This window comes from Centroberyx affinis, unplaced genomic scaffold (genome assembly GCF_046629955.1).
Source record: "Centroberyx affinis isolate AG114_WGS23_722 - 3 ecotype Tasmania unplaced genomic scaffold, CSIRO-AGI_Caff_v1 ptg001252l_1, whole genome shotgun sequence".
NCBI classification, from domain to species: domain Eukaryota; kingdom Metazoa; phylum Chordata; class Actinopteri; order Beryciformes; family Berycidae; genus Centroberyx; species Centroberyx affinis.
The window spans coordinates 61,090-133,178 of NW_027279763.1; the positions used below are offsets into that span (position 1 = coordinate 61,090).

The 72,089-nt window shown below is 39.6% G+C and overlaps 3 protein-coding genes across 5 annotated transcripts; all 3 read left to right on the forward strand.

Moving 5' to 3' along the window:
- The first annotated feature begins 10,732 nt into the window (after positions 1 to 10,732).
- LOC139648734 (hydroxylysine kinase-like) lies at positions 10,733 to 21,890 on the forward strand. Its single transcript, XM_071524951.1, has 4 exons — positions 10,733 to 11,045; positions 19,043 to 19,185; positions 20,303 to 20,483; positions 21,448 to 21,890. The coding sequence occupies exons 1-4, from the start codon at positions 10,742 to 10,744 to the stop codon at positions 21,888 to 21,890; spliced, it is 1,071 nt and encodes a 356-aa protein (XP_071381052.1). The 5' UTR covers positions 10,733 to 10,741.
- Positions 21,891 to 36,235: 14,345 nt separating this feature from the next.
- LOC139648735 (hydroxylysine kinase-like) lies at positions 36,236 to 49,677 on the forward strand. Of its 2 annotated transcripts, XM_071524952.1 has the most exons (5): positions 36,236 to 36,303; positions 44,073 to 44,381; positions 47,333 to 47,475; positions 48,021 to 48,201; positions 49,190 to 49,677. In XM_071524952.1, exons 2-5 carry the CDS (start codon positions 44,078 to 44,080, stop codon positions 49,630 to 49,632), a joined length of 1,071 nt encoding a protein of 356 aa, XP_071381053.1. In that variant the 5' UTR covers positions 36,236 to 36,303; positions 44,073 to 44,077; the 3' UTR covers positions 49,633 to 49,677. The 2 variants fall into 2 exon arrangements, with proteins under 2 accessions (XP_071381053.1, XP_071381054.1); XM_071524953.1 differs by lacking the exon at positions 36,236 to 36,303 and having other exon boundaries at positions 44,054 to 44,381.
- Positions 49,678 to 55,377: 5,700 nt separating this feature from the next.
- LOC139648733 (hydroxylysine kinase-like) lies at positions 55,378 to 68,625 on the forward strand. Of its 2 annotated transcripts, none has more exons than XM_071524949.1 (5): positions 55,378 to 55,512; positions 62,256 to 62,564; positions 66,060 to 66,202; positions 67,012 to 67,192; positions 68,167 to 68,625. In XM_071524949.1, the coding sequence occupies exons 2-5, from the start codon at positions 62,261 to 62,263 to the stop codon at positions 68,604 to 68,606; spliced, it is 1,068 nt and encodes a 355-aa protein (XP_071381050.1). In that variant the 5' UTR covers positions 55,378 to 55,512; positions 62,256 to 62,260; the 3' UTR covers positions 68,607 to 68,625. The 2 variants fall into 2 exon arrangements, with proteins under 2 accessions (XP_071381050.1, XP_071381051.1); XM_071524950.1 differs by lacking the exon at positions 55,378 to 55,512 and adding an exon at positions 56,436 to 56,796.
- The last annotated feature ends 3,464 nt before the right edge of the window (positions 68,626 to 72,089 follow it).

Sequence of the window (72,089 nt, forward strand, 5' to 3'; positions counted from 1 at the left end):
AGCGGCTCCAGCACTGCTTGACCGCCTGACATTTTCCCTTTGCCTTTGCTGTCAGTGGAGGGAGAATGTCTTGTGACAGGCGGTCTGAGACTCTGCCGACGCCTTCGCGGCCGCTGAACCTCGGACTCCGGCCGTGCAGGCAGCGGGCACCATGTGGGAGCTGTGATAAGAACATGAAGATACACTGGAGTGTGTTCACGTTAATGCACATATATACGTCCGGACAGCTGTGCACATCTGCAAAGGTTGAAAGACTTCTGCATATCCCGTGCTGAAAAAGCATGAATAATGGATAATCCTAATTGTGATAGGCTGTTGACCATACAGAAACATGTTTGCATACACACACACACACACACGCACACACACACACGTGTTTGTGGGTGATAAACTTGCAGCAGCGTCTGATTGACCTGAAGGGAAAAAGCCTTGATCGTAATGCGGGTCAAAGGAGAGCAGACCCAGGAACAGCTTCACTGACTTACACAATGTGACGGTATGACAAGCGCCTGCCAAAACGACTCAAGTCTTGTTAATTTGCTAATTAGATGAAAAGCCCACAGCCCAGCATGCATAATCTCCTCGCACTCCAGGTCAGCATGAGATGCCAGAAATGAGCGAAATCAGCCTTTTTTTTGTCAGTAATCTGGCTGTTATGTTTTTTTCTCTCCCTCCCTTCCCATCCCCTCTCAGGCAACAATTAAAATCCCTGAAGTGGAAAAAAAAGAACTAGTCTTTAAATTGCATTATCACATAAACGAAAGCAGAAGAGTAATTCACAAAACTCAAAGGAGTAGATAGTGAGAGCTGTTTGGATTGCCTTTTTTGTTCCTGTGAAATTGAATAAATTTGAGAATAGAGGCTACTGACAATTGTTGCTACATTTATTAACATAACTTGCATTTCTGCCAAGCCCAAAATGGAGACAATATTAGTATATTAGTATAAGTATACAATATTACAAAATATAGGCCAACAGCATAACTTACTGCTGTTAGTGACATGGCCTTTTTTGTTTGTTTTAGCTGTGACCAGCAGCTATAAGTCACTCTGTTGGTCCGTGAGTCCCAAAAATAATTCAAAAAACATAACTGCACATAAAGTAAAGAGGTAAAGGTAAAGAGCTTTGCCGCACCAGAGATCTCATATTCAAGGCCAGTGTCCACCAGATGCATTTTTGATCTGGCATTTAGATGTGCGTGTATTGGAGCCAGTTTGGGGGGCAACATGTTACAAAGTAATGCCTTACTGTAATCATAAGGCATTACTTTTCCAATTTCAGTAATCACATTACAGTTACTGATCTAACAGATCAGAGGTTGTTACTTCCATTTTGTTATTTAGCCGCTGTAACCTCTTTATTGGCGTAATATCTATCAAAAGATTCCCCTCGTCTTATGCTGCCTTCAAGTCATGACGGAAAAATCTGAATTACAGAAGAGCACAAATGAATGAGCCAGCAAAGTGGTAAATACGACTCTGAAAATCTGAATTTAATGCTGTATTGTATGTGTCTTTAATAAAAACCTTTAAAGACAGATTTTGTGTCTGTCATTAATTAGCCTTCTTCTGCTGGTAATGTGGCTTAGCTCGACAATATTTATCGGCCCAATGAACGCAAGTAAGCCTACAGCACAATCGTTTTAGGGTGTAATGCAAATGTACTGAAAGTACTTTTGTCAGGGACTAATAAATAAAATAACAGCCGACATGCAGCCAGTTTTTCTGTGTCCACCGGGCGCAGTGTGGGAGCTTTGCATCATTTTCTGCCGTTCTGTTGTTTTTTACGCTTCCGGCCAGAGCCGGTTGCATCTGTGAAGCGTGGGAATACACTACCTTTACTTGTGGGTGTCTCTACACACAATAAAGAAATAGAAAATCAATATATTATGTGTTTCCCAATGAAACCAATGAATGAATGATGATACCCACTCACTGCAAACTCACTATAGAGTTCCATAGACATGCTAAATCCCTATAGTGATAGCATAGGAATATTAAAGTGATTCTTCGCTTGGTGTTTTAAGGCTGTATTTTATCCTTTTTTCCTTTTTTTTTTCTAGGTTTGATTGCTTTGAAGCCCAGTTTATCTGTCTTGTCAGCTCTGAGCCTATAAATGAACATAGCCTAAAGTATCCTTGTCACTGTGCCAGAAGTTCAGTTTCCTGATTGAAGCCACAGACCGAAACGACAAGATGTGACGTGACCGCTACGCCTTCTCAAAGTGCCAAGCTGGTCGCCGCTCATCATGAATTACATGCTTGTTTTTTCACAGCGCTCTACTCTGCATTCTAATAAGCATTGTGTTCTCTCTGTGATTCCCCTTATACATTACAGCCTTTTCCCCTGTTATAATCCTGAGTAACAGTCAGTGTTATATATATATATATATATAACAATATATGACTTTTGAACAATCCCTCATCATTCTTCAAAATATTGAGAGTTATGTATATAATTGATGTCTGTATAGAGTGTCACTGCTGTATAAAGGCACATTTTATTCACTTTTTGAGAGTGCTGGCTATGCTTTAACCACGGACTTATCATGGGGCAGAAAAATCAATCGCAATATTAGCTCCATTTTATTCTGCTCGTAATCACAGATGAGTTGCCCATCGCAGTTTCACAAGCTCTCCATCCAAATTATATTATTTGCACTTTGTAATGACATTTTTAAATTGTTGTTTATATTCTAGCAAGCCAATGCCATCGCTAGAAAGATCTGTGGCTCAGAAATAAGACTTTGTTGTCATTGAACTTTTATTTATCACAATGTATCGTGGTTCTATCGAATTGTGAATCTCATATATCGAATCGTATCATGAGATAAGCGTATCCTTGTAGTAACACCCTTGTAACTTCTGTATCATATATTTTATCCCCATACATTTGGGGACATAACTGTTTTTGTGAATTCACCACACTGCGTCTGAACTAAATGAAGTGGAAAGAGGTAGAAAATGCAGTGTGATGTGCTGGGGCAGAGTCCGCTCCAGGGCCTCGTAAAGTTCTGCACAAAACTGGACAAAAGAGCACCAGATGTCCTTTGATTTTGTTACAGGCTAATGAAAGTGGCATAGCTGAAGCGACAAATAAAGAAATAAATACGTTCTGGGTCATGATGTGGAGCAGAAGCAAATCTGGAAAACAGAAAGAGTCTTCAGATGCATCTCAGTTTTTTAGCCCGTCTGCCACCTTAATACAGTAAACTTCATGTATTTAAATGGCACTTTTCAGAAAGAAGGTCAGAAAAATGCTTTGAATATTTGACTATTCTGGCTGCTTGAAAAATTCCAGCATGGTTTACTTTTGCATTGCCTGAGGAGCTTAGGCTGGCAAAGTCATTTCTTAAAACGCATTTACAGATAAGCTTGTATAATTTGTTTTCACCCCTTTTATTCTCACTGTAGTGTGTATTGTAATGAATGCACACACATAATAATGTTTTATGTTCATAGCCTGCCATTGCCTTGTATACAAACCACCACGATTACGGCTGGAGGATAAATGAAAAATGCAAACTAAACTGCCGTATAAAGCTTGCAGTTTGCTTTCATGTGTTGAACCAGAACAAAAAGCAGGATCACACTGAGACATTCATCTCCAATTCATTTTTTTGCTGCACCAGTGGAATATCTGGACTGGGTTAATAACCTGAGCTCAAAGTTATAATCATGTCAGAGCGCTGACCCGAACTGCATAATGTTTGAACCTCTTCCACCCTGCTGGTCCCACCAGTGTCTCCATCATTGCGAACGCATGTTGCGCGAGGCCGAGCTTTGTTCAAACCCACAGAACTTTTATTTTAAATTCTAGCGAAGGTCCCAAGGTTCCCAAAGATACCGAATGTGTCAGGCTGAATTACATGGAAATGTGTGTAAATTGATGCACAAGACATCTGGATTTTTCTATTTGATGTAATGATGCAGCCATAAAAACTAGCAACTTTGGTTTGAATAATTCACTCAGTATAAGCAGCTATAGCTTCAATGAAGCGTTGGAATGAGCGGATACAGAATATGGACGAGTTGAAGTACATGGAAGTACAGAAGAATGCCTGTGGACTGTGTGCAGGATTCAAACATGACACTCAGGTACGCCATGATGTTGCTGCTGTAGTTTGTTGAGGCACAAAGCTCCTGTCCAAGCATGCGTTTTGCACAGAAAGATCTATATCCAGCCAGATAGGAAGAGGGTGAAATACGGCTTTGTCAGTCAGTCTTGTGTTTTATTGAGTGTTTTATGTGTGGCAGCTTTGGCGTTGAGGTCTGAAAGTTCTGAAAGATGTTATTTATCTGCGGTGTGTGATGTTTGATATCTGAGTTTCTCTCCTGTCTCTCAGCTGTCTCAACGCTGACAGAGGTGACTGGGACTCGAGTCACATGACTTGGACTCAAGACAGACTCGAGTCACAACTGATGCATGAAGAAAAGACTTGAGACTTGACTTGACTTGAGTTCTGGTGACTTGAGACTTGACTTTGACTTGATGACTTTCTAAAGTCTTGTCTGTTTTCTGATTGAAGTTTTTATCCTATTAAAACCATATTAAGTCCTTGATATTTTCTTTAAGATATTAAATTGACTTGACATTAATGACTTGGATTTGACTTGGTAATCTACATTTAGACTTGGGACTTGACTTGAGACTTGAGGCTCAAGACTTGAAAGGATTTGACTGTTTCCAGGCCTTGATAAGCTTGGAAATTGCATAAAAGAGTCTGGAAAAGTATGTAAAATACTGCTGTACTGTCCTGAAATACATATTTTCTTTTCACATATTGTTACATTTGTCAGTGTGAAGAATAATCATCAACCATAGAGTGATGTGGTAGGTATTAGTATTATGTTGTGTATGTATTATGGTATTAGTCAGGGCAAGATGAGGATCAGTATTGTAAATCATATTGAGTACAAAAATTTGAAAATCAAATCAAGAAATTCAGGTCTGGAAAAGTATGGAATTTTGAGACTGAAGTGCAGGAACGCTGAGGTGCAGATGTGGGGGTGCAGGGGATGTGTGGGGAGCCAGTGAGCAGTTCTTGTGTGTTGGAAACATTCAGGTGAAGATAAATGGGAAATGGAGTGCTGATAGGGACAGAGTTAGTGTCTTTCAGGAGTGGCATCAGAATATTTAAAGCATGTGGTGACAGTGGAGCCGAGACAGTCCTCAGACAATCAACTTTTTTGGGTAAGTTTTTGTTTCATTTGCCCATGAGTGAATGCATTTTAAAATGTGTTGCTCTCCCTTGTCTTTGTGGAGGATGCTGTGGCAGACCAAGAGACTGTGTGGAATCCACAACAGGGGCCAGTTGAATGAAGCTAGTTTAAGACTAGTCTAAGCCTTAGACTGGTCTTAGATTCTCAGGTTGGAATGGTCTAACTAAGACTGTCTGTTACTTAAATGTTACAACTGACTCATTTTGAGGTAGGAATGTTAGCCACCTTCCCCCTGGCTAATCTTGAGTTAAGAACTTTGTTGTTATGGCAGCGAGTCGGCCTGACTGTCAGAGTGGGACGTTTAAATACTGTAACGTTAGCTGTTAAGTTACATATAAGATGCCAGATTTTTGGTTTTTGGGAAGAGTCTGAAGAAGAGAGCAAGTCTTTAGTTTCTGCAGAAACAACCCATTAGAGATCTACAACAACCAAGAAGTAGTAGGAACAGGTAAATATAAATGTCTATAGCAAGTTTGACTTAAAGTCACATTAAGACCAGGTCTACCTTTATGCAACTGGCCCCAGATCGAGTTGAGGGCAACAGGGAGAAGAACGGCAAGTATTGCTTAGGTTGCTTTAGTTTTCTTGCTTAATTGTTGTTTTTTGTGCAAAATAAAATCTTTGTAGTCAAAATTTGATAAATTATATAAATTGCGCTTTTATTCTGAAAAATGATACCGGAAGTATTGTCCTCTTTCTGGCTAGCGCTCAGCGGAACAGCCGCTGACTTGACACTGGTCATAATGTCTATCAATGTGCGCTGTGCGCGGTGAAAAAGACGTTTACCAAAAACAATGATATTTTATAACAGATTCATCCTTATATATAACCTTTATTTTCACTTCTGTTCTTTGTAGGCTATTACTCAAATAATTTTGCAACAGGTTTATCAATTAGGATTTTAAGTTGAAATGTATAACTGTAAGTGACATTTGTTCCATTCCTGCTGACTTGACACAGGCTCATATCACCTTGCTCTCATTGCTATACAGCCATACATCGATATGATATTGCCATGCCATGAAAATGACATGAAAAATAGTCTTTCTTTTCACTTTTGCACTTTGTAGCTATTATTCCAAAAAACTTTGCACATAGTATGTACATTAATACGAGTTTTATTTTGAAAAATCCGACCGGACGTATTTTTTTTTTTCACTGTTCATTTGCCCTCTGTCCGCTGCATCGGTGCAGGCAGTGAAGGACCGGACACATATCAGCCGAAATCAGCATATTGCCCATAACTTTGTTTCATCACATTGTATCAAACGGCCTCCGGTAAGCACTCTACTGACACTTTATTGATTTTCACCTGAGTTGAACAGCAGACTATTAAACAAACGGGAGAATTTCTCAGCTGCCAATAGCAGACCCGTCAGTAGGCTATTCTTCCAGTGTTGAGCAAGCTAATGGAAAAAGTTGTTCTTGAACAGATACTACACTATTTTTCACTTAATGAATTAAACTCTGATTTTCAGCATGCCTATAAGGTAGATCACTCTACGTGCACAGCACTGACAGAGATGATTGACAAATGGTTATCTGATATTGACAAGAAAATGATGGTTGGAACTGTATTACTTGACTTCAGCGCAACATTTGATATTATAGACCAGTGATTCTCAACTTTTTCATATCAAGGACCCCTAGTTTAGTCCACATTAGGGCCCCGATTTGATGAGATTTTGTCTCTCGGACCCAAATCTGAGAATATTTGTATCTATATATTTTGTAGTGGCTATTTGTCAAAAGGATTTTCTTCAAAATAAAAACTTAACGCAATTTAAGAAGTCCATTGTCCAGGCAAGATCCACATTTAGGTTGATTTATTTTTCCAAAACCTAGTATATGGCTGGACCGTGTATGAGTGTGCCGTGTGCCACGTGCCACGGCCGACCAATGGTGTAACTAACTCCGCTGTTGACAAGGGTTAAAGTGGGATTTGGCAGGTGGGGGAACCCTGTTTCGGAGGGGGGGGGGGTTCAGAAAAAAATAGTAATTTAAAACAAATTTCCTGCATTTCTACACCACCTAACCTCTTGGATTAAGTCAAGAAACAGCAACCCTGTATAATGTTAACCAAAAATGTAATATTATGTTATATTACTAGATTTCAGCATTGAGGTGCTTACATTCATGATCTTGCATAGGCATACTAACCTAAAAAATCTATTACTGGGAATCATGAGAAAGTTTCAGAGCGACAGACACAGAGCGTCCCCGTAACCATAGCAACTCACTCTCACTCCTGCCTGCGTGCGCATGGCGCGAGAGGAGAGGGAAACACGCAGAAGAGCTACTGACTGAGATTACTCTGAGCAGCATGCATGGGAATAAATTACAATATAATAATTATATAATAATAATATAATATATATAATAATATAATATAATAATTTGTGTATATTTCTCGCTATTCAGATGGTCTGAACAACTCACTGCTGCGCTGTGCTGCTCTGTCTCGTCTGTCCTGCTGTCAGTTTCCTTTTTTCAGGTCGCGACGTTATCAGTTATGAATTTGTTTTTCACTGCGTGAGAAAATAGACTTGTGGTGTGAGAGCGTGTGAAAAATGTCAATTGTGTGAGTCTCTCGGTCAGTGCGTGAGAGTTGGCAGCCCTGTGAACTCTCTTGTCATTATTATGTATGAAACTGCCAATCAGATTTATTTACTTATTAATCGAAGGTGCCGGAACGCTGTTCCGGATCGTTCCGGCCCACTTTAACCCCTGGCTGTAGACTGCTAATACAGAATAATAGTCCATACATCCATAGCGATCGTTCCAGCGCGTCCCGTCTCTCTCTCCACCGCTGTCGTCTCCACCGAGCCCACGGCCCGCATCGATCCTGTCGATCCAAGCGCCAGGCGCTCTGTTACCCGTCGGTGCCGAAAACGCTGTTCACCGGACACCAGGGGCGCATCGTCGTCGGGACCCCGGCCGAAATCTCGGCCGGATCATCGGGAACAAATCGGCGCCCAGCTAGCGGCACTGGCCGGAACCGTGGCCCCGGGAAACTTCGGGAAGGTCGGCAATAAGCCTCGGCGTGATGAAACCTCCATGCTTGTTTGTGTCTCTCTCTCCGCCGACAGAACAGAGGATTTCAGGTGGACTGAGCTCGCGCATATCGACATAAACGGTGATATGATATGATTGTATAGATTCTACTTTAGCTTCAGCTTACATGCATGATATTGGTCAGCCTGCTTACTGTGTGGGAGAAACGGGCTCCTGATCTCAGCGGAGAAACTAGACGGCGGAGAAAACTAAACTTAAATTTCTGGCTCTGTGACGCTATGATGTGCCACGGCCGACCAATGGTGTAACTTGATCGCTCAGTCAGTCAGTCAGTCAGTGACAGACATTCGCGTTTGTAGGGCTGGCCCCACTGTTGCGATCCAGCCAAAAACATTTCCCTTCCTGGTGCATCACCTGACATTGATAGAGATGCACCGATTGCAATTTTCTTAGTCGATTCCGATTTCCGATTTTTTAAAAGTCTGACCTGCCGATTCCGATTTTGGCCGATTCCGATTTTCTTTCTAAGAGCTATAATTGACAGCATACACAAACATTTTTGTAACTTTTCTTTCATGGAAAATTAAAATTCAATTGTATGTTCATAATAAAACATTGACTATTAATAACTTACATTTTCTCCAAAACTGCACCAGGTTACAGGACCTTCTCTCACTCTCACTCAAACAAATCTCAAAATAAAAAAGTGCTCCAGGTTACTGGACAGAGCTTTTTTGTACAAATAAAATCCAAATGAAAATGAATTGCAGTATATCCCACTTTATACTTTCCCAAAAGAAAACTGGGCTGTATAACAACACACCTAATGTAATTTATTTACATCAAAAGGTTATCCATGGAGCCCGGCCCAATGTAATGGAGATTTAAAGAGTCATAGTGCCATCTTGTGGTGAAAAAAAAATGACTTTTTGTTTTGACTCCGCTGAGATCGGGAGGTAGCTCGTTTCTGCCACACAGTAAGCAGGCTGACCAATATCATGCATGTGATAAACTGAAGCTTGAAAAGTAAAATCGCCGTATATTTCCATGCATATGCGCGAGCTCAGTCCACCTGACAGTCCTCTGTTCTGTCGACGGAGAGAGAGACACACAGAGTTCGGTGGTTTCGGCGCATCGGCCGACGCTCCCGGCTGCATGTTGCCGGCCAAGGCTGTTAGCTTGGCGCTGATTTGTTCCCGGTGATCCGACCGAGATTTCGGCGGGGGTCACGACGCTGATTGGTCACCGGGTGCCCGGCGAACGGGTTTTTCGTCAGGATCGGGTGGATCAATGCGGCCCGTGAGCGCGGTGGAGAGAGCAGATGGGACGCGGTGGAACGGAGATCATTATGGATGTATGAACTATTACAGCAGAGTTTTTACCGTTGTCTTAAACTTGACCGGCTCAGAATCGGATATATGAGATTGATCTGCCGGTCACCGGTCATGGCCGATCAGCTGAAAACCGGCCGTTTCCGGTCACCGGCCTATCGATCGGTGCATCTCTAGACATTGACACACCTAATACCTTTATCCTGCCATGAATGTAGCAAAAACCAAAAGTATTATGTTCAGGTCCAAACATGCCACTAATAATGATTCATGAAACAGCTATGCAAAAAACAATGTTCACATTATGGCTGTATCAGAGGCTCACCTTCATTCTACTTTTGAAGACAATTCTTTTGACAATTGATGGATTTACCTTACATAGGACAGATTTGGAGGTGGTGTCGCTACCTAAAGTCACATTCCAACAGTATTGCGCAGTAATTATATGGGAGGGATGATGACAAAATATAATGGGTATAGCTGCACCTACTGTATCAGAAACCTTTTTAGTTGGCTGTTGCTATAAACCTCCTTGAGCTAACAGAAAGTACTTAAATGGTATGTGAGATGATATGCAAATCAATCTGGATTGGTGAGTGACAGAAAAACATACTGCAAATTAAGAAATCAAGTAACAAAGTGAGCCATAATCAAAACATTTCTGAGCCACAAGCCACCATAATTTGGATGGAGAGCTTGTGAAACTGTGATGGTCAATTAATTTTTCTGCCCCACGATACGCATTGTCACAGTTTTTGTATTGCGATATATTGAATTTCATTAAATCGTCCCATCCCTAATCTCACAACATCCTCTCTTTTTTTTAGTTTAGTTTTTTTTTTTCTGGTCAATTTTACACAATATCAACTAATACAGTTATGAAAGTGATTTAAATAATACTAAAGCATCAAGAATAAAACAAAATAAACATTATATTATTATATTAACATTATATTGTCTGACCTGAAAAAAAAAAGGTGTAGGCTAAAGCCTAAGCTTATTGTGCCTACCCTTAATACTTAACAAAACATTATCCTTGCTCTACCCAAAATAGCTGTGAAACAAAACAAACAAAAAAATAAATTATAAAAATAAATATATAAATAAATAAATTTGCTAGAGAAACACAACATCATAAAACTTCTGTTGCCACGCTCTTTTCATCCAGCGTAAATGTCAGCGAATCACTCCAAACCCAACCTCAGCCTTCCTCAGGTGTCTGAGATGGTGAAGAGGCTGTTCGGGCTGACGCCGTCTCAGATCCGCCCGCTGCCCAGCTACGACGACCAGAACTTCTACGTGGCGCCGGCCGAGGGCGGCGAGTACGTGCTGAAGGTCATGAACGCGGCGGACAGTAAGAACCCCGCCCTCCTGGAGGTGCAGACCCACGCCATGGCCTTCCTCCACCAGCGGGGGCTTCCTGCTCAGACCGCCCTGCCCACCACCGAGGGACAGCTGATGAGTCTGGAAGAGATAGGTAGGAGTCCAGTCACACTGTTCAGACCTGAGGGATCAAGTTCAAGTTCAAGTTTGTTTATTGCTATAGCCCCTTATCACATTCATGTCTCTAAGGATTTTACAGAGAAAGAGCCTAACTAGATCTAAATGATCAACAGAGGTCAGATCAAGTCGGCCTCGCTTGAGTAGCAAGTCAGTCTCATGTCTTGAGGCACAAGACTCAAGTCAAGTCTCAAGTCTAAATGTAGAAACACCAAATCAAGTCAGAACAAATCAGTCCAGTATCTATTTAATATCTTAAAGAAGACTAAATATCTAGGACTTTTCAATGCAATATGGTTTTAATAGGATAAAAACTTGGTAAGAGCATCAGGAGTTTGATTTCTATAATCAGTTTCAACTTCAATAAATTCAATCATTCCATACAAATTCAGAAAACAGAATTTAAATTCACTCGTCTGGTGGAACAAATCTCTTAACTTCAATCCAAGCCATTTACAAAAACACACATCTTTTGTCAAGACTGAATCGTGGCCGGAGGGAATGCTGGCGCATACTGGCAGCCGCTCCTCCTCTCCTCTCTCCTCTCTGAGATATTTTTTAGCAACTTTGTGGTATCTACTCTCTGTGATTACCTGTTGCAGTTATTTTACGTTTTGACGCTTTTGTGATTTTTTTTTTTTTTCTTTTTAAGCCAAGTGTGTGTTAGTCTTATTTTGATCGTCTCCCGGATTGCTCCAGCTTTCTCAGTACGGAGGTTCCACAGCCTGACGCTGACCGGCTCCACACCCTGGATTCAATGGTCCCCCCCCCCCATCGTCTGTGATCGTTCACTCATTGACTTTGGGTTTATTCATTGACTTATTTTTTTCCATTGCTTGTGACTTTTTGTGTGCTTTGGAGCTTCTTTCGGTCTTGTGAAGTGACATTAGCCAACGCTAGCCAGCCTGTGGCTGACACTATCGCTCAGCACACACACACTGTGGAGCTTTTGGTTTTTACTGTGCCAACCATGATCGCATACACAGCTTTACAACTATGGAGACTTCAAAACTCTACCGTTACCATTAGTAAAGAAGCTCTGACCTGCTGTCATCTACCTGGGATTCTAAGGAACAGATTCCGTTACAGCCACAGAGGATTGCGCCGTAGCTTTGAGCTCAATGGCGGAAGCAAAACAAATCTCCACATCATTGTTGGAAACACAGCGAGACCTCTACGCACCAAACAGGACAGAAAACGTGGAGTGGATTTCAGTCTACTGCAGCCTCTACAGAGACTCCTACCCACCGTTCCATCAAACTTCAAAATAGAACTTTTTAACACACAATCCCTCACAAATAAATCCTGTTTCATACATAACCACATCTTGGACAAGAGGACCGACTTCATGTGCCTTACTGAAACCTGGCATCAGCCAGAGGTTTACTCTGTGTTAAATGAAGCCTGTCCCCCTGGCTACAGTTACCTGGAGAAAGCCCGCAGCACTGGTCGTGGTGGTGGCTTAGCTATTATACACCGAAATGAGTTGAAATTGTCCCCCCTACCTCTGCCTGAGCTGTCCTTCCTTGAATGGCTTGCACTCAAATTCAAACCCCCCTACCCCATGACAATACTTCTCATCTACCGGCCACCCAAACCAAACTCAGCCTTCATCTCAGAGATGCACGAACTTCTCACTTCACTCTGTACCACATCTGCCAATATTGTCATACTTAGAGATTTCAATATTCACGTCGACACCCCCTCTTGCCACCCTACAGCTGAGTTTCTACAATTATTGGATTGTCTCAATCTAAAACAGCATGTTGATGTCCCCACACACACCAGGGGGCACACGCTCGACCTGGTCATCACTGACTCTGCCCCCATTAGCAACCTGCTGGTGTATGATCTGGGTGTGTCTGATCACAAGGTCATTTCAATGGAGCTGCAATTTTTGTCTCACCATACCAAGCCCAAGCGCCAAATGTGTTTCAGAAACCTGAAAAACATCAACCCAGACATCTTGACTTTGGACCTCCAGCACATCTCATCTGCAAACTTTTCATCAGCTAGTGAATCGGTGGATTTTTACAATAAAACCCCGAGCAGTGTCCTGGATCTCCATGCCCCTGTGAAAACTCAAGCAGTCACCTTCTCACGCTCAGCCCCCTGGTTCACCTGCGAACTGCAGAAAATGAAGGCAGCTGGGCGTGTACTTGAGCGGCGTCTCAGAATTTCTGGGCTCACTGTTCACAGATTAGCCTATCAAGAACACCAAAAGGCCTACTCAAAGTCCCTCAGAGAAGCACGGTCACAGTTTTACTCCAGCATTATCAACAAAAGTCCTGGCAACTCCAAGCAGCTTTTCTCCACCATAAATCATCTCCTTAAGCCGCAAACTCTTTCACACTCCGAAAACACAGAGGAGCAGTGCAACAGTTTTATTGACTTTTTCAGGGCAAAAGTCGACACCATCCGCTCTTTTCTCTCCAGCTCCTCCTCTCCTGTCTCCTTCAGGATCGAATACAAAATATCTCTGCTAACGCATCAGTGCATCCACGGAAATGCCCCTCCCTACCTCACGGAACTGCTCACCGCACAAACCTCCACACGTAACCTGCGATCCAGAAATAACAACTTTCTCCATCCCCCCAGGACCAAGCTCCACACCATGGGGGATCGGGCCTTCTGCTCGGCTGCACCTCGTCTGTGGAATACTCTCCCTGACCACCTGAGGGCACCACAGACTATTGATGCTTTTAAAAGAGGCCTTTTTCCTTTGTGTGGCTTTAATGATCTTTGCTGTTGTTTAATTTTTATCGGTTTTTATGCTCCTGTTTTTTCTTTTTTCTTTTACTCTGTAGCACTTTGAGATTTGCCTCTAATGAAAAGTGCAATACAAATTGAATGTATTATTATTATTATTATTATTAAGACTTTAGAAACCTTTTCAAGTCATCAAGGTACAAGTCAAAGTCAAGTCCCAACTCACCAGAACCCAAGTCAAGTTCATTCTCAAGTCTTCTTTTCATTCAGTCAAGTCAAGTCGCAATTAAAATTGAGTCGAGTCTGACTCGAGTCCAAGTCATGTGACGCAAGTCCCCATCTCTGCTGATCAACAGTCAACCACAGAACAGAAACTGTGATGATGCCAGCTAACACATTGTGAGACAAGACGAATGTGTTGGATCTGAGAGAGATGTACTGTAGTCGGGCTGCACCATAAATCAAAAGTATTGATATAGAAATCAGAACATTGACTGCTGCCATTTCCAGTAAGCTGAAGAAAATTTCAGCAGAAAGTTGAAGAAAATTGCATCCAAATAGGCTACAACATTTTTCTCCTTGAAGTAGGGTTTAAAGATATTCACAAAAATCGAATTGCGATTATTGGACAGAATATTGTCACTGCGATTTAAACTGTGATTCATATCATCATCATCATTCATATCAAGTTTTTCTTGAAGGATTTACTGAGTTTGAGTATGATAAAAGGTTTTCACCAATATTGTACTTGGTTCATGGACCAAAGATTATCTGCAGCTAAACACCTTGTTTAGAAATCCATTTTGGACGCTCCTTTCTCTCTTGAGCAATTAATTGCAGCCTTTGCGATTTGGAAATTGCAGAAGTTCATGTTGTGATTTCGATTTTTTTTTTATTAACTGTTCAGCTGTAGCTGTGTTTCTCACAGCAGCTTGCAGTCAGTCTTTCTCTGTCAGAAATACATGAAACTCATGTTGCCTTGATTGATGTCCAAACCTGCTATGGCTTAATCCTCAGTTGATACAAGTAAAGTAGGTGTTGGTAGGAACATCCACACGCTATTATGCATGATAAATCTCTTGCGCTTATGTTTTGATAGCGAGTGGTTTTTCCTACCGCTTAAGGTTCCAAACTAATCTGAGTTGAGCCTGTAATAGACCTTGTTGAATACATGGATTTATCGCCATCTCACAGGGCAAAAGCAATAAATTAGCCTTACAAAACACTAACGGCTCTAGTGCCAGAATCACCGTCATTACAAAACCACAACAATTCATGTCGTTAAGTCAGTATGTGAATGTAATCTTTAGATGTGTTTTGAAAACGCTGTGCTGTTGGTGTGACAAGTAGTGTGTGGGTTAGGGTTAATCTTAGTGTCAGGGTTAAACTAAGCTTTCCGTGTGGTGAAGGGCTTCTTTGGTTCAGTATATGTATGTTTTAGTTCCTTCATTTGATTACACTTGTACTGCATGCTCTTACCTTTGTTTTATTCCTTTGTCTATTATCTGTATTCGATGTCTGTTTTTATTTAAATTTTTTCTTCTCATTGTATTGTAAAGCACCTTGTAACCTTGTTAATAAAGGTGCTATAAAAATAATGTTAATTATTATTATTGTTATTACAGTAGAAATGCAGCAAATAGGCAAATGACACTTTGTTGAACATCTACTTTTTGTCACTTGATAGTTCAACATTGGACTATCCAAGTAAAATATTATCACAGGTTTTGTTTTGTTCATCTTTATTAAATGATCAAACAAAAGTGAACTTTAAAATTCAACTGACAGCCTTTTCAAACTGGACTGTGCTACCTGCAGTATCAGTAGAGCTTCAGTAGAGTACTGTGGTGAGACTCATTCCCCCCTGACACCCAGCTAATCAAATCATGCATGGTGTTGTTGCAGTGCAGCTGTCTTCAAAGCACCTTTTGTATCGGGGCCGGGTTTGGGAAGCTTAAAGCTAAAAAATATGCAACTTGTGTGACATTAAAATAACAATAAATCAACATGATATCAGTCTGTGACCCTGTGTGTACATCCCTCCTGTGTATCCCAGGCTGGATCCTGTTTCGGACAACCTGTCAGGATGAGCGTCCTGTCTTTGGGTGGGAACTTGACTAACCAAACATTTCCTGCCTCAAGTTGTATACTTATAGCTGTAGATTTAAGCGATTAAAAACAGGTTGCAGAGTATTCTGGAGTGAGCCAAACAGAACAAAGTTGTCTAATATGTCAGTTACCATTGCCCATTGCCCTCTTTGCCCTTTGCCCAGTTGCCCATCACTGAAGCACTCCATCACCTTTCTAAGGCAGAAAATTACAGACGCTGGGTTCAGTCTTTGGCAGGTGTCAATCTCCATCTCCTTGGCAGTTTCCTTTTCTCAATAATATAAATAAATCAGACTTCCCTTCCTTTCCATTGGCTTTCAGACTTGGTAGAGCAAGTACATACACACTCACTGTAAAATTGCCAGCATTAATTGAACTCTGAATTTAACTCTGACTCTGTAATTTAATACTTTTAGATAGTTTTGGACTGGTCAACTCCAAATAACTCACTGAAAAATCGATACATATTAACAGTGGAAAATCTGCTGTGTTGCTGTGTGGATCCTTGAAAATCCAAGCCATGATGCCAAATCGGCATAAAAGTCATGAAATGCAACCCCATCAGAGATGCTGTCCACTGAAAAATGTGAGCAATTCGCCACATTCTTCAATAACAAAATTACTGCCATCAGACAGAACATTAGTGCCTCAAGTTCTATAAATGAACCTACCCTCCAGTTCTCCAGGAATATTACTTGTGCCATGTCTCATTTTGACCCTCTAGACCTACAACAACTAGACAATTTTGTTGGGCAGCTCAGGTCCTCCACCTGCTGCTTGGATCCTCTCCCTACCACATTTTTTAAAACTGTTTTTGACTGCTTAGCACCTGAGGTATTGGAAATGATTAACTACTCTCTTCAGTCAGGTATATTTCCTGCAGCGCTTAAAACAGCTGTCATTAAACCACTTCTGAAGAAGAGTAACCTTGATGCAACAGTTATTGCTAACTATAGGCCCATCTCCAACTTACCATTCCTCAGCAAAATACTTGAAAAAACAGTTTATTCTCAGCTTAATAACTATCTAACATCAAACAGCCTTCTAGACACTTATCAATCTGGTTTTCGATCTCACCATAGCACAGAAACAGCACTTATCAAAGTTGTGAACGATCTGCATATAAACACAGATTCCAATAAACTATCTGTTCTTGTGCTCCTGGATCTCAGTGCCGCTTTCGACACTGTTGACCATGACATTTTACTACAGAGGTTAGAAAAATGGGTCGGCCTATCCGGCGCGGTTCTAAACTGGTTCAGATCCTACCTACAGGACAGGCAGTTCTTTGTGTCCATTGGCGACTTTGCCTCGGAAAGAATGAGTATTATGTGTGGAGTACCCCAAGGTTCGATTCTTGGACCACTACTGTTTAATCTGTATATGCTCCCACTCGCACATGTCATACAGAAACACAAAGTAAACTACCATAATTATGCAGATGATTCACAACTGTACATATCCCTATCCCACGATGACCTAGATCCCATACATTCCCTAACTCAGTGTATTGATGATATTAATCTATGGATGTCACAGAACTTTTTACAACTGAACAAAGATAAAACAGAAATACTCATCTTTGGTGCAAAGGCTCAGAGACAGAAAATTGCAGCTCATCTCAGTTCTCTGTCTCTGGAGAGCAAAAGTGAAGCTAGAAATCTGGGTGTAGTCATAGACGGCGATCTAAATTTTAAGAGCCATATCAATCAACTCACAAGATCAGCCTTCTACCATCTAAAAAACATTTCAAAACTGAGGGGCTTTCTATCAAAATCAGACTCTGAGAAATTAATTCATGCATTTATAACAAGTAGACTAGACTACTGTAATGGTCTTTTCACCGGCCTCCCAAAATCAGCTGTGCGGCGACTACAGTTAATTCAAAATGCAGCTGCACACGTTCTCACCGGAACTAAAAAGTCTGAACACATTACACCGGTTCTTAGATCCCTGCATTGGCTCCCTGTCAAAACTAGAATCGATTTTAAAATTCTACTACTTGTTTACAAAGCTCTAAATGGCCTTGCACGTCAGTATATAATAGACATGCTAATTAGATACAAACCAGCAAGAACTCTCAGGTCCACAGGCAGTGGTCTTTTAACCGTCCCTCGCACTAACTCCAAAGCAGGGGATGCTGCCTTTTGTATTTATGCCCCAAGTAGATGGAACGCCCTGCCTGAGGACCTGAGAGAGGCCCCCACACTGAACACCTTTAAAACCAGGTTAAAAACCTTACTTTTCACAACAGTCTATGACTAAGTTCTTAATGTGTGTGTGTGTGTGTGTGTGTGTGTGTGTGTGTTTTGTATATTTTGACATTGGCATATTTTGCACTAACTGTCATGGTTGTGACTTTTGCTTTGTCTAGGTTTTGTATTTCTTTGTATGTTTCCCTGTCTAGTTCTTTTAGTTCTTCGTGTACCATGTTACCTGTCTGCCCCAGCTGTGTCTAATTTGTAATCACCCCCCATGTGTATATTAGTCTTGTTCCCCAGTCAGTCTTTGTCGGATCATTGTGTTATGTTTGTGTCAGTTTGTGTAGAGCTCTTGTTTTTGGATTTCCTGTGTCACCTACTATCTGTTCAATTAAACACCCAGTCTTGGGGTTTGATCACAACCTGCCTCGCCGTCCTGCGTTTGGGTCCTCACCACACCTCCCCGTGACACTAACACTTGTTGATGCATATTGCATATGCATACTGTATTGTCTTTTTATGTAAAGCACATTGTGTTGCCCTGTGTATGAAATGTGCTGTATAAATAAATTTGACTTGACTTGATATGGTATGCAGGTTTCTCATTCAGCTCCCTTTCCTACGTCAGATTCTATATCCTGTATTCTACATGCGGCTTTAGTTCAGGCACATAATACATTCTTGCCTGTTTTCCAGCTGCACACTATCCACCAGTTTTGTAAGGCACTTTTGAATTTTGAATCACTCCCATGATTTGCAGTGAGCATCATCACCTCATAGCAGATACCCATTTCAGGTGGGAGGGGTGGGTGGGGGAATTAATGAGTATTGCCCCCCCCCCCCCCCCCAATGCCCCAACAGCTATCAGTAGTGTGCCCTTGAGCAAGGCTCTATTATAATGGACAGGCTTGGAGTCAGGAAACTGTAATACTAATCCTCTCTTCGCTCTTGGCAGATTGTGGGTTCGGCTGCCAGAAGTACCTGGTGCGGCTGCTGACTTATCTGCCTGGAACAACCATTTCCAAGGTTGTTGCCTCACCACAGTTACTTTATGAAGTCGGAAAGACGGCAGCCAGGATGGACAAAGTCCTACAAGAGGTAACGCTCAGGTCATTCACAGTGTTTTATAATACCAACAAATCTGATTTAAAAATGCTTTTGGGATGTTGAAACGCTACAATATGTGAATCTTTAAAGTTTCTTATCATAAACTGTAAGATTATCATAGTTTTACAGTCAGTGGTGTTAGTTTAAAGTGATGATTCACCATGTTTATTTAATTCATTTCATGTGTTCATTATTCAAGTCAAGGCTTTATCAAGTCAAGGCTTTATTGTCCCACAAGGGGAAATTTGGTTGCAGTCAGGACCAGTCAACAAAACCGACACATTAGAAAAATGATAAAATACACTAATCTATCACTATTGGTATTGCTTAGGATTGGAGTTCATAGGTTAAGTTGTGAATTTACGAACCGTACTATTATGTCACATCATATTATGCCTTGGTTTGCATGTTTTTGTTATTTTGGAAACTAATTCAGATCTATAAAATAAAGGACAGGAATGATCTAACTTACTTCAGCTCACTGATTGGGAAACTGGACCTTTGCTTTGCTTGGGCAAAACTGGCATCTTTTACATTTAAAATACATTTCCAGGGAGGCTTTAAATAATCAATTTTCTCTGCCTGTTTTATTCTTTCTTTCTTTCTTTCTTTCTTTCTTTCTTTCTTTCTTCTTTTGCCTCAGCCTGCCCAAGGTTTCTTCCAAGTTTTCCTACAAGGTTTTTCTTGGGAGTTTTTCCTTGTGTGCATTTAGGGCCTGAGGCTGGGGTGCCGGGTAGGTTACGCTATGTAGAATAGGAAGATTGTTTGTCTTGCTAAATCTGCTCTTGCCTACCTGTGTTTTTTTGCTATGTTTGTCCTACATAACTTTGTTCACCACGTGTCTAGTTAGACCTAGCTAGACACATTCTATGTAAAGTCCTCTGAGACATGCTTGTGACAAGGGGCTATATAAATAAACTTGACTTGACTGACTTGACTTTTTTTATCCCTGTTTTTAATTCATGTCTGACATTTTTATTGTTGATTGTACTGGCTTTGAAAAGTGCTACAAAAAGTTTACTCTTCTTCCTTTTCCTTCCTTTGTTCTTCTGCTTTTCTTCTTCATTCTTCTTCTTCTCATTATCATCATCGTCGTTATCTTGCCCAGCTGGAACACCCTCACCTGAGCGTGCTGCAGAGAGAGAAGTTCATGTGGAGTCTGTCCAGTATTCCCCTCCTGGAGCCGTTCGTCTGTCTGATGGACGGAGAGCCTGTCCAGGAGGCTGTGAAGTCCGTCATACAGCAATACAAGACCTCTGTGGCCCCCAAATGCTCCAGTTTCCGCAAGTGTGAGTGTAATATTTACTCATCAGATTCTCTCCTGGATACTTTTAAGTTGTCTTTGAGTTTTGCTGGTTATTTGGTACACTGACATTCATTTTTTATTTATTTTTTGTCCTCCAGGAAAGAAGACATCTCTGGCAAAAGCTACATTATATTCATGCCAGAGATGGTATACTAGAAGCAGAAAGAATTTAATTTTCTTTATTGGAAGAATACATGTGCAGGAATTTGTTTTGGTAGCTTTGGTGCCGAAGATCATTTACTATCATCTGATATATTGACATTCTTAAAAGGGTTGTTCAAACTAAACTCAGTATGGTATTCAGATTTGTCAACAGTGCGGCCCCCAAGGCACCTTTCAAGTTACTTTGTATATATCAGAGATGTCCGTAACTATAATACAAGACCTCTAACTTGGAGGTTTTTAGGTACAAGAGTAATTCTGGTAAAAATACACTTTTATATACAGGTGCTTTGGAGTGGAACAAACTGCCTCAATAAATCAAAGCAGTTCAGTCTCATCATACCTTTAAGACCAAAGTCAAGGAGTGGATGATGAGCATCTCTTCAAATTAAAAGCTTTGACTGGACATGAGAAGAGCTTGTCAGGGAAGAGTGAACTCTTTGAATTCTTCTTATTATTTTTCATTATTGTTTGTTTTTCTGTTTGCCTATTCTGCATGTGCTCAATGTTTACATGTTTGTTTAATGTGCGCTGGCCATACTGCTTCCTGCCTTCTAATTTCTTGTGTGTTTTTTCATGTTCATGTATGCTTTTTTTCAGGATTACCCTGATTCACATTTATACATTTGCACATTTACACCCAATGTCAGTTGTTTAGGGAGTGGGGAGCATTACACATTTCCCTGCCATGATTCTCATTGTGAAACTGCATATATAATTGAATGTATAAGTGTTTATTTTGTTTTCCCACATGCGAAGCATGTAATATTTATCTCCTGTCTTAGGCATTAATCATGGCGACTTCAATGACCTCAATATGCTGGTGCAACCCGACAAGACTAACGGCCACAGCATCTCTGGTATCCTTGACTTTGGGGATATGAACAGCGGCTATTACATCCACGAGCTCGCCATCACCATCATGTACATGATGATTGAGCACCCTGAGCCCACGCAGGTGGGTGGGCCCGTCCTGGCGGGCTGGGAGAGCGTCATCCCCCTCAACGAGGCGGAGAAGGACGCCCTCTACCTGCTGGTGCTGTCCCGCTTCTGCCAGTCGCTGGTTTTGGCTCGGCGCGCCGTGTCCCTACATCCTGAAAATGAGGAGTATCTGATGATCACGGCCAAGACGGGCATTCGCCTTCTTCTCCAGCTGTGGAAACTGGGAAAGGAGGAAGTGGAGAGGATTTGGTTCCAGAGTGCTGCTCAGTATGCTGAGAGGAAATGAGGAATGCTCCTCACAGATGGTTGCGATACATAATAAAGTGCAGGATGAGTCATCAACAGAAAATGTGCTGTTTACTAGAAAGAGACTGTTCATTTTGATTAGATTTTTTGGTAACACTTTGTATGAAGCCTGTGTCTATAATACATTATAATCATACTTATAATGCATTATGATGGCATTATAATGTGTTATAAGTATAGTTATAATCATGCATAGACAGTTATAATGTTTTATAACATTATAAACACATTACTTACAATCTGCTATAAAGCTTTTTCATTACCACTTAAATGAAAAAGCTTTATAACAGATTATGAGTAGTCAAGTCAAGTCAAATTTATTTATACAGCACATTTCATACACAGGGCAACACAATGTGCTTTACATAAAAAGACAATACAGTATGCATATGCAATATGCATCAACAAGTGTTAGTGCAGTTACACAAGAATCAGTGCAGAATATGCCAATGTCAAAATATACAAAACACACACACACAGACTCACACACACACACACACACACACACACATACACATTAAGAACTTAGCCATAGATTGTTGTGAAAAGAAAGGTTTTTAACCTGGTTTTAAAGGTGGTCAGTGTGGGGGCCTCTCTCAGGTCCTCAGGCAGGGCGTTCCATCTACTTGGGGCATAAATACAAAAGGCAGCATCCCCTGCTTTGGAGTTAGTACGAGGGACGGTTAAAAGACCACTGCCTGTGGACCTGAGAGTTCTTGCTGGTTTGTATCTACTTAGCATGTCTGCTATATACTGAGGTGCAAGGCCATTTAGAGCTTTGTAAACAAGTAGTAGAATTTTAAAATCGATTCTAGTTTTGACAGGGAGCCAATGCAGGGATCTAAGAACCGGTGTAATGTGTTCAGACTTTTTAGTTCCGGTGAGAACGCGTGCAGCTGCATTTTGAATTAACTGTAGTCGCCGCACAGCTGATTTTGGGAGGCCGGTGAAAAGACCATTACAGTAGTCTAGTCTACTTGTTATAAATGCATGAATTAATTTCTCAGAGTCTGATTTTGATAGAAAGCCCCTCAGTTTTGAAATGTTTTTTAGATGGTAGAAGGCTGATCTTGTGAGTTGATTGATATGGCTCTTAAAATTTAGATCGCCGTCTATGATTACACCCAGATTTCTAGCTTCACTTTTGCTCTCCAGAGACAGAGAACTGAGATGAGCTGCAATTTTCTGTCTCTGAGCCTTTGCACCAAAGATGAGTATTTTGTCTTTGTTCAGTTGTAAAAAGTTCTGTGACATCCATAGATTAATATCATCAATACACTGAGTTAGGGAATGTATGGGATCTAGGTCCTCGTGGGACAGGGATATGTACAGTTGTGAATCATCTGCATAATTATGGTAGTTTATTTTGTGCTTCTGTATGACATGTGCGAGTGGGAGCATATAGAGATTAAACAGTAGTGGTCCAAGAATCGAACCTTGGGGTACTCCACACATAATACTCACTCTTTCCGAGGCAAAGTCACCAATGGACACAAAGAACTGCCTGTCCTGTAGGTAGGATCTGAACCAGTTTAGAACCGGGCCGGATAGGCCGACCCATTTTTCTAACCTCTGTAGTAAAATGTCATGGTCAACAGTGTCGAAAGCGGCACTGAGATCCAGAAGCACAAGAACAGATAGTTTATTGGAGTCTGTGTTTATATGCAGATCATTCACAACTTTGATAAGTGCTGTTTCTGTGCTATGGTGGGATCGAAAACCAGATTGATAAGTGTCTAGAAGGCTGTTTGATGTTAGATAGTTATTAAGCTGAGAATAAACTGTTTTTTCAAGTATTTTGCTGAGGAAAGGTAAGTTGGAGATGGGCCTGTAGTTAGCAATAACTGTTGCATCAAGGTTACTCTTCTTCAGAAGTGGTTTAATGACAGCTGTTTTAAGCGCTGCAGGAAATATACCTGACTGAAGAGAGCAGTTAATCATTTCCAATACCTCAGGTGCTAAGCAGTCAAAAACAGTTTTAAAAAATGTGGTAGGGAGAGGATCCAAGCAGCAGGTGGAGGACCTGAGCTGCCCAACAAAATTGTCTAGTTGTTGTAGGTCTAGAGGGTCAAAATGAGACATGGCACAAGTAATATTCCTGGAGAACTGGAGGGTAGGTTCATTTATAGAACTTGAGGCACTAATGTTCTGTCTGATGGCAGTAATTTTGTTATTGAAGAATGTGGCGAATTGCTCACATTTTTTAGTGGACAGCATCTCTGATGGGGTTGGACAAGGTGGATTAATAAGTCGATCAACAGTAGAGAAGAGCACTTTACTATTGTTGATATTTTCATTAATGATTTTAGAGAAGAAGGATTCTCTGGCCTGTTTAATTTCTTTGTTGTAGTAACTCAGTCTATCCTTGTAGATTTCATAGTGAACCTGAAGTTTTGTCTTTCTCCACTGTCGTTCTGCCTGGCGACACTTTCTCTTAAACTGCCTAACAACCACTCCATTTCTCCAGGGGGCTTTTTGTTGTTTTATGTTTTTAGTTTTAACAGGTGCAATGCTGTCAATGATATTTCGTACTTTTGAGTTGAAGTTGTTCACAGGATCCTCAGTTGGTGATGCCATGAACAACGGTAACTCATTTACAGTTTTCTTAAAGGTTTCAATTGTGTTATTATCAATGGTACGTTTTTTGATTGTTCGAGTACTCTTCTGTTGTACAGGAAAAGCAGACACATCAAAAAATATGCAACAGTGATCTGAGATAGCAACATCCATGACACAGGGTACGGAAATATTAAGTCCTTTTGATATGACCAAGTCCAGAGTATGCCCCTTATTGTGGGTGGGGCCAGAAACATGCTGAGTGAGGTCAAATGCCTCCAGTAGGCTAATTAAGTTTCTGGCATCAGGGTCTGTTTGATTGTCAACGTGAATATTAAAATCACCTGAGATAATTAAACAATCGTAGTCAGTGGAGACCTTGGACAGTAGCTCAGAGAGTTCATCAAGAAAGCCACATTTAGATTTTGGTGGCCGATAGACAGTAATTATTAAAATCGCAGCACTACAGTGTATAGATACAGCAAGGTATTCAAAAGACATGAATTCCCCGAGGGAGATTTCCTTGCAGTTATATATATCAGAGAAGACAGTAGCTGTTCCACCGCCCCTCTTATCAGATCTAGTGGTATGGATGAACTTGAAGTTAGGAGGTGCAGTCTCAATGAGCGCGACTGCGCCATTTCTATCCAGCCAGGTCTCGGTCAGTAGGGTGAAGTCTAGGTCATGTGTACTTATAAGATCATTAACTAAAAATGACTTATTCGTTAGCGACCTGACGTTTAATAAAGCCATTTTTATTGTTCGAGGTGCATGGCTTTGTGGGGGACTGATAATTGGAGTCCGAACCAGTAATAAATTGTTTAGATTCCTGTATGTTACAGAGAGATTACGGGGTCTGTGTCTATGACTTATAATTACAGGAATTTGTGTAGCAGAGTGACAGTCATTAGTATAATGAATCGGACTCACCAAACATCAGTTTCGTAGTGCGTTGGAGGAGTTTAATGCAAGTTCCATGTTCATGGCGAGAAGACGTGATCCGTGAGAGTTTGGATGTACTCCATCGTGTCTGAAGAGGTATGGGCGGTTGAAGAGGGTAATAAAGTTGTCTACAAACGGTACGCTGAGCGAGCAGCAGTATCCCTTGAGCCATGTATGAAGTTGACGGACACGGCTGAATTTGACGTCTCCAAAGCTGGGACAGGGCAGTGGGCCGGAGATGATGAACCGGCGGTCTGATTGTAAAAGGCTGTCAATAAGGTTCGTGAAGTCGTCTTTAAGTGTCTCCGACTGTTTATTCCGGAGGTCGTTAATTCCCACATGGATGATAACGGTTGAAGCAGATGGGTTTTGATCCAGCAGCTGTGGGATTTTGGAGTCTATATCCTGGACTCGGGCACCCGGGTAGCAGAAGGAGTAATGTTATAAAACAATATAACTGTCTATGCATGATTATAACTATACTTATAACACATTATAATGCCATCATAATGCATTATAAGTATGATTATAATGTATTATAGACACAGGCTTCATAGAAAGTGCTACGTTTTTGGTACTAGAAATCAATATGTTTTGTCATTTTTGGTACTGTATTGGTGAAAAGATGAACACTAAGTCCAGCAACATGGGCAAAAAGTGAAAAAAAAAAAAAATTCATTTCATTAGGTCTTTAATCTGCATAAGGTACTCCAACGTCATATTTGTACTGTTTTTAATTCATCTATATGCACGTTACGGTACACTGCCAAGCAAACAATTTTAAATCTTTTAAAAAAAGATTTTTAACCTTGTGCTGAGCGTACATGCTCTTTGTATCTGTATCTGTATTGTATCAAATACAGGTGCAGCCTGTATTTGCTGGCTGCTGGGGTTAAAGTGCCTTGAATTAGGGCTTTTTAATGGTTGTTGAGGGATGGTAGTGATTTTTCTATTCACTTCGCCCACCAACAAATGCAGTAAACGCAGAGGAATTATGTGTTGGTGGCAATGATATAGAGACACGCTGACTACTTGCATAGTTGTTATGCAATATTACACAACACTGTGTAATCTTAACCTTAACCTCTGAACTCGGGCATTATATAGGATGATAAGACTGCATGTGTTGTTACATAAGTGCCTCAAGTTGTCCGTCTCTTCACACTTAGAAGACAAAAACTACATTCAATTCACGCCAGGGATGGTATGCTAGAAGCAGAAAAAACTTTATTTTCTTTATTGGAAAAATAAATGTACAGGAATTTGTCTGCTTTGGTGCAGAAACCCATGATGAGTGTTGCCTCTGGACCTACATCTGTCCTCTGACGTTCGTATTAATCCTGACAGTCTAAATAATACCCTAATTTCCTCTCTTGCCTCTGTACTCTGTTTTCCTTGGGGTGAAAAAACGCTCCAACAATTTCTTGCAACAGTTTGTAACTAATAAATGTTGAGATGAGCAGGATAGCCTAGTAGTTGGAGATTGTTCTGTACCGGAAAGGTCCTGGAAGGTTTGATCCTTCATCATGCAAAGTATCCATCCATCCATCTACAGCTCTAAAACCCACAAATCTGATGTACAGAATGATGTTATTAACATTGCCATTGACAAATGTCATACTCAGGGATCAGTAGAGAATCAAATAAAATCTCAGACTACGGGTCAGGTCATGTGTTAACTAAGTCACTGTGACTTAGGGTGAACTAGGCTCAGATTAGCACATCTATTGTATGATTCTTCATGCATACAGGTTCCTGTATCTCTGTTATCTCATTCATATTGTCATTAAACAAAAGCACATGTCTTTAAAGAGTCTGGTGCTCTTCTTTAAAAATGGTGTGTGTGTGTGTGTAACCTAAAACTACTCACATATGCAGTCACATTTTTAAACCCAGTCACATTGATGAGCCGTTGAATCTTCCTATCCTCTTCCAAAACTTTTCCATGTACACTGGACTGTATCCTGTCTGAATGAATTTGTTAGAAATAATCAATACCTCATAATCAACTGGCTCTGTTCCAAACTAATTAAAGAAGAAAGAAACAGTAGTCTCTCTCTTGTAATGTAGACACGACTCTTGCCAATCAAAACATGACTTGAGCAGTAGGAAAAGCATTATTGCAGGAATACAGACAGTTGTCCGCTGTCTGTTAACTTGTTTATGAGTTGAACATTTGTCTGAGGAGGCAAAAATCCAATTTGGTGTTTGAGGTGTATACATGCATAAAACATGCTGCTGTTGAATTCAAACTTCACATCCTCAAAATGTCAACTTTTCAGGAGTTAAGATAAACAGACCATGGATTTTTGAACATTTATCATTTTTGAATGGGATTCATGGGCCACAGGGTCATAAAACTTGCTCTAAAGAAACAAGTCAACCTTCAAGTAAAACCTTAAAAAACACCAACACTGGAGTTATGACGCATTTCCGTGTCAAGTGATTTGCAGAGAAGGAATTTATTGAGTAATGGTTCCCCATAGAACAACTGAGGCAAAGAGTTATACGATTCTTGACACATACAGGCCTCCATGTCAATGAGGCTACAGACACACACTGCTCCTTGCTAGCCGCCTCTCTAAACAATCTCTGCCCACTCTCATCCAAACCTGCTCGTAACACCACCCCTAGTCCATGGCTCACCGGTGTCATCAGAGAGCAACGAGCGGGGCTCAGAGCAGCCGAGAGAAAATGGCGCCAATCCAGAGATCCCACTGACCTCAGTGACTATCAGACTCTCCTATCTGCGTTCTCCTCCCATCTAAAAAGTGCCAAGACCACTTATTATCAGGAGAAAATCAGCAGCGCCAAAGACGCTCAGAAATTATTTTCAGCATTTAACTCACTCGTCAACCCTCCACCACCTCCAGCCTCAACTTTGCTCACTACTGACCACTTCGCATCCTTCTTTACTGATAAGGTTTCTACCATCTAATCAGTTCTCTGAGCCTGACCAACTCAGTATGCTGCCGCCAGCTAACAGGCCCTCACTCCTCTCATTTTCCCATCTCACCGAGGAGCAAGTCTCCAAACTTCTGCTTGACTCTCGTACCACTACCTGTCTGTTGGACCCCATACCCTCCAACCTCCTGCAAGCCATTTCGCCCACACTTATCCCTGCAGTCACGCACATCATCAACTCCTCACTTACAACGGGTGTGTTCCCCACTGCTTTTAAGCAAGCCCGGGTTACCCCGCTGCTAAAGAAACCTACGCTCAACCCATCTCAGGTTGAAAATTACAGGCCAGTTTCATTCCTCACCTTCCTTTCCAAGACACTTGAGCGCACAGTCTTTAATCAAGTCTCTGAATTCCTCTCTGAGAACAACCTGTATGATCCTAACCAGTCTGGCTTCAAACGCGGACACTCTACCGAGACTGCGCTCTTGTCTGTAGTGGAAACACTGCGATCAGCTAGAGCTGCCGGTCAGTCCTCTGTTCTAATGTTGCATGACCTATCGGCTGCCTTTGACACGGTTAACCACCAAATCCTCCTCTCCACACTCGCTGAGCTTGGCTTCTCTCCGCTGGTTTGAGTCCTACCTCTCAGGGAGATCCTTTAGAGTGTCTTGGAGAGGGGAAGGGGAAGGCCAACTTTAACAACATGAAGTCTGATTTTCTGCGTTGGGGTAGTTTACCCTTGTCACTGGCAGGGAGAGTGCAGTGTATTAAAATGAACATCCTCCCCAAGTTTTTGTATGTATTTCAGTGTCTCCCCCTCTTTTTACCCAGATCATTTTTTAGATCTATAGACCAAGCTATGTCTAATTTTATTTGGAGTAGTAAAGTTCCCAGAATTAGTAAAAATCTTTTGCAAAGACCTAGATCTGGAGGTGGTCTTGCTTTTTTGGCTACATGCTCCTGACACCGATTGGTGCATTCTAGAAGCACAATCCTGCCGATCTTCCTCTTTGCCTGCGTTAGTCTTCTCATCCCTACCTATATCTCCCTCCCGCCACTCATCCAACCCTCTAGTGCTCTCAACATTAAAGATTTGGATTCAATACCGCTGTCATTTTAAATTCCACTCAGCATCAACACGAGCCCCCATTAACAATAATCACCTGTTCATACCCTCCATTTTAGATTCTACGTTTACTCAATGGAGTCATTTAGGTCTAAATTGTTCCAAGACACTTGAGCGCACAGTCTTTAATCAAGTCTCTGAATTCCTCTCTGAGAACAACCTGTATGATCCTAACCAGTCTGGCTTCAAACGCGGACACTCTACCGAGACTGCGCTCTTGTCTGTAGTGGAAACACTGCGATCAGCTAGAGCTGCCGGTCAGTCCTCTGTTCTAATGTTGCATGACCTATCGGCTGCCTTTGACACGGTTAACCACCAAATCCTCCTCTCCACACTCGCTGAGCTTGGCTTCTCTCCGCTGGTTTGAGTCCTACCTCTCAGGGAGATCCTTTAGAGTGTCTTGGAGAGGGGAAGTGTCTAAATCAACAACTCGTGCAAAATGCTGCCGCCAGAATACTAACCAGAACAAGAGAATTTGACCACATTACTTCAATCCTAACCTTCCTTCACTGGCTCCCAATTCAAGCCAGATCTGACTTTAAGGTGCTTCTGTTATCTTATAAATCGTTACATGGGCTTGCACCATCATATCTATCCGACCTCATCATCCCTTATATTCCCCCTCGTGCCCTCTGATCGCAGGACGCTGGCTACCTGACTGTCCCTAGAATCAAGAAAAAATCAGCAGGCAGTAGAGCGTTCTCCTACCGAGCTCCCTATCTCTGGAACCAGCTGCCTCTTACAGTCAGGGAAGCTAATTCTGTTGAAATCTTCAACTCTAGACTCAAAACCTATTTATATACTCGCAATCATATGACCCACCTTAGCACCCTTGGCTTGGGTTCGACACAGTCTATTCTCTTACCCTAGCCTAGACAGTATTTATGTAGAAATTTGCCTTTGGGAACATAGCATAGGCCTGCCTCCTGGTACACTGAGTCCAATCACTTTCTATCTCATGTCTGTACGAGCGTGTCTGTGCCCAAATACGTCTGGGTTTTGTGCTGCTTCTGCATAGCTGTGTGCATGTGTGTGTGTGTGTGTGTGTGTGTTTTTCGCCAACCTTTCTCAGATTCCCGTGCAGTCTTCTAGCTGTCAGCAGACGGGTACTGCCCCGGCTCTGATGGTCGTCGGTGCTGGCCTTAGTCCCATCCCTGATGCTGCTCCCACCTGGATGTCTCTCTCTCCGTGTTTTCATTGTCTTTGTGTGCACCTGTCTCTCCCCCCTTTCTCAGACTCCGGTGCAGTGCAATGGTCGCCAGTGCTAGCCTTAGTCCCATCCCTGCTGCTGCTCCGACCTGACGTGCTCTTACTCCGTGTGTTCTGTGTGCAGCTGTCTTCTCTCCCCTTCCCCAGACTCCGATCCAGTGTTCCACCTGCCAGTGGACAGGTGCTGCTCCGGCCTGGCGGTCGTCGGCGCCGGCCTTGGTCTTGCTCCCACCTAACGTGTCTCCCTTGTGTTCTTTTGCTGTTGTTTTCTCCCCTTCCTCTCTCCCCTTTTCAGACTCCGGTGCAGTTCAGTGGCCGTCGGCGCCAGCTTCGGTGCTATCCCTGATGCTGCTCCCACTTATCGTGTCTCTGACCCTGTGTGTTCTGTGTGCAGCTGTTTTCTCCCCTTCCTCTGTACTTGCGTGTGTGTCTGGGTGTATGTGTGTCTGGTTGTGTTGTGTGTGTGTACGCGGCCTCGTGTCCTCTCTCTCGCTCCTCTCTCTGACTCCAGTGCAGTGTTCTACCTGGCAATGACGGGTGCTGCCCTGGCTCTTCATCATCAGTGCCGCCCTGCTCTTCCCTGCTGCTGTTCTCACCTGGACGCTGAATTACGACTGCTGCCCTCGTCTCACTGAATTTTCTAGTGCTAACATTCTTACTTCTAAACCTCAAGAAATTAATAAAGTTTTTGAATCATTTTATTCTACCTTGTATAAATCTGAACCTCCAGCTGATAAGAATCGTATGGACTCCTTTTTAGATAGCCTTGAGTTTCCAACTATTGAAGCTGAGACGGCAACCAATTTAGAAAAAGCTATTGAGCTTGAAGAAATCACTGCAGCTATTCGGTCAATGCGGAGTGGCAGGGCGCCAGGCCCTGATGGTTATGTAGTTGATTTCTATAAGAGGTTTAGCGACAAACTAGCCCCAATCTTGTTGGAGGTGTTCAATGAGTCATTGAGTAATGGATCTCTTCCCCACACTTACACAAGCTACCATATCACTTATTTTAAAGAAGGATAAAGATCCCACAGAATGTGGCTCATATCGTCCAATTTCCCTCCTAAACCAAGAACAGAAAATTATTGCAAAAGTATTAGCTCGGCGCCTTGAGTCTTTTCTGCCGCAGGTAATTTCAGAAGACCAGACTGGCTTTATCAAAGGTCGGCACTCGTTCTCCAATGTCCGGCGACTCTTGAACATTATCCATACGTCAGACTCCCTTCTCCCTCCGGAAGTCGTCATCTCTTTAGATGCTGAGAAGGCGTTCGACCGAATAGAATGGGATTATCTGTTTCTAGTTTTGCAAAAGTTTGGATTTGGTGATACTATTATTTCCTGAATTAAGCTTCTCTAGTCCCACCCCCATGCATGTGTGAATACTAATTCATTGCACTCTCCCTATTTTCCTTTGTTCAGAGGGACACGTCAGGGATGTCCATTATCCCCATTACTTTTCGCGCTCGCGATTGAACCCCTCTCAATAGGCCTTAAAACATCACCTAGGTTGCGTGGTATTACTCGATATGGCATGGAACATAGAGTTTCTCTGTATGCGGATGACCTCTTGTTGTATATAGAGGATCCTGTATCTTCTATCCCTACTATCCAATCCATCTTAAAAGATTTTGGCTCTTTCTCTGGTTATAAATAGAATTTCCAAAAAAGTGAATGTTTTCCCATTAACACGTTAGCCTTACAGATTAAACAAACAGACATTCCTTTTCACTTGTCACCCTCCGGTTTTAAATATTTAAGTATCAAGATCACACGGGCCAACTTTAACAACATGAAGTCTGATTTTCTGCGTTGGGGTAGTTTACCCTTGTCACTGGCAGGGAGAGTGCAGTGTATTAAAATGAACATCCTCCCCAAGTTTTTGTATGTATTTCAGTGTCTCCCCCTCTTTTTACCCAGATCATTTTTTAGATCTATAGACCAAGCTATGTCTAATTTTATTTGGAGTAGTAAAGTTCCCAGAATTAGTAAAAATCTTTTGCAAAGACCTAGATCTGGAGGTGGTCTTGCTTTTTTGGCTACATGCTCCTGACACCGATTGGTGCATTCTAGAAGCACAATCCTGCCGATCTTCCTCTTTGCCTGCGTTAGTCTTCTCATCCCTACCTATATCTCCCTCCCGCCACTCATCCAACCCTCTAGTGCTCTCAACATTAAAGATTTGGATTCAATACCGCTGTCATTTTAAATTCCACTCAGCATCAACACGAGCCCCCATTAACAATAATCACCTGTTCATACCCTCCATTTTAGATTCTACGTTTACTCAATGGAGTCATTTAGGTCTAAATTGTTTTAAAGACCTCTATGAAGGTGATACTTTTCACAGCTTTCCTTCACTTTGTAAGTTTAGCTCCTTTCCACAGCTTCCTTCTGAATCTGCATGGGAAAGACTTCTTACATTATCTCCAACTCATAAAGGGCTTATTTCAGGTATATATTTTGATTTGATGCTTTTAACTAAAGACAAAATACTCAAAATCAAATCCAAATGGGAAGAAGAGTTGGGTGAAGAATTGTCAGAGTATTGCTGGGATGGAGCTTTAGACAGGATAAACTCATCTACACGGCTGGGTTTAATTCAGCTGAAAGTGGTCCATAGAGTGCACTTTAGTAAATCTAGATTGGCGGAAATATATCCTTGATCCGACCCAAAATGTGACTGTTGTGGTGACCCTGAAGCAAACCTCACTCACATGTATTGGTCCTGTCCAGGACTTTATGAGTTCTGGATGGAAATTTTTAATACATTATCAAAGGTTTTAAAGGTAACAATACAGCCATGCCCTCATGTGGCAATATTTGGAGTGACGTCTGACCATCTACCATGCAAGTCTAGTGATACTGATGTCATTGCTATTGGCTTGGAAATCCCCCAAACCCCCCTCGTTTTCTGCATGGCTAAAAGATGTGATGTTTTTCTTAAATTTAGAAAAAATCAAATTTGCCCTCAGAGGCACTAACAACAGTTTGTTCAAGGTATGGCAACCATTTGTTGATTATTTTGATAATCTACCTAATATCCCCCCAGAATGAGTCCTCTGATAAACAGTCCTGCTGAGTTCCCCCCTCCACCTTAATTACCGATTTTCATTTCATTGATGTGTGGTGTGTTTGTTTGTTTGTTTGTTTGTTTTCTTATTAATTAATTTATTTGTTTAGGTTATATGTAGTGATGTGATGAATAACAAGAAAAGTGGTGATAACACTGTCAGAAACTGTGAATTGCACTGTATCAGTTGTGTTTTCACAAATAAAGAGATTTGTCCAAAAAAAAAAAAAAAAAAGAAAAATGTTGAGTGTCACTGCTGTATAAAGGCACATTTCATTCACTTTTTGAGAGCGCTGGCTATGCTTCCAGGTTTGTCCCTCTGGTAGTAACTACGGACGTATCGTGGGGCAGAAAAATCAATCGCAATATTAGCTCCATTTTATTCTGCTCTAGTAATCACAGATAAGTTGCCCATGACAGTTTCACAAGCTCTCCATCCAAATTATATTATTTGCACTTTGTAATGACATTTTTACATTGTTGTTTATATTCTAGCAAGCCAATGCCATCGCTAGAAAGATCTGTGGCTCAGAAATAAGACTTTGTTGTCATTGAACTTTTATTTATCACATCGTATCGTGGTTCTATCGAATTGTGAATCTTCATATATCGAATCGTATCATGAGATAAGCGTATCCTTGTAGTAACACCCTTGTAACTTCTGTATCATATATTTTATCCCCATACATTTGGGGACATAACTGTTTTTGTGAATTCACCACACTGCGTCTGAACTAAATGAAGTGGAAAGAGGCAGAAAATGCAGTGTGATGTGCCGGGGCAGAGTCCGCTCCAGGGCCTCGTAGAGTTCTGCACAAAACTGGACAAAAGAGCACCAGATGTCCTTTGATTTTGTTACAGGCTAATGAAAGTGGCATAGCTGAAGCGACAAATAAAGAAATAAATACGTTCTGGGTCATGATGTGGAGCAGAAGCAAATCTGGAAAACAGAAAGAGTCTTCAGATGCATCTCAGTTTTTTAGCCTGTCTGCCACCTTAATACAGTAAACTTCATGTATTTAAATGGCACTTTTCAGAAAGAAGGTCAGAAAAATGCTTTGAATATTTGACTATTCTGGCTGCTTGAAAAATTCCAGCATGGTTTACTTTTGCATTGCCTGAGGAGCTTGTGTGTTGGAAACATTCAGGTGAAGATAAATGGGAAATGGAGTGCTGATAGGGACAGAGTTAGTGTCTTTCAGGAGTGGCATCAGAATATTTAAAGCATGTGGTGACAGTGGAGCCGAGACAGTCCTCAGACAATCAACTTGTAATTTTTTGGGTACATTTTTGTTTCATTTGCCCATGAGTGAATGCATTTTAAAATGTGTTGCTCTCCCTTGTCTTTGTGGAGGATGCTGTGGCAGACCAAGAGACTGTGTGGAATCCACAACAGGGGCCAGTTGAATGAAGCTAGTTTAAGACTAGTCTGAGCCTTAGACTGGTCTTCGATTCTCAGGTTGGAATAGTCTAATTAAGACTGTCTGTTACTTAAATGTTACAACTGACTCATTTTGAGGTAGGAATGTTAGCCACCTTCCCCCCGGCTAATCTTGAGTTAAGAACTTTGTTGTTATGGCAACGAGTCGGCCTGACTGTCAGAGTGGGAAGTTTAAATACTGTAGCTGTTACATAGGCTACAAGATGCCAAATCTTTGGTCTTTGAGTCTGAAGAAGAGAGCGAGTCTTTAGAAACAGAAACAACCCATTAGAGATCTACAACAACCAAGAAGTAGTAGGAACAGGTAAATATAAACGTCTATAGCAAGTTTGACTTAAAGTCACATTAAGACCAGGTCTATCTTTATGCAACTGGCCCCAGATCGAGTCAAGGGCAACAGGGAGAAGAACGCCAAGTATTGCTTAGGTTGCTTTAGTTTTCTTGCTTAATTGTTGTTTTTTGTGCAAAATAAAGTCTTTGTAGTCAATATTTGATAAAGTATATAAATTGCGCTTTTATTCTGAAAAATCAGACCGGAAGTATTGTCATCTTTCTGGCTAGCGCTCAGCGGAACAGCCGCTGACTTGACACTGGTCATAATGTCTATCAATGTGCGCTGTGCGCGGTGAAAAAGACGTTTACCAAAACAGTGATATTTTATTAACAGATTCATCCTTATATATAACCTTTATTTTCACTTCTGTTCTTTGTAGGCTATTACTCAAATAATGTTGCAACAGGTTTATCAATTAGGATTTTAAGTTGAAATGTATAACTGTAAGTGACATTTGTTCCATTCCTGCTGACTTGACACAGGCTCATATCACCTTGCTCTCATTGCTATACAGCCATACATCGATATGATATTGCCATGCCATGAAAATGACATGAAAAATAGTCTTTCTTTTCCCTTTCACTTTCGTAGCTATTATTCCAAAAAACTTTGCACATAGTATGTACATTAATAAGAGTTTTATTTTGAAAAATCCGACCGGACGTCTTATTTTTTTGTCATTTGCTCCCTGCATCGGTGCAGGCATTTGCTCCCTGCATCGGTGCAGGCAGTGAAGGACCGGACACATATCAGCCGAAATCAGCATATTGCCCATAACTTTGTTTCATCACATTGTATCAAACGGCCTCAGGTAAGCACTCTACTGACACTTTATTGATTTTCACCCTGAGGTGAATTATGCTGTATGCTGACTATTAAACAAACGGGAGAGTTTATCTACCAATAGACCCGTTTCTTCCAGTGCTGAGCAAGCTAATGGAAAAAGTTGTTCTTGAACAGATACGACACTATTTTTCACATAATGAATTAAACTCTGACAGCACTGACAGAGATGATCGACAAATGGTTATCTGATATTGACAAGAAAATGATGGTTGGAACTGTATTACCTGACTATATATTTTCCAGTTCAAAAGCAAACATACATGCATCATGCCGCCTATCTCTTGCTCTGGTAAAAAAAAACATCTTCTTGGTGCATCAACTGACATTGACACACCTAATATTTATCCTGCCATTCACCCAACCAGTGCTTGGTCTGGTGCTTAGTGCCCCTAGTGTCTACAAAATAAAATACAAACAAATCCAAAAATAACAAATAATAATAATGAAATAATCAAACTAATGAAGTAGCTCCTACAATTTATTTTATTTATTTTGTTCAGAATTCCATGACTATCTGTATTGTAGGTAGAGAGATAACAGTGAAACTATGATCAAAACAGTCATTCTGCATTCTCTAATTGTGTTAACTTCTTGTAAATGAAATAATGCTGAAGTTTAACAATTCACCAATTTGCTGGGGACCCCCTGGAACCCTCAAAAGGACCCCTGGTGGTCCCCGGACCCCACGTTGAGAACCACTGTTATAGACCATAGGTTATTATTAACGAAACTAACTGCATATGGGTTTAGTCCTACAGCAATCAATTGGATGAATAGCTACTTATCGATGCAGTGTGTGTTTTTTAATAGTAGTTTTTCCTCCCCTACATGCTTACAGTGCGGCGCGCCTCAGGGCAGTTGCCTTGGGCCGCTACTCTTTTCAGTATTTACCAATGACATGCCCTATGTTTTGGATAATTGCAGTGCTACTCGACCGGATAATGTGAGAATAGACTTGTTTTGAATGTAGCAAAAACCAAAAGTATGATGTTCAGGTCCAAACATGCCACTAATAATGATTCATGAATCAGCTATGCAAAAAACAATGTTCACATTATGGCTGTATCAGAGGCTCACCTTCATTCTACTTTTGAAGACAATTCTTTTGACAACTGATAGATTTACCTTACATAGGAAAGATTTGGAGGTGGTGTTGCTACCTAAAGTCACATTCCAACAGTATTGCGTAGTAATTATATGAGGGATGATGACGAAGTATAATGGGTATAGCTGCACCTACCATATCAGAAACCTTTTTAGTTGGCTGTTGCTATAAACCTCCTTGAGCTAACAGAAAGTGTTTAAATGGTATGTGAGATGATATGCAAATCAATCTGGATTGGTGAGAGACAGAAAAACATACCGTGAGAAATCAACTGGGGGGGGCTTCCGGCCACGGAGAGATGGCGGCAGATTAAGAAAAACGGAATCTCCTTTAAACCACTCCTGACTTTTGATAATCAGAAATGTAATTAGGTCTGAAGAAGCAAAACTAGATTAATATTAGCAGGGAATGAATCTCTGATCAGGTGCGACAACAAAATAGTTTGTTAAGGCAGAGTGTAAGAAACGTGGAAAGTCTACCAAACAATTGACCCACGCGGTATCCGAAATGGCAGAGGGAATGGAAATAAAACAGCTGATCAACGAACTGAAAGACACTATTACGACTGTGAGACTGAACGACACATCAAGAAAATAATAGAACAAACTACAGAACTACGGCAAAAACTGGAGCGAACAGACAACAGAGTCCACGAAATTGGAGAAATACAGGACCAACAAATATTCCGACAGAAAACAAATGAGTATTTGTTGATCATGATGAAAGAAATGGAGACACAGATGGACTACCTTGAAAGTAAGTCCAGACAAAATAATATCCGCATGTAGGCTACAACATCCCAGAGAAAACAGAGGGTAACGACATGACAAGCTTTCTCAGTAAATTCTTCAAGGAGGCACTGGAAATGACAGGGGATTTTAATATTCTCCGGGCACACCGTATCTACAGAGAAAATACAGAACAAACCAGACCGATCATCGCAACTTTTTTGAACTATGATACGAAGAAAAGAATACTACAGACGGCATGGGCAAAGAAAGTGACTCTGAATGAAACAACAGAGAGACATGTACAAACCGATGAGAGATCAGCTGAGGAAGAAAAATATTAAATCATATGTCATTGCCCCAGCAAAGCTGAAAATCGTCAATGGCGATGGATCTTCAAAAACGTATGACAACCAGGAGACAGCATCTAAGGCCTTAAAAGAACTGGGTATCACATGCGACGGATCAAGTCATCAAACAAGTCCACAAAAGGATGATGAATGGAATATTGTACAACGTGGACAGAGGAGAGGGAGTGCATGCAGGCCCATTGAGCCACCCCAGGGCATCGAGAAAAGTCTTGATGTAGAGTGAGTGACACATCTATTTCGAATGGACTGAAACATGAACGATACCTATATATGTAAATAATAGGATAACTTTGTCCACAGTGGATGAATGGGAAAAAAAATCTCTCTCTCTCTCTCTCTCTCGCTTCTCCCTCCTCCCTAATTTATTTATTTATGTTTTACGCTCTCATCTTTCTCTCTCTCTTTATATGTGTAACTTACTTATTTGGCACTAAGTTTTAAATGACTGATTACACATATTATATATATTTAGTCATTTTTCTGTTTGTTTTGTTTTGTTTTCCCTTCTTTTTTATGAATATCAGATAGGAGAGCTATATAAGGTGGAATATGGAGACTGGGAGTGAATAAGAGTGACTATTGATATATAACAGGTAAATGAGTAAAAATAGGAGGGTTGGTGTGAGGGAGAGGAGGGAAATTGACTATTGAAATGCGAAACAAAAACACATAAGACTGTGAAATCAAAGGAAATGAAAGAAAAAAATATCAGTGGTGGTCTTTTTTTTTAAATTCTAAATTATGTAACTGCATCCGATAAACAGAGAGAAGAGTGAGAACCTCTGTAGAAGCCTTTTAGTTTTGCCTATGCTCATATAAAGATTAGGATGGTAGTGGACCAATTATAGTTTAGAGGGACAGTGGAAGATTATAGGAACGGGAAGAAAGGAGTTTACTTTCTAAAGGAGCTTTCTCTTTATTTCTATTTTTTTTCTTTCAAAGACCAGGTGTTCATAAATAGAACACAGACTACCCATGCAATGAGATATGCATGGATAAAAAAAATTCAGCTACCCAGGTTCTAAGGTAGCATATCAGGATCCAAGTATACTGTTGACTTTATGTTTATGATTATATTGCACATGTTTGTTTACTGTTTTACTTCTCTTTGTTATAACACGTTTTGTTCTAACTCTTCGGGGCTGAATAACTGCATGGAAAATTTGCAATCCTGCCTAAACTTTAGTAAAACTGAATATTTAAATTTTGTTTATGTACAACTCTTTTGGAATTATGGGTGATCTGAATATTATTTCTCAAAATGTAAATGGTCTCAATAACTGTATCAAGAGAAAGAAGATTTTACAACGGTTGAAAAAAGAAAAAGGAGATATATTGTTTCTCCAAGAAACGCATTTGACACAAGAGGAACATAAGAAGTTGGGTAGAATTGCAAATGCTCAAGTTTTCTCCTCCTCATATAGCTCATCAAGGAGAGGAGTAGCTATCTATTATAAAAACTCATATACCATTTCAGAAGACAAATAGTATAGTGGACAAGGAAAGAAGGTTTGTTTTGGTGATGGGCAGAATAGAAAACATCAAAATAACTCTTATAAATATTTATTACCCGCCAGATGAGGGCACTGAATTTATGAACCAAATTATAGATTTAATAGTAACAAGGAAAAGGAACAATTATTATTGGAGGTGATCTGAATCTTGTCTTAAATCCTAACTTAGATTCAACAGCAGGACTTAAACATAAGTCTGAGAAAAATGCAAATATCTTGAGGAGAGCGTGTAGAGAGTTGGGAATGATAGATGTTTGGAGAACACTTCATCCAAGAACAAATGATTACACCTACTATTCTAATAGACACTCTACATATAATAGATTGGACTCTTTCTTCATGTTTAATAAAGATATAACGATTATAACTCAGACCACGCCATGGTTATTCTAACAGTGAAGTTAACTCAAAGAAAGGGAAATACTTATGGAGGATGAATAACTCACTCTTACAGGATGGAGGCTTAAAAGAGACAGTCAAAAAAACTTTTAATGAATATCTAAATTTAAATGATACAGAAGAAATTAACAGTATAATTTTATTTTTTTATGGGAAGGGGCGAAAGCGGTCTTAAGGGGAGAAATAATGAGATATTCATCAGTAAAGAAAAGACAAAGGGAACAAAATAAGACAGAACTTGAACTACAAATAAAAGTATTGGAAGACAAACATAAAAAATCACATGATCTGAAATTAAACAAACAGCTAAAGCAGAAACGTGCTGAATTAGATAGATTATTGACAGAAGAAGTGGAGAAATCATTAATACTTACAAAACAAAAACATTATGATGAGGGATCAAATTCAATGAAAATTTTAGCCTACATGCTTAAGAAACAAAAAAGTAAATCTTATGTTACCAAGTTAAAGGATGATACATCTAAAATTCTAACAGATACAAGCGAAATTGCGGAAGCGTTTGCAAAATACTGTGAGGATTTATATAAGGATGATGCTGACAATACAGATACAAGAAGAACGGAAATATACCTTGAAAAACTTAAGTTAAAACAAGTCTCATTATCACAAAATGTTAATCTTATTAAAACAGTAACAGCAGATGAAATATCACAACAAATTAGGAAATTAAAAAAAGAGAAGGCCCCAGGAGATGATGGGTACACTAATGAATTTTATAAGGAGTTCGGAGAACTATTGACACCTCTATTACAAAAAGCCTATAACTTTGCCCTAGAATCAGGGACTTGGGCATCGACATGGAACTCATCTGTAATTACAGTTATTCATAAAGATGGAAAGGACAAAACAGATAGATCCTCTTATAGACCAATATCATTACTGAATACAGATCAAAAAATATTAACATCTATTATAGCAAATAGGCTTAAAGACATCTTGCCAGATATAATAGATAGAGATCAGTCTGGTTTTATTTCTAATAGATTTTTATCAGATAATATAAGACGCACTCTAAGTATAATCGACTATTCACAAAAAAATAGGAAAGATTTACTTCTGCTGACACTTGATGCGGAAAAAGCTTTTGATAGAGTCTTGTGGCCATACATTTTCACAACAGTAAAAGCATTTGGTTTTCACCCTACATTTGTTTCATGGTTAAAATTAATGTATAAAAACCCAGTTGCTCAAGTGAGAGTTAACGGTACTCTATCAAGACGCTTCCATATATATAAGGGGACCAGACAAGGGGACCCTTGTCTGCACTGATTTTTGCCCTGTGTATGGAACCGCTTGCTGAAGCGATCAGACAGCAAGATAAAATAAAGGGGCTAACTATAGGCCAGGAATGTCATGAACTAGCACTGTATGCGGACGATGTCATTCTGTACCTTACCTCTCCTGAACTCTCACTTCCAGAACTAATGAAAACAATAAAAGAATATAGTGATCATTCAGGATATAAAATTAATGAAAATAAATGTGAGTCTATATGTATAGGTAAACAACTGACAGATGATTCTAAAGGAAACCTCAGATTTAAGTGGAACCAAAGTACAATAAAATACTTAGGAATAAGAATTCATAATGATTTAAACAAAATCTATGAGGTTAATTATCAGAATCTAGAGAAAAAAATTAAACAAGATCTGACCAGGTGGAAAACAATACCTGACTCTATTTTTGGTAGAGTAGATACCAAAATGTGGTCCTCCCACAATTCCTCTTCCTCTTTCAGGCCCTACCGATTTCAATTTCCTCACAAAGTTTTAAAAGATGGAATGGAATGATAACTAATTTTATCTGGAATAATAAAAGGAAAAGGGTCAAACTTAAAACATTAATGAAATCTAAAGAACATGGTGGATTAGCACTCCCAGACTTACAGAATTATTTTCATGCCACACAAATAAGTATCATGGTATCATAATGAAATGGACTAATGACAGTACAAAAGCTAAGTGGTTCATGATAGAAAAAGAGCTGGCTCCACTTTCAATAAAGACATTACCCTTTATAGATAAGAAAGATATTGCACAATTGAAAGGGCAAAACAGATGGACTAATAACACTCCATATAACTGGAAACAAATTTGTAAAAAACATAAAATACACAATGAATTACTTTATCTCAGAGAAATGGCATGGGACCCTCAATTTAAACCAAACAAAATGGATAATGTGTTAAAAGTTTGGTCAGCAAAAGGACTGCAAATATATTCACAAATACTAATTAAGAATGATGTTAATTCCTTCGAAGCCATATCAAATAGATTTGATTTAGCTCAGTCAAATTTTTATAAATATTTACAACTTTATACTGTAAACTATATCAATAATTTTCAAAAAAGAGAAGGCAACCAAGAGCAGCACCCCTTAACAAGATTTATGATAAAAAAATATAACATGGACATCAAGAATACTCTTTCCAAAATATATAAAATACTAGAAGATAATATTGAAACACAAGATACAATCAAGTCAAAGTGGAACTTAGACAGTTAAAAGAGGAAGACTGGGAAAATACGTATAAAGCAATACATAAAACAACAAATTCTAGGTATTGGAGGGAGTACTCATGGAAAATATACACAAGATTCTTTATCACGCCAAAAATACAATCAAAATTTACAATATCCATTAAACCAGACTGTTGGAGAAGCTGAGGTGAAAAGAATGCAAATCACTTGCATGTGTTCTTTTTCTGTCCATTACTAAAAATGTTCTGGCAACTAATTATAACCTCTATCATGAAAATTTTCCAAATTAAAAAGGCACTTGAACCAAAATGTATTATTTAAGGTATATCACCATCTGAACTCACATTAGAAATAGACAGATACCTATACAGGATACTGTATACTGGAAATGGTGGAATAAATGGAATAAATATGTGGACCACAATTAAACAATATTGAAGGATTCAGCTTTGAAGAGTTTGAAGAGGGTTTTTTTTTTTTTTTTTTATTAAATTAAATTTTAATATGTATAGGTATGTACAGATGTGCATGTATATATGAGTATGTATGCATGTATATGTATACTGTATGTGTATGTGTGTATATGTATGTGCACCATCATACTAGCCTATGTATCTTTTCTCATTCTTTTCCTTTCTTTTTTTTTTTTTACTTTATTATTATTATTATAATTTATTTAATTGTATTTTATTTTATTTTATTTTTTTATTTTTTTTATTTATTATTATTTTTTCACTATAAAATATATAAATATTGTAAGATGCTATAAGTGCGAACAATATCATATGTAGGCAATTGTAAATTTACGTAAATTCTTGCAATAAAGTATAAAAAAAAAAAAATCAAGTGACAAAGTGAGCCATAATCAAAACATTTCTGAGCCACAAGTCTTTCTAGCAATGCCATTGGATTGCTAGAATGTAAACAACAATTTAATAATGTCATTAAGATAATTTGGATGGAGAGCTTGTGAAATTGTGATGGTCAATTAATGTTTCTGCCCCACGATACGCATTGTCACAGTTTTTGTATTGCGATATATTGAATTTCATTAAATCGTCCCATCCCTAATCTCACAACATCCTCTCTTTCTGTTGCCATGCTCTTTTCATCCAGCGTAAATGTCAGCGAATCACTCCAAACCCAACCTCAGCCTTCCTCAGGTGTCTGAGATGGTGAAGAGGCTGTTCGGGCTGACGCCGTCTCAGATCCGCCCGCTGCCCAGCTACGACGACCAGAACTTCTACGTGGTGCCGGCCGAGGGCGGCGAGTACGTGCTGAAGGTCATGAACGCGGCGGACAGTAAGAACCTCGCCCTCATGGAGGTGCAGACCCACGCCATGGCCTTCCTCCACCAGCGGGGGCTTCCTACTCAGACCGTCCTGCCCACCACCGAGGGACAGCTGATGAGTCTGGAAGAGATAGGTAGGAGTCCAGTCACACTGTTCAGACCTGAGGGATCAAGTTCAAGTTCAAGTTTGTTTATTGCTATAGCCCCTTATCACATTCATGACTCTAAGGATTTTACAGAGAAAGAGCCTAACTAGATCTAAATGATCAACAGAGGTCTGATCAAGTTGGCCTCGCTCGAGTAGTAAGTCAGTCTCAAGTCTTGAGGCACAAGACTCAAGTCAAGTCTCAAGTCTAAATGTAGAAACACCAAATCAAGTCAGAACAAATCAGTCCAGTATCAATTTAATATCTTAAAGAAGACTTAATATCTAGGACTTTTCAATGCAATATGGTTTAAATAGGATAAAAACTTGGTAAGAGCATCATGAGTTTGATTTCTATAATCAGTTTCAACTTCAATAAATTCAATCATTCCATACAAATTCAGAAAACAGAATTTAAATTCACTCGCCTGGTGGAACAAATCTCTTAACTCTCAATCTAAGCCATTTACAAAAACACAAGATCTTTTGTCAAGACTTTAGAAACCTTTTCAAGTCATCAAAGTACAAGTCAAAGTCAAGTCCCAAGTCACCAGAACCTAAGTCAAGTTAATTCTCAAGTCTTCTTTTCATTCATCAAGTCGCAATTAAAATTGAGTCGAGTCTGACTCGAGTCCAAGTCATGTGACGCAAGTCCCCATCTCTGCTGATCAACAGTCAACCACAGAAGAGAAACTGTGATGATGCCAGCTAACACATTGTGAGACAAGACGAATGTGTTGGATCTGAGAGAGATGTACTGTAGTCGGGCTGCACCATAAATCAAAAGTATTGATATAGAAATCAGAACATTGACTGCTACCATTTCCAGTAAGCTGAAGAAAATTTAGACTACAACATTTTTTGCAGTAGGGCTTAAAGATATTCACAAAAATCTAATTGCGATTATTAGACAGAATATTGCCACTGCGATTTAAACTGCGATTCATATCATCATCATCATTCATATCAAGTTTTTCTTGAACTTTGTGCCAATGTGCAGGATTTACTGAGTTTGAGTATGATAAACGGTTTTCACCAATATAGTACTTGGTTCATGGACCAAAGATTACCTGCAGCTAAACACCTTTTTTAGAAATCCATTTTGGACGCTCCTTTCTCTCTTGAGCAATTAATTGCAGCCTTTGCGATTTGGAAATTGCAGAAGTTCATATTGTGATTTCCATTTTTTTTTTTTTTTATTAATTGTTCAGCTGTAGCTGTGTTTCTCACAGCAGCTTGCAGTCAGTCTTTCTCTGTCAGAAATACATGAAACTCAGGTTGCCTTGATTGATGTCCAAACCTGCTATGGCTTAATCCTCAGTTGATACAAGTAAAGTAGGTGTTTGTAGAACATTCACACGCTATTATGCATGATAAATCTCTTATGTTTTGATAGTGAGTGGTTTTTCCTACCGCTTAAGGTGCCAAACTAATCTGAGTTGAGCCTGTAATAGACCTTGTTGAATACATGGATTTATCGCCATCTCACAGGGCAAAAGCAATAAATTAGCCTTAGAAAACACTAACAGCTCTAGTGCCAGAATCACCGTCATTACAAAACCACAACAATTCATGTCGTTAAGTCAGTATGTGAATGTAATCTTTAGATGTGTTTTGAAATCGCTGTGCTGTTGGTGTGACAAGTAGTGTGTGGGTTAGGGTTAATCTTAGTGTCAGGGTTAAACTAAGTTTTCCATGTGGTGAAGGGCTTCTCTGGTTCAGTATATGTATGTTTTAGTTCCTTCATTTGATTACACTTGTACTGCATGCTCTTACCTTTGTTTATTCCTTTATCTATTATCTGTATTCAACGTCTTTTTATTTTAATTTTTTCTTCTCATTGTATTGTAAAGAACCTTGTAACCTTGTTAATAAAGGTGCTATAAAAATAATGTTTATTATTATTATTATTGTTATTACAGTAGAAATACAGCAAATAGGCAAATGACACTTTGTTCACATCTACTTTTTGTCACTTGATAGTTCAACATTGGACTATCCAAGTAAAATATTATCACAGGTTTTGTTTTATTCATCTTTATTAAATGTTCAAACAAAAGTGAACTTTAAAATTCAACTGACAGCCTTTTCAAACCGGACTGTGCTACCTGCAGTATCAGTAGAGCTTCAGTAGAGTACTGTGGTGAGACTCATTCCCCCCTGACACCCAGCTAATCAAATCATGCATGGTGTTGTTGCAGTGCAACAACACCATGCATTTAACTCTGACTGAATTTAACTCTGACTCTGTAATTTAATACTTTTAGATAGTTTTGGACTGGTCAACTCCAAATAACTGTCACTGAAAAATCAATACTTATTAAAAATCTGCTATGTTGCTGTGTGGATCCTTGAAAATCAGTCATGATGCCATATCGGCATAAAAGTCATGAAATGCATGGTATGGTAATGCAGGTTTCTCATTCAGTTCCCTTTCTTACGTCAGACTCAATTCAATTCAATTCAATGTGCTGTATTGGCATGAAAGTTAACAGACAATATTGCCAAAGCATCAAGATGAATATCAGTCTAGGTGTGTGTGTGTGTGCGTGTGTGTGAGAGAGTCAGTGCCTGGACAGAGGAACTGGGTTGCTGCGTGTTCAGCTCCCGTACCCAGAGCCTCCATCGCAGAGTGAGGATCAGTAAACTATATAGATTCTATATCCTGTATTCTACATGCGGCTTTAGTTCAGGCACATAGTACAATCTTACACTATCCACCAGTTTTGTAAGGCACTTTTGAATTTTGAATCACTCCCATGATTTGCAATGAGCATCATCACCTCATAGCAGGTACCCATTTCAGGAGGGAGAAGTATCCCCCCCCCCCCCCCCCCCAACAGCTATCAGTAGCGTGCCCTTGAGCAAGGCTCTATTATAATGGACAGGCTTGGAGCCAGGAAACGGCTGTAATACTAATCCTCTCTTTGGTCTTGGCAGATTGTGGGTTCGGCTGCCAGAAGTACCTGGTGCGGCTGCTGACTTATCTGCCTGGAACAACCATTTCCAAGGTTGTTGCCTCACCGCAGTTACTTTATGAAGTCGGCAAGACGGCAGCCACGATGGACAAATTCCTACAAGAGGTAACGCTCAGGTCATTCACAGTGTTTTATAATACCAACAAATCTGATTTAAAAATGCTTTTGGGATGTTGAAACATCAAAGTGCTGGACTATGTGAATCTTTAAAGTTTCTTATCATAAACTGTAAGATTATCATAGTTTTACAATCAGTGGTGTTAGTTTAAAGTGATGATTCACCATGTTTATTTAATTCATTTCATGTGTTCATTATTCAAGTCAAGGCTTTATCAAGTCAAGGCTTTAGGGTTAGGGTTAGGGTTAGGGTTAGGGTTGCTTTGCTTGGGCAAAACTGGCATCTTTTAAATTTAAAATACATTTTACAGGGAGGCTTTAAATAATCAATTTTCTCTGCCTGTTTTATTCTTTTTTTTATCCGTTTTTAATTAATGTCTGACATTTTTATTGTTGATTGTACTGGCTTTGAAAAGTGCTACAAAAAGTTTACTCTTCTTCCTTTTCCTTCCTTTGTTCTTCTACTTTTCTTCTTCTGCCTTCTTCTTCATTCTTCTTCTTCTCATTATCATCATCGTCGTTATCTTGCCCAGCTGGAACACCCTCACCTGAGCGTGCTGCAGAGAGAGAAGTTCATATCGAGTCTGTCCAGTATTCCCCTCCTGGAGCCACTCGTCTGTCTGATGGATGGAGAGCCTGTCCAGGAGGCTGTGAAGTCCGTCATACAGCAATACAAGACCTCTGTGGCCCCCAAATGCTCCAGTTTCCGCAAGTGTGAGTGTAATATTTACTCATCAGATTCTCTCCTGGATACTTTTAAGTTGTCTTTGAGTTTTGCTGGTTATTTGGTACACTGACATTCATTTTTTTTTTTTTTGTCATCCAGGAAAGACGACATCTCTGGCAAAAGCTACATTATATTCATGCCAGAGATGGTACACTAATTATTGGTATGGTACACATAATTTAATTTTCTTTATTGGAAGAATACATGTGCAGGAATTTGTCTTGGTAGCTTTGGTGCAGAAAATCATTTACTATCATCTGATACACTGACATTCTTAAAAGGGTTGTTCAAACTAAACTCAGTATGGTATACAGATTTGTCAACAGTGCGGCCCTCAAGGCACCTTTCAAGTTACTTTGTATATATCAGAGATGTCCGTAACTATAATACAAGAGCAAGGGACTCTAACTTGGCGTTTTTTAGGTACAAGAGTAATTCTGGTAAAAATACACTTTTATATACAGGTGCTTTGGAGTGGAACAAACTGCCTCAATAAATCAAAGCAGTTCAGTCTCATCATACCTTTAAGACCAAAGTCAAAGAGTGGATGATGAGCATCTCTTCAAATTAAAAGCTTTGACTGTACATGAGAAGAGCTTGTCAGGGAAGAGTGAACTCTTTTTGAATTCTTCTTATTTTTCATTATTGTTTGTTTTTCTGTTCGCCTATTCTGCATGTGCTCAATGTTTACATGTTTGTTTAATGTGCGCTGGCCATACTGCTTCCTGCCTTCTAATTTCTTGTGTGTTTTTTCATGTTCATGTATGCTTTTTTTCAGGATTACCCTGATTCACATTTATACATTTGCACATTTACACCCAATGTCAGTTGTTTAGGGAGCGGGGAGCATTACGCATTTCCCTGCCATGATTCTCATTGTATACAATCAGCTGAAACTGCATATATAATTGAATGTATGAGTTATTATTTTGTTTTCCCACATGCGAAGCATGTAATATTTATCTCCTGTCTTAGGCATTAATCATGGCGACTTCAATGACCTCAATGTGCTGGTGCAACCCGACAAGACTAACGGCCACAGCATCTCTGGTATCATTGACTTTGGGGATATGAACAGCGGCTATTACATCTACGAGCTCGCCATCACCATCATGTACATGATGCTCGAGCACCCTGAGCCCACACAGGTGGGCGGGCCCGTCCTGGCGGGCTGGGAGAGCGTCATCCCCCTCAACGAGGCGGAGAAGGACGCCCTCTACCTGCTGGTGCTGTCCCGCTTCTGCCAGTCGCTGGTTTTGGCTCGGCGCGCCGTGTCCCTACATCCTGAAAATGAGGAGTATCTGATGATCACGGCCAAGACGGGCATTGGCCTTCTTCTCCAGCTGTGGAAACTGGGAAAGGAGGAAGTGGAGAGGATTTGGTTCCAGAGTGCTGCTCAGTACGCTGAGAGGAAATGAGGAATGAGTGAGGAATGCTCTTCACAGATGGTTGCGATACATAATAAAGTGCAGGAGTCATCAGCAGAAAATGTGCTATTTTTTGGTAACACTTTGTATGACGCCAGTGTCTATAATACATTATAATCATACTTATAACACATTATAATGCCATCATAATGCATTATAAGTATAGTTATAATCATGCATAGACAGTTATAATGTTTTATAACATTATAAACACAGTACTTACAATCTGTTATAAAGCTTTTTCATTACCACTTAAATGAAAAAGCTTTATAACAGATTATGAGTAATGTTATAAAACAATGTAACTGTCTATGCATGATTATAACTATACTTATAACACATTATAATGCCATCATAATGCATTATAAGTATGATTATAATGTATTATAGACACAGGCTTCATAGAAAGTGCTACGTTTTTGGTACTAGAAATCAATATGTTTTGTCATTTTTGGTACTGTATTGGTGAAAAGATGAACACTAAGTCCAGCAACATCGGCAAAGTTATTTTTCATTTCATTGGGTCTTTAATCTGCATAAGGTACTCCAACGTCATATTTGTACTGTTTTTAATTCATCTATATGCATGTTACGGTACACTGCCAAGCAAACAATTTTAAATCTTTTAAAAAAAGATTTTTAACCTTGTGCTGAGCGTACATGCTCTTTGTATCTGTATCTGTACTGTATCAAATACAGGTGCAGCCTGTATTTGCTGGCTGCTGGGGTTAAAGTGCCTTGAATTAGGGCTTTTTAAGGGATGTTGAGGGATGGTAGTGATTTTTCCGTTCACTTCGCCCACCAACAAATGCAGTAAACGCAGAGGAATTATGTGTTGGTGGCACTGATATAGAGACACGCTGACAACTTGCATAGTTGTTATGCAATATTACACAACACTGCTGTCACACGCTGTGACAGCTGATCTTAACCTCTGAACTCAGGCATTATATAGGATGATAAGACTGCATGTGTTGGTACATAAGTACCTCAAGTTGTCCATCTCTTCACACTTAGAAGACAAAAACTACATTCAATTCATACCAGGGATTTATTTTCTTTATTGGAAAAATAAATGTGCAGGAATTTGTCTGCTTTGGTGCAGAAACCCATGACGAGTGTTGCGTCTGGACCTACATCTGTCCTCTGACGTTCGTATTAATCCTGACCGTCTAAATAATACCCTAATTTCCTCTCTTGCCTCTGTACTCTGTTTTCCTTGGGGTGGAAAAACACTCCAACAATTTCTTGCAACAGTATGTAACTAATAAAAGTTGAGATGAGCAGGATAGCCTAGTAGTTTGAGATTGTTCTGTACCGGAAAGGTCCTGGAAGGTTTGATCCTTCATCATGCAAAGTATCCATCCATCCATCTACAGCTCTAAAACCCACAAATCTGATGTACAAAATGATGTTATTAACATTGCCATTGACAAATGTCATGCTCAGGGATCAGTAGAGAATCACATAAAATCTCAGACTACGGGTCAGGTCACGTGTTAACTAAGTCAATGTGACTTAGGGTGAACTAGGCTCAGATTAGCACATCTATTGTATGATTCTTCATGCATACAGGTTCCTGTATCTCTGTTATCTCATTCATATTGTCATTAAACAAAAGCACATGTCTTTAAAGAGTCTGGTGCTCTTCTTTAAAAATGGTGTGTGTGTGTGTGTGTAACCTAAAACTACTCACATATGCATAGTCACATTTTTAAACCCAGTCACATTGATGAGCCGCTGAATCTTCCTATCCTCTTCCAAAACTTTTCCATGTACACTTGACTGTATCCTGTACTGAATGAATTTGTTAGAAATAATCAATACCTCATAATCAACTGGCTCTGTTCCAAACTTATTAAAGACTAAGAAAGAAACAGTAGTCTCTCTCTTGTAATGTAGACATGACTCTTGCCAATCAAAACATGACTTGAGCAGTAGGAAAAGCATTATTGCAAGAATACAGAGAGTTGTCTGCTGTCTGTTAACTTGTTTATGAGTTGAACATTTGTCTGAGGAGGCAAAAATCCAATTTGGTGTTTGAGGTGTATCCATGCATAAAACATGCTGTTGTTGAACTAACTAACAAACTTCACATCCTCAAAATGTCAACTTTTCAGGAGTTAAGATGAACAGACCATGGATTTTTGAACATTTATCATGATTTTTGAATGGGATTCATGGGCCACAGGGTCATAAAACTTGCTCTAAAGAAACAAGTCAACCTTCAAGTAAAACCTTAAAAAACACCAACACTGGAGTTATGAGGTATTTCCGTGTCAAGTGATTTGCAGAGAAGGAATTTATTGAGTAATGGTTCCCCATAGAACAACTGAGGCAAAGAGTTATACGATTCTTGACACATACAGGCCTCCATGTCAGTGAGGCTACAGACACACTCAATCTCTGCCCACTCTCATCCAAACCACTTATCCCTGCAGGTGGAGTGTCACCTGTGTGGCTGAACCAGGTGATTGGAGGGGTGTGTCCTGACTGCTGATTGGCCTGTGATGACAGCTCCAGTGATATAAGGCTGAGGACAGCTGAGTCCATGGGCTCTCTCTCTTCTTCCCTGCTCCCAACCGGCCAGACCACGTGTGACGCAACTGCTGACTTTGTAACCCAAGTCCAGTGTCTTGTATGCAGTTGTTGTAGTTAAAGACTCCATGTTATCTGTAAATATCTAGTCGAGTGGCAGCTCAAGGTATGTAGGGGTGGGTAGCCTTTTTGTTTCATTACTGTTTTTCTCCTGTTTTGGGTTAGGGAGTTAGGTTAGTTACAATGTTCTTTTGTTTATCTTTATTTTCTTGGTAGGTAAGTTAGACCTGGGTTTTGGTACTCCTTTTGTTTGTTGTTTTGGCTATGCCCACCCTGAAGAGCAAAGAAACCGGAGAATGTTACACAGCTTTACTGGTCTTCCTTGGGAGTGGGAGAAAGTGGGGAGTCACACTCTTTTCTGTTGTGTCCAGTTCCCCTAGGCTGGGCATAACACCGAGCTTTGTTCAAACCCACAGAACTTTTATTTTAAATTCTAGTGAAGATCCCAAGGTTCCCAAAGATACCAAATATGTCAGGCTGAATTACATGGAAATGTGTGTAAATTGATGCAGAAGACATCTGGATTTTTCCATTTGATGTAATGATACAGCCATAAAAAATAGCAACTTTAGGGGCGCCCCGGTGGCTCACCGAGTAGAGCGCGTACCATGAGGCTCAGTCCTACCCGCAGCGACCCGGGTTCGAGTCTGGCCCGCGGTCCTTTGCTGCATGTCCTCCCCTTGCTCTCTCTCCCATACCATCCTGTCTCTCTTTCACTATATCTGTCCAATAAAGCATAAAATGCCAAAAATAAATCTTAAAAAAAAAATAATAATTTGAATAGTTTGAATAATTCACTCAGTATAAGCAGCTATAGCTTCAATGAAGCGTTGGAACGAGCGGATACAGAATATGGACGAGTTGAAGTATATGGAAGTACAGAAGAATGCCTGTGGACTGTGTGCAGGACTCAAACACGATTCGTCAGTCAGTCTTGTGTTTTATGTGTGGCAGCTTTGGCGTTGAGGTCTGAAAGTTCCAGTGATGCTATTTATCTGTGGTGTGTGTGATGTTTGATATCTGAGTTTCTCTCAACTGTCTCAACGCTGACAGAGGTGACTGGGACTCGAGTCACATGACTTGAACTCAAGACAGACTCGAGTCACAGCTGATGCATGAAGAAAAGACTTGAGACTTGACTTGAGTTCTGGTGACTTGAGACTTGACTTTGACTTGTACTTTGATGACTTTCTAAAGTCTCGACAAAATATCTTGTGTTTGTGTAAATGACTTGAATTGAAAGTGATGAGATTTGTTCCACCAGATGACTGAATTGAAATTCTGTTTTCTGAATTTGTATGGAATGATTGAAGTTTTTATCCTATTAAAACCATATTAAGTCCTTGATATTTTCTTTAAGATATGAAATTGACTTGACATTAATAACTTGGATCTGACTTGGTAATCTACATTTAGACTTGGGACTTGATTTGAGACTTGAGGCTCAAGACTTGAAAGGATTTGGCAGTTTCCAGGCCTTGATAAGCTTGGAAATTGCATAATAGAGTCTGGAAAAGTATGTAAAATACTGCTGTACTGTCCTGACATACATATTTTCTTCTCACATATTGTGATATTTGTCAGTGTGAAGAATAATCATCATCCATAAAGTGATATGGTAGGTATTAGTATTATGTTGTGTATTATGGTATTAGTCAGGGCAAGATGAGGATCAGTATTGTAAATCATACTGAGTACAAAAATCTGAAAATCAAATCAAGAAATTAAGGTCTGGAAAAGTATGGAATTTTGAGACTGAAGTGCAGGAACGCTGAGGTGCAGATGTGGGGGTGCAGGGGATGTGTGGGGAGCCAGTGAGCAGTTCTTGTGTGTTGGAAACATTCAGGTGAAGATAAATGGGAAATGGAGTGCTGATAGGGACAGAGTTAGTGTCTTTCAGGAGTGGCATCAGAATATTTAAAGCATGTGGTGAGAGCCGAGACAGTCCTCAGACAATCAACTAACAATGCATTTTAAAATGTGTTGCTCTCCCTTGTCTTTGTGGAGGATGCTGTGGCAGACCAAGAGACTGTGTGGAATCCACAACAGGGGCCAGTTGAATGAAGCTAGTTTAAGACTAGTCTAAGCCTTAGACTGGTCTTAGATTCTCAGGTTGGAATAGTCTAATTAAGACTGTCTGTTACTTAAATGTTACAACTGACTTATTTTGAGGTAGGAATGTTAGCCACCTTCCCCCTGGCTAATCTTGAATTAAGAACTTTGTTGTTATGGCAACGAGTCGGCCTGACTGTCAGAGTGGGAAGTTTAAATACTGTAGCTGTCACATACGCTACAAGATGCCAAATCTTTGGTCTTTGAGTCTGAAGAAGAGAGCGAGTCTTTAGAAACAGAAACAACCCATTAGAGATCTACAACAACCAAGTAGCCTAGTAGGAACGGTTAAATATAAATGTCTTTAGCAAGTTTGACTTAAAGTCACATTAAGACCAGGTCTATCTTTATGCAACTGGCCCCAGATCGAGTCGAGGGCAACAGGGAGAAGAACGGCAAGTATTGCTTAGGTTGCTTTAGTTTTCTTGCTTAATTGTTGTTTTTTGTGCAAAATAAAGTCTTTGTAGTCAATATTTGATAAATTATATAAATTGCGCTTTTATTCTGAAAAATCATACCGGAAGTATTGTCCTCTTTCTGGCTAGCGCTCAGCGGAACAGCCGCTGACTTGACACTGGTCATAATGTCTATCAATGTGCGCTGTGCGCGGTGAAAAAGACGTTTACCAAAAACAGTGATATTTTATAACGGATTCATACTTATATATAACCTTTATTTTCACTGCTGTTCTTTGTAGGCTATTACTCAAATAATTTTGCAACAGGTTTATCAATTAGGATTTTAAGTTGAAATGTATAACTGTAAGTGACATTTGTTCCATTCCTGCTGACTTGACACAGGCTCATATCACCTTGCTCTCATTGCTATACAGCCATACATCGATATGATATTGCCATGCCATGAAAATGACATGAAAAATAGTCTTTCTTTTCACTTTCGTAGCTATTATTCCAAAAAACTTTGCACATAGTATGTACATTAATACGAGTTTTATTTTGAAAAATCCCACCGGACGTCTTATTTTGTCATTTGCTCTCTGTCCGCTGCATCGGTGCAGGCAGTGAAGGACCGGATACATATTAGCCGAAATCAGCATATTGCCCATAACTTTGTTTCATCACATTGTATTGTAGCTGGTGGTACCTGTGGCTTGCCGTATCCAACTGCCTTGATTGCTGATAGGGAGCTGGATATAGCAGGGTAGGTGTGTCTTTTGTTTTGTTGCTCTCTTCCGGGTTGGAGGACGGAGAGGAGTTTGTCTCGTCCTCGAGGATGAGTGTTTGTCCGATGGGGTGCGATATTGCAGTATGTTAGTGTGCTTTCAGCTGGTCGGAAGTAGACCCGTTTGTGGGAGAGTCCATGCCGACGCAGCAGTGATTGCAGGAGGGTCATATCACTGCTCTTGCTGACCGCGATTTGTTTGTTTTGCTGTAGCCTATTGTGTTTTTTTTATATTAGTCCGCCCGAGTCTTGCAGGACTCTAGGACGAAAAGAATTGGGAGGTCGTCCTGTAAGGGCGGACTAAGACATTCTTGATGTTTGTTTGTTGTTTGCTCATGCCCACACTACGCAGCTCCCCGAAAGACGCGTGTAGCTTATACTGTGAGCCCGAGAACTTATAGGAATGTCTCACCTGTTTGCTTATATACTTGCACGTGTGAAGTGGAGTGTCCACAAAACCGAGTGTGAAACGTTATAGTGCCCTGTGTCCTGGAGTGTGGACCTTATCACTAGTGGAGAATAAACTTTCCCGGTTAACTAGTATACAAAGAATACGGAGCGAGGCTCGGGGGGCGCGGGAAGTGTGGTTATTGTTTTGTAATTTGTATTTTTCACTTTAATGAATTCAACTCTGATTTTCAGCATGCCTATAAGGCAGATCACTCTACGTGCACAGCACTGACAGAGATGATCGACAAATGGTTATCTGATATGGTCCAAGATGGTTGGAACTGTATTACTTGACTTTAGCGCAGCGATTGATATAGACCAGTGATTCTCAACCTTTTCATATCAAGGACCCCTAGTTTAGTCCACATTAGGGCCCCGATTTGATGAGATTTTGTCTCTTGGACCCAAATCTGAGAATATTTTTATCTATTTATTTTGTAGTGGCTATTTGTCAAAAGGATTTTCTTCAAAATAAAAACTTAGAACAAAAGGCCACTGATGCACCATTTCAGTTGGACTGTACTCAGGCAATTTAAGAAGTCCATTGTCCAGGCAAGATCCACATTTAGGTTGATTTATTTTTCCAGTTCAAAAGCAAACATACATGCATCATGCCGCCTATCTCTTGCTCTGGTAAAAAGCCAGTTCCCTTCCTGGTGCATCACCTGACATTGACACACCTAATATTTATCCTGCCATTCACCCAACCAGTGCTTGGTCTGGTGCTTAGTGCCCCTAGTGTCTACGAAATAACAACAAATATTCCGATGATCAGGATGAAAGAAATGGAGACACAGATGGACTACCTTGAAAGTAAGTCCAGACAAAATAATATCCTCATACATCCCAGAGAAAACAGAGGGTAACGACATGACAAGCTTTCTCAGTAAATTCTTCAGGGAGGCACTGGAAATGACAGGGGATTTTAATATTCTCCGGGCACACCGTATCTACAGAGAAAATACAGAACAAACCAGACCGATCATCGCAACTTTCTTGAACTATGATACGAAGAAAAGAATACTACAGACGGCATGGGCAAAGAAAGTGACTCTGAATGAAACAACAGAGAGCCATGTACAAACCAAAGCTGAAAATCTTCAATGGCGATGGATCTTCAAAAACGTATGACAACCCGGAGACAGCATCTAAGGCCTTAAAAGAACTGGGTATCACATGCGACGGATCAAGTCATCAAACAAGTCCACAAAAGGATGATGGATGGAATATTGTACAACGTGGACAGAGGAGAGGGAGTAAATGCAGGCCCAGGGGACATTGAGCCACCCCAGGGCATCGAGAAAAGTCTGGATGTAGAGTGAGTGACACATTTATTTTGAATGGACTGAAACATGAACGATATATATGTAAATAATAGGATATCTTTGTCCACAGTGGATGAATGACGTGGGAGAGGAGAAAAGGAAAGAAAAAAACAGAGAAAACTATACTTTAATCATTGGTGGCCCTGTTTTTTTTTTTTTTATTCTAAATTATGTAACTGCATCCAATAAACAGAGAGAAGAGTGAGAACCTCTGTAGAAACCTTTTAGTTTTGCCTATGCTCATATAAAGATTAGGATGGTAGTGGACCAATTATAGTTTAGAGGGACAGTGGAAGATTATAAGAACGGGAATAAAGGAGTTTGCTTTCTAAAGGAGTTTTCTCTTTATTTCTATTTTTTTTTCTTTCAAAGAGCAGGTGTTCTTAAGTAGAACACAGACTACCCATGCAATGAGATATGCATGGATAAAAAAATTCAGCTACCCAGGTTCTAAGGTAGCATATCAGGATCCAAGTATACTGTTGACTTTATGTTTATGATTATATTGCACATGTTTGTTTACTGTTTTACTTCTCTTTGTTATAACACGTTTTGTTCTAACTCTTCGGGGCTGAATAACTGCATGGAAAATTTGCAATCCTGCCTAAACTTTAGTAAAACTGAATATTTAAATTTTGTTTATGTACAACTCTTTTGAAAGTTATGGGTGATCTGAATATTATTTATCAAAATGTAAATGGTCTCAATAACTGTATCAAGAGAAAGAAGATTTTACAACAGTTGAAAAAAGAAAAAGGAGATATATTGTTTCTCCAAGAAACACATTTGACACAAGAGGAACATAAGAAGTTGGGTAGAATTGCAAATGCTCATGTTTTCTCCTCCTCACATAGCTCATCAAGGAGAGGAGTAGCTACTATTATAAAAACTCATATACCATTTCAGAAGACAAATAGTATAGTGGACAAGGAAGGAAGGTTTGTTTTGGTGATGGGCAGAATGAAAAACATCAAAATAACTCTTATAAATATTTATTACCCGCCAGATGAGGGCACTGAATTTATGAACCAAATTATAGATTTAATAGTAACAAGGAAAAGGAACAATTATTATTGGAGGTGATCTGAATCTTGTCTTAAATCCTAACTTAGATTCAACAGCAGGACTTAAACATAAGTCTGAGAAAAATGCAAATATCTTGAGGAGAGCATGTAGAGAGTTGGGAATGATAGATGTTTAGAGAACACTTCATCCAAGAACAAATGATTACACATACTATTCTAATAGACACTCTACGTATAATAGATTGGACTATTTCTTCATGTTTAATAAAGATATAACGACTATTAAAAAATTTAGTATTGGAACAATGACACTATCAGACCACGCCATGGTTATTCTAACAGTGAAGTTAAACTCAAAGAAAGGGAAATACTTATGGAGGATGAATAACTCACTCTTACAGGATGGAGGCTTAAAAGAGACAGTCAAAAAAACTTTTAATGAATATCTGAATTTAAACGATACAGAAGAAATTAACAGTATAATTTTATGGGAAGGGGCGAAAGCGGTCTTAAGGGGAGAAATAATGAGATATTCATCAGTAAAGAAAAGACAAAGGGAACAAATTAAGACAGAACTTGAACTACAAATAAAAGTATTGGAAGACAAACATATAAAAAATCACATGATCTGAAATTAAACAAACAGCTAAAGCAGAAACGTGCTGAATTAGATAGATGAAGAAGTGGAGAAATCATTAATACTTACAAAACAAAAACATTATGATGGGGGATCAAATTCAATGAAAATTTTAGCCTACATGCTTAAGAAACAAAAAAGTAAATCTTATGTTACCAAGTTAAAGGATGATACATCTAAAATTCTAACAGATACAAGCGAAATTGCGGAAGCGTTTGCAAAATACTGTGAGGATTTATATAAGGATGATGCTGACAATACAGATACAAGAAGAACGGAAATATACCTTGAAAAACTTAAGTTAAAACAAGTCTCATTATCACAAAATGTTAATCTTATTAAAACAGTAACAGCAGATGAAATATCACAACAAATTAGGAAATTAAAAAAAGAGAAGGCCCCAGGAGATGATGGGTACACTAATGAATTTTATAAGGAGTTCGGAGAACTGTTGACACCTCTATTACAAAAAGCCTATAACTTTGCCCTAGAATCAGGGACTTGGGCATCGACATGGAACTTATCTGTAATTACAGTTATTCATAAAGATGGAAAGGACAAAACAGATAGGTCCTCTTATAGACCAATATCGTTACTGAATACAGATCAAAAAATATTAACATCTATTATAGCAAATAGGCTTAAAGACATCTTGCCAGATATAGTAGATAGAGATCAGTCTGGTTTTATTTCTAATAGATTTTTATCAGATAATATAAGACGCACTCTAAGTATAATCGACTATTCACAAAAAAATAGGAAAGATTTACTTCTGCTGACACTTGATGCAGAAAAAGCTTTTGATAGAGTCTTGTGGCCATACATTTTCACAACAGTAAAACATTTGGTTTTCACCCTACATTTGTTTCATGGTTAAAATTAATGTATAAAAACCCAGTTGCTCAAGTGAGAGTTAACGGTACTCTATCAAGACGCTTCCATATATATAAGGGGACCAGACAAGGGGACCCTTGTCTGCACTGATTTTTGCCCTGTGTATGGAACCGCTTGCTGAAGCGATCAGACAGCAAGATAAAATAAAGGGGCTAACTATAGGCCAGGAATGTCATAAACTAGCACTGTATGCGGACGATGTCATTCTGTACCTTACCTCTCCTGAACTCTCACTTCCAGAACTAATGAAAACAATAAAAGAATATAGTGATCATTCAGGATATAAAATTAATGAAAATAAATGTGAGTCTATATGTATAGGTAAACAACTGACAGATGATTCTAAAGGAAACCTCAGATTTAAGTGGAACCAAAGTACAATAAAATACTTAGGAATAAGAATTCATAATGATTTAAACAAAATCTATGAGGTTAATTATCAGAATCTAGAGAAAAAAATTAAACAAGATCTGACCAGGTGGAAAACAATACCTGACTCTATTTTTAGTAGAGTAGATACCAAAATGTGGTCCTCCCACAATTCCTCTTCCTCTTTCAGGCCCTACCGATTTCAATTTCCTCACAAAGTTTTAAAAGATGGAATGGAATGATAACTCATTTTATCTGGAATAATAAAAGGAAAAGGGTCAAACTTAAAACATTAATGAAATCTAAAGAACATGGTGGATTAGCACTCCCAGACTTACAGAATTATTTTCATGCCACACAAATAAGTATCATAGTATCATAATGAAATGGACTAATGACAGTACAAAAGCTAAGTGGTTCATGATAGAAAAAGAGCTGGCTCCACTTTCAATAAAGACATTACCCTTTATAGATAAGAAAGATATTGCACAATTGAAAGGGCAAAACAGAAGGACTAATAACACTCCATATAACTGGAAACAAATTTGTAAAAAACATAAAATACACAATGAATTACTTTATCTCAGAGAAATGGCATGGGACCCTCAATTTAAACCAAACAAAATGGATAATGTGTTAAAAGTTTGGTCAGCAAAAGGACTGCAAATATATTCACAAATACTAATTAAGAATGATGTTAATTCCTTCGAAGCCATATCAAATAGATTTGATTTAGCTCATTCAAATTTTTATAAATATTTACAACTTTATACTGTAAACTATATCAATAATTTTCAAAAAAGAGAAGGCAACCAAGAGCAGCACCCCTTAACAAGATTTATGATAAAAAAATATAACATGGACATCAAGAATACTCTTTCCAAAATATATAAAATACTAGAAGATAATATTGAAACACAAGATACAATCAAGTCAAAGTGGAACTTATACAGTTAAAAGAGGAAGACTGGGAAAATACGTATAAAGCAATACATAAAACAACAAATTCTAGGTATTGGAGGGAGTACTCATGGAAAATATACACAAGATTCTTTATCACGCCAAAAATACAATCAAAATTTACAATATCCATTAAACCAGACTGTTGGAGAAGCTGAGGTGAAAAGAATGCAAATCACTTGGATGTGTTCTTTTTCTGTCCATTACTAAAAATGTTCTGGCAACTAATTATAACCTCTATCATGAAAATTTTCCAAATTAAAAAGGCACTTGAACCAAAATGTATTATTTAAGGTATATCACCATCTGAACTCACATTAGAAATAGACAGATACCTATACAGGATACTGCATACTGGAAATGGTGGAATAAATGGAATAAATATGTGGACCACAATTAAACAATATTGAAGGATTCAGCTTTGAAGAGTTTGAAGAGGTTTTTTTTTATTATTTTTTATTTAATTTTAATATCTAAAGGTATGTACAGATGTGCATGTATATATGAGTATGTATGCATGTATATGTATACTGTATGTGTATGTGTGTATATGTATGTGCACCATCATACTAGCCTATGTATCTTTTCTCATTCTTTTCCTTTCTTTTTTTTTTACTTTATTATTATTATTATTATTATTATTTATTTAATTGTATTTTATTTTATTTATTTTTTCACTATAAAATATATAAATATTGTAAGATGCTACAAGTACGAACAATATCATATGTAAGCAAATGTAAATTTACGTAAAGTCTTGCAATAAAGTATAAAAAAAAAAAAAGAAATCAAGTAACAAAGTGAGCCATAATCAAAACATTTCTGAGCCACAAGTCTTTCTAGCAATGCCATTGGATTGCTAGAATGTAAACAACAATTTAATAATGTCATTAAGATAATTTGGATGGAGAGCTTGTGAAATTGTGATGGTCAATTAATGTTTCTGCCCCACGATATGCATTGTCACAGTTTTTGTATTGCGATATATTGAATTTCATTAAATCGTCCCATCCCTAATCTCGCAACATCCTCTCTTTCTGTTGCCACGCTCTTTTCATCCAGCGTAAATGTCAGCGAATCACTCCAAACCCAACCTCAGCCTTCCTCAGGTGTCTGAGATGGTGAAGAGGCTGTTCGGGCTGACGCCGTCTCAGATCCGCCCGCTGCCCAGCTACGACGACCAGAACTTCTACGTGGCGCTGGCCGAGGGCGGCGAGTACGTGCTGAAGGTCATGAACGCGGCGGACAGTAAGAACCTCGCCCTCATGGAGGTGCAGACCCACGCCATGGCCTTCCTCCACCAGCGGGGGCTTCCTACTCAGACCGTCCTGCCCACCACCGAGGGACAGCTGATGAGTCTGGAAGAGATAGGTAGGAGTCCAGTCACACTGTTCAGACCTGAGGGATCAAGTTCAAGTTCAAGTTTGTTTATTGCTATAGCCCCTTATCACATTCATGTCTCTAAGGATTTTACAGAGAAAGAGCCTAACTAGATCTAAATGATCAACAGAGGTCTGATCAAGTTGGCCTCGCTCGAGTAGCAAGTCAGTCTCAAGTCTTGAGGCACAAGACTCAAGTCAAGTCTCAAGTCTAAATGTAGAAACACCAAATCAAGTCAGAACAAATCAGTCCAGTATCAATTTAATATCTTAAAGAAGACTAAATATCTAGGACTTTTCAATGCAATATGGTTTTAATAGGATAAAAACTTGGTAAGAGCATCATGAGTTTGATTTCTATAATCAGTTTCAACTTCAATAAATTCAATCATTCCATACAAATTCAGAAAACAGAATTTAAATTCACTCGTCTGGTGGAACAAATCTCTTAACTTTCAATCGAAGCCATTTACAAAAACACAAGATCTTTTGTCAAGACTTTAGAAACCTTTAAAGTCATCAAAGTATAAGTCAAAGTCAAGTCCCAAGTCACCAGAACCCAAGTCAAGTTATTTCTCAAGTCTTCTTTTTATTCATCAAGTCAAGTCGCAATTAAAATTGAGTCGAGTCTGACTCGAGTCCAAGTCATGTGACGCAAGTCCCCATCTCTGCTGATCAACAGTCAACCACAGAAGAGAAACTGTGATGATGCCAGCTAACACATTGTGAGACAAGACAAATGTGTTGGATCTGAGAGAGATGTACTGTAGTCGGGCTGCACCATAAATCAAAAGTATTGATATAGAAATCAGAACATTGACTGCTGCCATTTCCAGTAAGCTGAAGAAAATTTAGGCTACAACATTTTTTGCCTTGAAGTAGGGCTTAAAGATATTCACAAAAATCTAATTGCGATTATTGGACAGAATATTGCCACTGCGATTTAAACTGCGATTCATATCATCATCATCATTCATATCAAGTTTTTCTTGAACTTTGTGCCAGTGTGCAGGATTTACTGAGTTTGAGTATGATAAACGGTTTTCACCAATATTGTACTTGGTTCATGGACCAAAGATTACCTGCAGCTAAACACCTTGTTTAGAAATCCATTTTGGACGCTCCTTTCTCTCTTGAGGTATTAATTGCAGCCTTTGCAATTTGGAAATTGCAGAAGTTCATATTGTGATTTCAATTTTTTTTTTTTATTAATTGTTCAGCTGTAGCTGTGTTTCTCACAGCAGCTTGCAGTCAGTCTTTCTCTGACAGAAATACATGAAACTCAGGTTGCCTTGATTGATGTCCAAACGTGCTATGGCTTAATCCTCAGTTGATACAAGTGAAGTAGGTGTTTGTAGAACATTCACACGCTATTATGCATGATAAATCTCTTATGTTTTGATTGAGGCTGAGTTGAGCCTGTAATAGACCTTGTTGAATATATGGATTTATCGCCATCTCACAGGGCAAAAGCAATTAATTAGCCTTAGAAAACACTAACAGCTCTAGTGCCAGAATCACCGTCATTACAAAACCACAACAATTCATGTCGGTAAGTCAGTATGTGAATGTAATCTTTAGATGTGTTTTGAAATCACTGTGCTGTTGGTGTGACAAGTAGTGTGTGGGTTAGGGTTAATCTTAGTGTCAGGGTTAAACTAAGCTTTCCATGTGGTGAAGGGCTTCTCTGGTTCAGTATATGTATGTTTTAGTTCCTTCATTTGATTACACTTATACTGCATGCTCTTACCTTTGTTTTATTCCTTTATCTATTATCTGTATTCAACGTCTTTTTATTTTAATTCTTTCTTCTCATTGTATTGTAAAGCACCTTGTAACCTTGTTAATAAAGGTGCTATAAAAATAATGTTTATTATTATTATTATTATTACAGTAGAAATGCAGCAAATAGGCAAATGACACCTTGTTGAACATCTACTTTTTGTCACTTGATTGTTCAACGTTGGACTATCCAAGTAAAATATTATCACAGGTTTTGTTTTGTTCATCTTTATTAAATGTTCAAACAAAAGCGAACTTTAAAATTCAACTGACAGCCTTTTCAAACTGGACTGTGCTACCTGCAGTATCAGTAGAGCTTCAGTAGAGTACTGTGGTGAGACTCATTCCCCCCTGACACCCAGCTAATCAAATCATGCATGGTGTTGTTGCAGTGCAGCTGTCTTCAAAGCACCTTTTGTCTCGGGGCCGGGTTTGGGAAGCTTAAAGCTAAAAATATGCAACTTGTGTGACATTAAAATAACAATAAATCAACATGATATCAGTCTGTGACCCTGTGTGTACATCCCTCCTGTGTATCCCAGGCTGGATCCTGTTTCGGACAACCTGTCAAGATGAGCGTCCTGTCTTTGGGTGGGAACTTGACTAACCAAACATTTCCTGCCTCAAGTTGTATACTTATAGCTGTAGATTTAAGCGATTAAAAACAGGTGACAGAGTATTCTGGAGTGAGCCAAACAGAACAAAGTTGTCTAATATGTCAGTTACCATTGCCCATTGCCCTCTTTGCCCTTTGCCCAGTTGCCCATCACTGAAGCACTCCATCACCTTTCTAAGGCAGAAAATTACAGACGCTGGGTTCAGTCTTTGGCAGGTGTCAATCTCCATCTCCTTGGCAGTTTCCTTTTCTCAATAATATAAATAAATCAGACTTCCCTTCCTTTCCATTGGCTTTCAGACTTGGTAGAGCAAGTACATACACATGCACTACAAAATTGCCAGCATTAACTGAACTCTGAATTTAACTCTGACTCTGTAATTTAATACTTTTAGATAGTTTTGGACTGGTCAACTCCACATAACTGTCACTGAAAAATCCATACTTATTAACAGTGGAAAATCTGCTGTGTTGCTGTGTGGATCCTTGAAAATCAGTCATGATGCCATATCGGCATAAAAGTCATGAAATGCATGGTATGGTAATGCAGGTTTCTCATTCAGTTTCTTACGTCAGATTCAATTCAATTCAATTCAGTTCAATTCAGTGTGCTTTACTGGCATGAAAGTTCACAGACAATATTGCCAAAGCATCAAGATGAATATCAGTCTAGGTGTGTGTGTGTGTGTGTGTGTGGGTGTGTGTGAGAGAGTCAGTGCCTGGACAGAGGAACTGGGTTGCTGCGTGTTCAGCTCCCGTACCCAGAGCCTCCATCGCAGAGTGAGGATCAGTAAACTATATAGATTCTATATCCTGTATTCTACATGCGGCTTTAGTTCAGGAACATAATACATTCTTACACTATCCACCAGTTTTGTAAGGCACTTTTGAATTTTGAATCACTCCCATGATTTGCAGTGAGCATCATCACCTCATAGCAGGTACCCATTTAAGGAGGGAGAAGTACCCCCCCCCCCCCCCCCCCCCAACAGCTATCAGTAGTGTGCCCTTGAGCAAGGCTCTATTATAATGGACAGACTTGGAGCCAGGAAACGGCTGTAATACTAATCCTCTCTTTGCTCTTGGCAGATTGTGGGTTTGGCTGCCAGAAGTACCTGGTGCGGCTGCTGACTTATCTGCCTGGAACAACCATTTCCAAGGTTGTTGCCTCACCGCAGTTACTTTATGAAGTCGGCAAGACGGCAGCCACGATGGACAAATTCCTACAAGAGGTAACGCTCAGGTCATTCACAGTGTTTTATAATAACAACAAATCTGATTTAAAAATGCTTTTGGGATGTTGAAACGCTACACTATGTGAATCTTTAAAGTTTCTTATCATAAACTGTAAGATTATCATAGTTTTACAGTCAGTGGTGTTAGTTTAAAGTGATGATTCACCATGTTTATTTAATTCATTTCATGTGTTCATTATTCAAGTCAAGGCTTTATCAAGTCAAGGCTTTATTGTCCCATAAGGGGAAATTTGGTTGCAGTCAGGACCAGTCAACAAAACCGACACATTAGAAAAACGATAAAACACAAAGGAACAACAAACAGTTTCTAAATCTATCACTATTGGTATTGCTTAGGATTGGAGTTCATAGGTTAAGTTGTGAATTTACGAACGGTACTATTATGTCACATCATATTATGCCTTGGTTTGCATGTTTTTGTTATTTTGGAATCTAATTCAGATCTATAAAATAAAGGACAGGAATGATCTAACTTACTTCAGCTCACTGATTGGGAAACTGGACCTTTGCTTTGCTTGGGCAAAACTGGCATCTTTTAAATTTAAAATACATTTTACAGGGAGGCTTTAAATAATCAATTTTCTCTGCCTGTTTTATTCTTTTTTTTTTATCCCTATTTTTAATTCATGTGTGACATTTTTATTGTTGATTGTACTGGCTTTGAAAAGTGCTACAAAAAGTTTACTCTTCTTCCTTTTCCTTCCTTTGTTCTTCTACTTTTCTTCTTCTGCCTTCTTCTTCATTCTTCTTCTTCTCATTATCATCATCGTCGTTATCTTGCCCAGCTGGAACACCCTCACCTGAGCGTGCTGCAGAGAGAGAAGTTCATGCCAAGTCTGTCCAGTATTCCCCTCCTGGAGCCACTCGTCTGTCTGATGGATGGAGAGCCTGTCCAGGAGGCTGTGAAGTCTGTCATACAGCAATACAAGACCTCTGTGGCCCCCAAATGCTCCAGTTTCCGCAAGTGTGAGTGTAATATTTACTCATCAGATTCTCTCCTGGATACTTTTAAGTTGTCTGAGTTTTGCTGGTTATTTGGTACACTGACATTCATTTTTTTTTTTTTTGTCCTCCAGGAAAGACGACATCTCTGGCAAAAGCTACATTATATTCATGCCAGAGATGGTATACTAGAAGCAGAAAGAATTTAATTTTCTTTATTGGAAGAATACATGTGCAGGAATTTGTCTTGGTAGCTTTGGTGCAGAAAATCATTTACTATCATCTGATACACTGACATTCTTAAAAGGGTTGTTCAAACTAAACTCAGTATGGTATACAGATTTGTCAACAGTGCGGCCCCCAAGGCACCTTTCAAGTTACTTTGTATATATCAGAGATGTCCGTAACTATAATACAAGAGCAAGGGACTCTAACTTGGAGGTTTTTAGGTACAAGAGTAATTCTGGTAAAAATACACTTTTATATACAGGTGCTTTGGAGTGGAACAAGCTGCCTCAATAAATCAAAGCAGTTCAGTCTCATCATACCTTTAAGACCAAAGTCAAGGAGTGGATGATGAGCATCTCTTCAAATTAAAAGCTTTGACTGGACATGAGAAGAGCTTGTCAGGGAAGAGTGAACTCTTTTTGAATTCTTCTTATTTTTCATTATTGTTTGTTTTTCTGTTCGCCTATTCTGCATCTGTTCAATGTTTACATGTTTGTTTAATGTGCGCTGGCCATACTGCTTCCTGCCTTCTAATTTCTTGTGTGTTTTTTCATGTTCATGTATGCTTTTTTTCAGGATTACTCTGATTCACATTTATACATTTACACCCAATGTCAGTTGTTTAGGGAGCATTACGCATTTCCCTGCCATGATTCTCATTGTATACTATCAGCTGAAACTGCATATATAACTGCATATATAATTGAATGTATGAGTTATTATTTTGTTTTCCCACATGCAAAGCATGTAATATTTATCTCCTGTCTTAGGCATTAATCATGGCGACTTCAGTGACCTCAATGTGCTGGTGCAACCCAACAAGACTAACGGCCACAGCATCTCTGGTATCCTTGACTTTGGGGATATGAACAGCGGCTATTACATCTACGAGCTCGCCATCACCATCATGTACATGATGCTCGAGCACCCTGAGCCCACGCAGGCGGGCGGGCCCGTCCTGGCGGGCTGGGAGAGCGTCATCCCCCTCAACGAGGCGGAGAAGGACGCCCTCTACCTGCTGGTGCTGTCCCGCTTCTGCCAGGCGCTGGTTTCGGCTCGGCGCGCCGTGTCCCTGCAGCCTGAAAATGAGTATCTGATGATCCTGGCCAAGACGGGCATCGGCCTTCTTCTCCAGCTGTGGAAACTGGGAAAGGAGGAAGTGGAGAGGATTTGGTTCCAGAGTGCTGCTCAGTACGCTGAGATGAAATGAGGAATGAGTGAGGAATGCTCTTCACAGATGGTTGCGATACATAATAAAGTGCAGGATGAGTCATCAGCAGAAAATGTGCTATTTTTTGGTAACACTTTGTATGTAGCCAGTGTCTATAATACATTATAATCATACTTATAACACATTATAATGCCATCATAATGCATTATAAGTATAGTTATAATCATGCATAGACAGTTATAATGTTTTATAACATTATAAACACAGTACTTACAATCTGTTATAAAGCTTTTTCATTACCACTTAAATGAAAAAGCTTTATAACAGATTATGAGTAATGTTATAAAACAATATAACTGTCTATGCATGATTATAACTATACTTATAACACATTATAATGCCATCATAATGCATTATAAGTATGATTATAATGTATTATAGACACGGGCTTCATAGAAAGTGCTATGTTTTTGGTACTAGAAATAAATATTTTTTGTCATTTTTGGAACTGTATTGGTGAAAAGATGAACACTAAGTCCAGCAACATCGGCAAAGTTATTTTTCATTTCATTGGGTCTTTAATCTGCATAAGGTATTCCAACGTCATATTTGTACTGTTTTTAATTCATCTATATGCATGTTACGGTACACTGCCAAGCAAACAATTTTAAATCTTTTAAAAAAAGATTTTTAACCTTGTGCTGAGCGTACATGCTCTTTGTATCTGTATCTGTACTGTATCAAATACAGGTGCAGCCTGTATTTGCTGGCTGCTGGGGTTAAAGTGCCTTGAATTAGGGCTTTTTAATGGTTGTTGAGGGATGGTAGTGATTTTTCTATTCACTTCGCCCACCAACAAATGCAGTAAACGCAGAGGAATTATGTGTTGGTGGCACTGATATAGAGACACGCTGACAACTTGCATAGTTGTTATGCAATATTACACAACACTGCTGTCACACGCTGTGACAGCAGATCTTAACCTCTGAACTCGGGCATTATATAGGATGATAAGACTGCATGTGTTGTTACATAAGTGCCTCAAGTTGTCCATCTCTTCACACTTAGAAGACAAAAACTACATTCAATTCATGCCAGGGATGGTATGCTAGAAGCAGAAAAAACTTTATTTTCTTTATTGGAAGAATAAATGCAGGAATTTGTCTTGGTAGCTTTGGTGCAGAAACCCATGACGGGTGTTGCCTCTGGACCTACATCTGTCCTCTGACATTCGTATTAATCCTGACAGTCTAAATAATACCCTAATTTCCTCTCTTGCCTCTGTACTCTGTTTTCCTTAGGGTGGAAAAACACTCCAACAATTTCTTGCAACAGTTTGTAACTAATAAAAGTTGAGATGAGCAGGATAGCCTAGTAGTTGGAGATTGTTCTGTACCGGAAAGGTCCTAGAAGGTTTGATCCTTCATCATGCAAAGTATCCATCCATCCATCTACAGCTCTAAAACCCACAAATCTGATGTACAAAATGATGTTATTAACATTGCCACTGACAAATGTCATGCTCAGGGATCAGTAGAGAATCACATAAAATCTAATCGACTACGGGTCAGGTCATGTGTTAACTAAGTCACTGTGACTTAGGGTGAACTAGGCTCAGATTAGCACATCTACTGTATGATTCTTCATGCATACAGGTTCCTGTATCTCTGTTATCTCATTCATATTGTCAATAAACAAAAGCACACGTCTTTAAAGAATCTGGTGCTCTTCTTTAAAAAATGGTGTGTGTGTGTGTGTAACCTAAAACTACTCACATATGCAGTCACATTTTTAAACCCAGTCACATTTGACATTTGAGCTGTTGAATCTTCCTATCCTCTTCCAAAACTTTTCCATGTACACTTGACTGTACCTCGACTGAGTTAGTCAAAGATCGCCTCCCTGTATTGAATGAATTCGTTAGAAATAATCAATACCTCATAATCAACTGGCTCTGTTCCAAACTAATTAAAGACTAACTAAAGAAGAAAGAAACAGTAGTCTCTCTCCTGTAATGTAGACACAACTCTTGCCAATCAAAACATGACTTGAGTGGTTTTATTATTTCTATTACTTGGTAGAGAACTTTTGTTTCAAATTTAATTTAGTAATAAAGATATTAACATATATATGAAAATGATTCATTCAAACAGCAGTAGCAAAAGCATTATTGCAAGAATACAGACAGTTGTCCACTGTCCACTCAAACTTAACTTGTTTATGAGTTGAACATTTGTCTGAGGAGGCAAAAATCCAATTTGGTGTTTGAGGTGTATCCATGCATAAAACATGCTGCTGTTGAATTCAAACTTCACATCCTCAAAATGTCAACTTTTCAGGAGTTGAGATAAACAGACCATGGATTTTTGAACATTTATCATGATTTTTGAATGGGATTCATGGGCCACAGGGTCATAAAACTTGCTCTAAAGAAACAAGTCAACCTTCAAGTAAAACCTTAAAAAACATCAACACTGGAGTTATGACGTATTTCCGTGTCAAGTGATTTGCAGAGAAGGAATTTATTGAGTAATGGTTCCCCATAGAACAACTGAGGCAAAGAGTTATACGATTCTTGACACATACAGGCCTCCATGTCAGTGAGGCTACAGACACACTCTGCTCCTTGCTAGCCGCCTCTCTAAACAATCTCTGCCCACTCTCATCCAAACCCGCTCATAACACCACCCCTAGTCCATAGCTCACCTGTGTCATCAGAGAGCAACGAGCGGGGCTCAGAGCAGCCGAGAGAAAATGGCGCAAATCCAGAGATCCCACTGACCTCAGTGACTATCAGACTCTCCTATCTGCATTCTCCTCCCATCCAAAAAGTGCCAAGACCACTTATTATCAGGAGAAAATCAGCAGCGCCAAAGACACGCAGAAATTATTTTCAGCGTTTAACTCACTCGTCAACCCTCCACCACCTCCAGCCTCAACTTTGCTCACTATTGACCACTTCGCATCCTTCTTTACTGATAAGGTTTCTACCATCTAATCAGTTCTCTGAGCCTGACCAACTCAGTATGCTGCAGTAACAGGACCTCACTCCTCTCATTTTCCCATCTCACCGAGGAGCAAGTCTCCAAACTTCTGCTTGACTCTCGTACCACTACCTGTCCGTTGGACCCCATACCCTCCAACATCCTGCAGGCCATTTCGCCCACACTTATCCCTGCAGTCACGCACATCATCAACTCCTCACTTACAACGGGTGTGTTCCCCACTGCTTTTAAGCAAGCCCGGGTTACCCCGCTGCTAAAGAAACCTACACTCAACCCATCTCAGGTTGAAAATTACAGGCCGGTTTCACTCCTCACCTTCCTTTCCAAGACACTTGAGCGCACAGTCTTTAATCAAGTCTCTGAATTCCTCTCTGAGAACAACCTGTATGATCCTAACCAGTCTGGCTTCAAACGCGGACACTCTACCAAGACTGCGCTCTTGTCTGTAGTGGAAACACTGCGATCAGCTAGAGCTGCCGGTCAGTCCTCTGTTCTAATGTTGCTTGACCTATCGGCT

Excerpts from the sequence above, each read along its gene's own strand:
- LOC139648734 (XM_071524951.1), top strand. The coding sequence starts at position 10,742 with ATGTCAGCGAATCACTCCAAACCCAACCTCAGCCTTCCTCAGGTGTCT. Across the intron at positions 11,046-19,042 it reads GATGAGTCTGGAAGAGATAG|ATTGTGGGTTCGGCTGCCAG; the intron begins GTAGGAGTCCAG and ends CGCTCTTGGCAG. Across the intron at positions 19,186-20,302 it reads TGGACAAAGTCCTACAAGAG|CTGGAACACCCTCACCTGAG; the intron begins GTAACGCTCAGG and ends TATCTTGCCCAG.
- LOC139648735 (XM_071524952.1), top strand. The coding sequence starts at position 44,078 with ATGTCAGCGAATCACTCCAAACCCAACCTCAGCCTTCCTCAGGTGTCT. Across the intron at positions 44,382-47,332 it reads GATGAGTCTGGAAGAGATAG|ATTGTGGGTTCGGCTGCCAG; the intron begins GTAGGAGTCCAG and ends TGGTCTTGGCAG. Across the intron at positions 48,202-49,189 it reads ATGCTCCAGTTTCCGCAAGT|GCATTAATCATGGCGACTTC; the intron begins GTGAGTGTAATA and ends CTCCTGTCTTAG.
- LOC139648733 (XM_071524949.1), top strand. The coding sequence starts at position 62,261 with ATGTCAGCGAATCACTCCAAACCCAACCTCAGCCTTCCTCAGGTGTCT. Across the intron at positions 66,203-67,011 it reads TGGACAAATTCCTACAAGAG|CTGGAACACCCTCACCTGAG; the intron begins GTAACGCTCAGG and ends TATCTTGCCCAG. Across the intron at positions 67,193-68,166 it reads ATGCTCCAGTTTCCGCAAGT|GCATTAATCATGGCGACTTC; the intron begins GTGAGTGTAATA and ends CTCCTGTCTTAG.